Below are 72,089 nucleotides of genomic sequence, written 5' to 3'. Positions count from 1 at the left end.
GCTTATGTCTCTTTGCACCTAAGGAATATGAAAGGTGGAGGAGTTATTGTCTGCTGTTTACCCCTGCTGTACAAGTGGTTTATTTCGCACTTGCCGCAGACAGTTGCTTTCAAGGAGAACAAGGGATGTCTATGGTGGTCTCAGAGACTCATGTCTCTCACCAATGATGATATCACCTGGTATGATCGCGTGTATGATACCGTTCAGATCATCGATTATTGTGGTGAATTCCCTAATGTGCCTCTTCTTGGCACATGTGGTGGGATTACCTACAATCCTATTCTCGCACGTCGTCAGCTTGGGTTCCCCCTGAAGGATAAACCTAATAGCATTCTGTTAGAAGGTGTGTTCTTCCAGGAGGGTAAAGATCCCCAAGGCCTAAAAGCCAGATTTGTCCGTGCTTGGCGCAGTATTCACAAGAAGAGTAGGAACGAGTTGGGTCCAAAGAACTGCATTGCTTTGGAGCCATACACCTCCTGGGTCAGACAAAGAGCTGCCACCTACTTGATGCCGTATGACCATCCAAGACCTACACCGTTGGATGTGGCTAGGCCTTCAACCCTCCCTACCCAACGTGTAGAGGAGTTGAGAGAAGAAGACCTTTCGCGTGCTTGGATCCGTGAAAGAGAAGAATTGCTACAGCAGCTCAAGGAGAAGGACGCTATGATTGAATTTCTCGAGCACCGAGTGATCGAAGATCCGAACGACACTTGGACTTCTCTACTTCCTCGGTCATCCAAATTCTGGAAGAGGAGGTATGATCGACTTGTAAAAGAGAAAGCTGACATGGAGGCTGCCTACGAGAGAGAGATCAAGAAGTTGTGCACTTCTCGTCTTCCAGCATCCCGAGCTTCTAGGGATCCATAGGATGTCATTTACCTTTTCTCTTTGTAATAATCAAAAATGCTGTATTTCTTTGTCTTGATATATTGAATGAAATATTTTCCATGAAAAATTAAAATGTTTAAATATTCAAAATATTGCAAATAATTCCCTAAGGGTTCCTTGAAAAACAAAGCATTTGCACAAGCATTTCATGCATCATCTTTGCATAAGCAGGTACCCTTTGTTTCTGGTCTTCTTGTCCTAACCCTCTGTTCTTCATTTATTTTGAAGACAAGCTGACTCACCGGTATTATACGCGGGTCAATTCAGCAAGAGTCATGGAGCAATTGGAACAAGAGAACCGAGAATTGAAGGAAGAGGTCGCCAGACTTGGCGCTTTGATGGAGCAACTCCTCGCTGCTCAGAATCAGCCTGCTCAACAGCCAGCAACTCCTGCTCAGAGGACGGTTATTTCTGAAGTCTCTACTTCAACGGTGCCAGTCAGTGCTCATCAGCCCAATGCTATGCCTCCCGGGTTCCCTTGGGGGATGCCTCCAGGTTTTATGCCTGATCGGCCAGCTCCAACATTTGCTCATATGCCGGCATCTAGCCCGGTCCCTGTTCCCGCTCCTCCTGTCGTGCATACCATGCCCAGGGTAGACGACACCATTTATCACTCTGAGCCATCTGAGGGCTCAGACGTTCATGAAAAGATGGATGCCATGAACGATCAATTCCTTGAGCTGAGAAAGGAATTGAGGACTCTTCGAGGCAAAGATTTATTCGGCAAGTCTGCAGCCGAGCTCTGCTTAGTTCCCGGTGTCAAGATACCGATCAAATTCAAGGTCCCGGACTTTGAAAAATACAAGGGGAACACCTGTCCACTTGCTCACCTGGTCATGTACGCCAGGAAGATGTCAACTCAGACTGATAATGATCAACTCCTGATTCATTATTTTCAAGACAGTCTATCCGGTGCCGCGCTCAGATGGTACATGAGCCTGGACAGTGCCAATATCAGATCCTTCAACGACCTTGGCGAAGCTTTCGTCAAGCAGTATAAGTACAACGTCGATATGGCGCCTGACCGAGATCAACTCAGGTCCATGTCGCAGAAAGACAAGGAATCGTTCAAGGAGTACGCCCAGAGATGGCGAGAGCTGGCAGCTCAGATCACTCCACCGCTAGAAGAGAAGGAAATGACCAAGATCTTTCTGAAGACTCTTGGCTCATTTTATTATGAGCGGATGGTAGCAAGCGCTCCCTCTGATTTCACCGAGATGGTGAACATGGGGATGCGTCTCGAAGAAGGTGTCCGTGAAGGACGGTTAGCTAAAGATGATGGTTCTTCCTCCAAACGATATGGGGCGTTTAAGAGGAAAGAAGGTGAAGCGCATGCCGTGCAATCTCAGCCAAAACATAGAAGACCCTCTGTTCAGAGGAAGCCTGCGCGTCATGCCGGTCATCAGCACCAGGTGGCTCATATAGCACCTGTATTCAAAGATAATGCTCAGCAATATCAACATCAACAGTATCAGCATCAGCAACAATATCAACAACCGCAGTACCAACAACAACAGCAACGTCCACAGCAACATGCTTACCAGCCTCGTGGAAGTACAACCAATCAAGCTAACGTGAATTATGATAGGAAGAAGATCAGCTTCGATCCAATTCCTATGACATATGCAGAGCTTTATCCTTCCTTGTTGGAAAGGAAATTGGTTTCTCCCAGGGATCCTCCTGCCATTCCTGCAAACCCACAATGGTGGTACAAACCCGACCAGCATTGTGTCTACCATTCCGGTGCTCCGGGCCACAATGTGGAAAATTGCTTCCCGCTGAAGACTAAGGTGCAAGACCTTATGAGAAGTGGAATTCTGAGTTTTGAGGACTCAAGCCCGAACGTCACCAAGAACCTATTGCCTGCGCATGGGAAATCTGTGAATATGATTCAGGAATGCCTTGGGAAGTACAAGGTCAGATATGTCAGCCACATCAGGCAGTCGTTGGTTGATTTACATCGGATGCTGTGCCAGTACAGCTACTTGGAGCATAACCACGACGAGTGCCGCGTCTGTTCGGTTAATCGCTTGGGTTGCGACCAGGTCCGCAAAGAACTTCAGAAGATGTTGAATGAGGTTACCATTGAGATTCTGCATAATTGCAATGTTGATATAGTTGAGCCTGAGGTGAGTGTCATATCACCAGTGTTCAAGCTTCCTGAGCCCGTTGTTATTCGCTACAATAGCAACAAGCCGAAGGCTTCCCCTTCATTGATTATTAAACCAGCTGGTCCTGTGCCTTATTCATCAGACCGAGCTGTGCCATTCAGATATAATCCTGTTGCTGTCCAGGATGGGGTCGAAGTGCCTTTGCCTTCCACATCCGTGACCACTATTGCTGATGTCAGTGGGTTGACCCGAAGTGGTCGTGTATTTTCTGCACCTACCAAAGCCCCTGCTGTTTCTGAATCTGTTGAGCGCCCTGTGGGGACCGCTGTGAATGTTCAGAATCCGGCACTTGATGTTGCCAAACCATCCTCCTCCGTACAAAAGACTCTTGTTTCTTCAGTTGGCCCAAGTGGCATTGTTGATGAAGAATCTGATGAGATGCTGAGGCTCATCAGAAAGAGTGAGTACAATATTGTAGACCAGCTTCTACACACGCCATCCAAGATCTATATTCTTTCTCTGTTGCTGAATTCAGAACCTCATAGGGAGTCTCTGCAGAAAGTCTTGGATCTGGCGTATGTTGATCACGACGTCACCCTTGAGCAATTTGATAGTATCGTTGCAAACATCACCGCTTGCAACACTTTGAGCTTTTGTGACGCTGATCTCCCTGAGGAGGGAAGAGACCACAACATGGCTTTACATATCTCCATGAATTGCAAATCCGATGCAATGTCCAATGTGTTGGTGGACACTGGATCTTCTCTAAATGTATTGCCAAAGTCCACACTCTCCAGATTGTCATATCAAGGTCCTCCTATGAGGCAGAGTGGGGTCGTTGTGAAGGCTTTTGATGGGTCGCGCAAGACCGTGATTGGGGAAGTTGATCTCCCAATCAAGATAGGACCAAGTGATTTCCAAGTTACTTTCCAAGTAATGGATATCCACCCATCTTATAGCTGTCTCTTGGGCAGACCATGGATTCACGAGGCTGGCGCCGTGACATCCACCCTACACCAGAAGCTGAAGTTTGTCAAGAACAAGAAGTTGGTTGTAGTAGGGGGAGAAAAGGCTCTCCTGGTTAGCCATCTGTCTTCTTTCTCGTACATTGACGCAGAGGATGAAGTTGGAACTCCATTCCAAGCTTTATCTATTCATGAACCAATCAAGAAGAAGTCTCCTTCATTCACTTCCTACCGAGATGCTAAGCTGGCCATTGAATGTGGTGCAGTTGCTGGATTAGGGAAAGTGCTTGAACTTGAAGACAATCGATCCCGGGCTGGCATTGGCTATGGTTCTAGGGCAGGTAATGAGCAAGGTTTGTTCACAAGTGGAGGATTCATCCATGCTGATCAACCTGAAGAAGAGGAAGTTGCTGCTATCATTGAAGAAGACGTAGAAGATATGAACAATTTTGTTATTCCTGGTGGTGTCTGCCACAATTGGGTCGCTGTAGATGTTCCTACAGTCATCCATAGATCAGAGTAATTGTTCACTTTGTTTAAAACCCTTCTCCCATGCCAAAAGGAGAAGTGATGACATTGTTGGCAAAGCATATATACAATGATGTTTTCATTCAATTAATTGCATTGTTAAACATTTGTTTTTCCTTTGTTTTCACTTTTTGCTTTTTGCATGAAATCAGTGATCACAAAAAACCCATAAAAAAAACAAGAATAAAAGCAAACATTTTTCATCTGCATAATGATTTGCTTGTTTAAATTCTAAAGTTTTTTTTTCTTAACCAAAATCATTATGCAGGTTGGTCCTAAAACCCATTGAACATAATGATCCAACGCCATCTCCCAATTTTGAACTCCCTGTATTTGAGGCAGAGCAAGATGACGTTGAGGAAATTCCTGATGAGATTACCCGTCTCCTTGAGCACGAAGAGAAGATCATTCAGCCGCATCTCGAAGACTTGGAAACAGTCAACTTGGGGTCTGAGGATTGTGTTCGTCTGGTGAAGATTGGGGCACTTCTTGAAGGGTCTGTCAAGGAAGATTTGATCAGTTTGCTACGAGAATATTCAGATATCTTTGCTTGGTCCTATGAAGACATGCCGGGTTTAGATACAGATATTGTGCAACATTTCCTGCCTTTGAAGCCTGAGTGCGTGCCTGTGAAGCAGAAGCTCAGAAGAACTCATCCAGATATGGCAGTGAAGATCAAAGAGGAAGTTCAGAAGCAAATTGATGTGGGGTTTCTGGTGACTTCTACATATCCTCAATGGGTGGCCAATATTGTGCCTGTTCCTAAGAAGGACGGAAAAGTCCGTATGTGTGTTGATTATAGAGATTTGAATAAAGCTAGTCCAAAAGATGATTTTCCTCTACCACACATTGACATGTTGGTAGACAATACAGCCAAATTCAAAGTTTTTTCCTTTATGGACGGATTTTCCGGATATAATCAAATCAAGATGGCACCAGAGGATATGGAGAAGACAACATTCATCACACCTTGGGGAACATTCTGTTATCGAGTGATGCCCTTCGGTTTGAAGAACGCCGGAGCCACGTATCAACGAGCTATGACTACCTTGTTTCACGACATGATGCACAAGGAGATAGAAGTCTATGTTGATGATATGATTGCTAAGTCCCGAACGGAAGTTGAGCATATTGAGCATTTGTTGAAGCTTTTCCAGCGTTTGAGGAAGTTCAAACTCCGCCTGAATCCGAACAAATGTACATTTGGAGTCCGTTCCGGCAAGTTGTTGGGTTTTGTTGTAAGCGAAAGAGGTATTGAGGTTGATCCTGCAAAGGTCAAAGCAATACAAGAGATGCCTGCACCCAAAACTGAGAAGCAAGTCCGAGGTTTTCTTGGCCGCTTGAATTACATTTCCAGATTTATATCCCACATGACTGCCACATGTGCGCCGATATTCAAGCTCCTCCGGAAAGATCAGTCTCATGATTGGACCGAGGATTGCCAGAAAGCTTTCGACAGTATCAAAGATTACCTGTCTGAACCTCCGATATTGTCTCCGCCTGTGGAAGGAAGACCTCTGATCATGTACTTAACAGTTCTTGAAGACTCGATGGGTTGTGTACTCGGTCAACAAGATGAATCAGGGAAGAAGGAGTTTGCTATATACTACCTCAGTAAGAAGTTTACTGATTGTGAGTCTCGGTACTCTACGCTTGAGAAGACGTGTTGTGCTTTGGCTTGGGCTGCTAAGCGTTTGCGCCAGTACATGATAAATCATACAACTTGGTTGATATCCAGAATGGATCCAATTAAGTATATCTTCGAGAAGCCTGCTTTAACTGGGAGGATTGCCCGTTGGCAGATGTTATTGTCTGAGTATGATATTGATTATCGAGCTCAGAAAGCCATCAAAGGTAGTATCTTGGCTGACCATCTAGCGCACCAGCCAATTGAAGATCATCAGTCTGTTCAGTATGACTTCCCTGACGAGGAAATTCTGTATTTGAAGATGAAAGATTGCGATGAGCCTACACTTGATGAAGGTCCGGAACCTGGTTCCAGATGGACGATGGTGTTTGATGGCGCTGTTAATCAATATGGAAATAGAATTGGGGCAGTGATCATTACTCCTCAAGGTTCGCACATTCCGTTTACAGCAAGGCTAACTTTCAAATGCACGAATAATATGGCGGAGTATGAAGCCTGTATTATGGGACTTGAAGAATGCATTGATTTGAGAATCAAGTATCTTGATGTCTATGGTGATTCGGCCCTGGTTGTCAATCAAATCAAGGGTGAATGGGAGACGAATCAGCCTGGTCTCATCCCATACCGAGATTACGCAAGGAGAATTTCAACTTTCTTCACGGAAGTTGAATTTTATCACATTCCTCGAGAGGATAATCGGATGGCAGATGCTCTTGCAACGCTTGCTTCCATGATTGTAGTCAGATGGTGGAATGATGTCCCCAATATTACTGTGATGCGCTTGGACAGACCAGCCCACATATTTGCAATCGAAGAAGTGAAAGATGACAAGCCTTGGTATTTCGATATCAAGAATTTCCTCCAGAACCAGGTCTACCCGCCTGAGGCATCTGTGAAAGATAGGAAAACTTTGAGAAGGTTGTCGGGCAGTTTCTACCTCAGTGGTGAAGTGCTGTATAAGAGAAATTTTGATATGGTTTTGCTCAGATGCGTGGATAGACACGAAGCAAACCTGTTGGTGACTGAGGTCCATGAGGGTTCATTTGGTACTCATTCCAATGGACATGCCATGGCTAAAAAGATGTTGAGAGCAGGCTACTATTGGCTGACAATGGAGTCTGACTGTTGCAAATATGTGAAGAAATGTCACAAGTGTCAAATTTATGCGGATAAGATTCATATTCCTCCGACACTCCTGAATGTGATTTCATCACCATGGCCTTTCTCTATGTGGGGAATCGACATGATCGGCATGATTGAGCCGAAAGCGTCCAACGGACATCGGTTTATTCTCGTAGCAATTGATTACTTCACTAAGTGGGTTGAAGCCGCTTCGTACGCGAACGTAACCAGACAGGTGGTTGTGAAGTTTATCAAGAACCAGCTGATTTGCCGTTATGGTGTGCCAGAGAGGATCATTACTGATAATGGATCCAATCTGAATAATAAGATGATGGATGAGTTGTGCGCTGAATTCAAGATTGCACACCATAATTCCTCTCCCTACAGACCTAAGATGAATGAGGCTGTTGAAGCTGCTAATAAGAATATCAAGAGGATTATCCAGAAGATGACTGTCACGTACAAAGATTGGCATGAGATGCTGCCATTTGCTTTGCATGGATATCGTACGTCTGTACGCACTTCAACAGGGGCAACCCCTTTCTCTCTTGTTTATGGCATGGAAGCTGTTCTCCCAGTAGAGGTGGAGATCCCATCAATGCGAGTCTTGATGGAAGCCAAGTTGATTGATGCTGAATGGATTCAGAGTCGTTACGACCAGTTGAATTTGATTGAAGAGAAGCGATTGACTGCCATGTGTCATGGTCAGCTATATCAGCAGAGAATGAAGAAAGCATTCGACAAGAAGGTCAAGCCTCGTGTGTTCCGAGAAGGTGACCTCGTGCTCAAGAAAGTTTTGTCTTTCGCGCCCGATTCCAGGGGCAAGTGGACTCCAAACTACGAGGGTCCATATGTTGTTAAGAGAGCCTTTTCAGGCGGAGCTTTGATGCTCACAACAATGGATGGGGAGGATTTCACTCGTCCTGTGAATTCAGATGCAGTCAAGAGATACTTTGCCTAAAAAAAAAAAGTATATGCAAATGAAAAAACAGAATAGCTCGCTAAGTTGAAAACCCGAAAGGGCGGCTTAGGCAAAAATGAGCGTCTCGGTGGAGAACCCGCAAGGGTAATTCAGGCAAAAATTAGAGACTTGAAAAAAGAGAATATTTGCATCCCGCTAGATTGAGTACCTCACTCTGGGGAAATCTAGGCAAAAATTAGGGATTTGGCAAGTGACTGCATCCTGACAAGACTTTCTGTTCACCAGTCGTCATTTCGTCAGAAGATTCTCGATTCGTCGTCAATTGAAGCTTCGGATACATCGAGATTCAAATTGGTAGAGAAAGGATCATTATGTTCAATGTAGCCCTCTTCCAATATATATCACTGATTTCAAATTTGTGCAGATCTATGGAGTCTTGCCATTTGCAGGCTACCATTCTATCAAATCAATTTGAGCTTTTTATCCAATTATTTGCACTCTTATTTGTTTCAATTCAACAAATGTTTTGCATGTTTTAAATTGATAAAATGTCATTGTTTTAAACAAATCAAATTTTTCAAAAATATTGTTTTAGACAAAGTGAACATTCACAATATTGAAAGGATACTCAAGAATATCTCAGTGCTCTCCCGAGGGTGGTATGATTTCCGATAGGTAAGACATTCGTTCATATTCCTGGTTTGGTGGTATCTTCTTTCTTCAGATCTTTGTTGAGGTTGTTCCTCAAACAAAGTTGTTGGTGGGGTTGTTCCCCAGTATAGTCGCAAGCAGAGTGTTGTTGAAGACTTCGTTTTCTCCAGCAGCAGTTTTTACCCAGCATGGGTGTTTCCTTGCGAGTTTCGGCGGTTGATGGTTTATCATCTTGGTGCCCCATCACTTTCTCCAGTGGGTCGTATGCCCCAGACTTTATTTGTCTCCTCAGCACAGTCATGAGTAGAGCTGTTATTGATATCCCCATCGGAGTCGCGAACAGAGTTGTTATCACTCTTCCCAGTGCAGTTGCCAGCGGAATTGTCTATTTCCTCAGCGCGATCGCTTTCTTTTTGAAAGACTCGGTAAGTCAACGGTTTGATACCCGGTACTTTACCTTTTCCCCGGCAAAGTCGTCTGCGGAATTGTTGCTATCTCTCCATCAGAGTTTTTCTCTTCAGCAGAACAGGATTTATTTTCCTACTCAGTGGTTGATTTGGATTGACATCCCAATTTTTTTCAACCATCTTTTCCTCAGCGTAGTCTGCAGAGCGTTTGTTGTGGCAGTTTTTCCTGTTGAATACTCCTTCAATCCCCAGTATGGTCGGATGATGGCTCTAGCATCCCGAGAACGGATTGATTTCCTGACTATTTGTGATCCCCAATAGAGTGGCTGGTATTGCAGAATCTACTTGTTGTGATCAGTTTGCTATGTATATTCTCCCCAAGTAGAGTGGTTTGTTGCAGAATCTACTTGTTTGATCTGTCCTCCCTCAGTGGTTTGTTCCCCAAGAGAGTAGCCGACAGTTTTCCCCAGTAGAGTTGCTTATGCAGTTAGATTCTATTTGGATGATATCATTCTCCCTCAGTGGGTTGTTCCCCAGCGGAGTTGTGTGGCTTTGCTTCTACAGCAGTTTGTGTTTGTACAAACGCACTTTTTGTTTCTCAATTAACACTGGGATCCCCTGCAGATATCTTGGGTTTTCTCTTGTTCCCCTACAGATTTGTCTTGGTGGCTGCTTTGCCCGTTGTGACTTTCTGTACCCTGATTGGGTCGTTTCCTGATATCTCTGATCCTCTGCTTCTTCAGCAGTACTCGCAGATCTTTGCTTCTCAGCATGTAGATCTCCGCAGATTGGCTCTCCAGCTGGTTTTTCCCCTGGAAGTATAATACCGGACGTTTGATTCCTGAACCTGTTTGTGTTAGAATTGTCTGTTTTGTCAGCATTCATCAAACATAAATCACGCATATTTATGCATATTCATAAACATTCAGATATTCATGTTGCATTTCTTGCCATGTATCCTTTGTTTGTTGTTCCCTGCTTTTGGGTGATGTAGATCTCTTTACAAATCTCCCCAAGCAGATGTCGGGTGTTTAAAATCTCTCCATATAGAGTCAACCCCATAAGCAGAAAGTGTCGGTCTTTCCTTCTGCAGTTCCCCACTGAGATATATCCTCGTGGATGACGGTTTCTTCCGTTTCCTCCCAACACATATATTGGGATGGATTTTCCTATTTGAGTTACATCCTCATTAGGACATGTCTCGATTCAGTCCGTCTTTTCGGATCATTCCCGAATTGGCTATTTGTCAAATGTCTTGTGCTTCCCAGTGGGTTGTTCCCCAGCGGAGTAGTTTTGGGCCTCTACCCTCATACCGGTAGTTATAAGTCCTATTTTTCCTGGCTTTCTTGGCAGAATTTGTGGTTATACACCTTTTATTCTCCAGCCAGAGTTGTTGGTTTTCTACCCTCATACCGGTAGTTGTAAATCCTATTTTCCTGCTCTCCAGCAGTTTGTGGTTTGTTATAAACCCTATCTTGGTTTCCCGTGCGGATTTGTGATTTGTTCTATCCCCACGCGGAGTTGTTGGTCTTCTACCCCGTATTCGGTAGATGTAAACCCTAATTTTGTGGTCACCTCCACCCTTTTGGCCCTCTGCCTACAAACCAGCAGTCGTAAGTCCTATCTTTGCAGTTTTTCTACCTACAAACCGACATTTGTAAACCCCGTTCTCTCCTTGCAGAGTTAACTTTGTTGTTCATCCCAACCGATGACAATTTTCTCTTTGTAGTTATCTTCATCTAATGTTCGATGTTGATTTTCCTTTGCTTAGATAAGTTGCTCAGATCAGCACTTATATCCCCAGCAAGTCTTTTGTGGATAATTGCCGTATGCTAGCAATTTTATCCCCAGCGGGTCCTTTCACCTTTTGTCAATGATTGTGTTCCCCGGATCATTGATTTCCATCAATGCATCCCAGCGAGTCTTCTGTCATTTACCCCCTTTGTTGGTAATGTCTGTTGCTCCCTTTGATTGGTCATCATTATATACCAAGTTTGGTATCCCGATGCCTTTCTTTTCGGTTGATTTATCCTTTATTAACCCAGTAACCGGTTGTGGATAATCTTCCATGCGAGTATATTATTCACGGTCTGCCGGTAATGAATAATATATCTCATGCACTCTTCAGTCGAAGCCTTTTGTGTTTTCTTTGTTGAGTAAGATTCGTTATTTCCCCTTTGTGGAATCGAATATTCTTGTTGTCGGATAATTGCCGGATGCTTGCAATTTATCCCTTTGAGTTGTCTTTCGTTTACCCGGATGCTTGGTATCGATTGTCTCTCTGTTTTGGATAGTCACCTATTATATACTTCGGTATCTCTGGTGTCTTTTCCTTTCGAGTATATTATTCACGGTCTGCCGGTAATGAATAATATATCTCATGCGCTCTTTAGTTGGAATCCTTTGTTGATTTTCCCCAACTGAGCAAGATTCGTATTCTTTGTAGAATCGAATATCCATCCTTTAACCAGTTTGTGTTTTGGATGATGTGTTTTGGCATATATACCAACTCACGTTTTCGGTAGATCACCTATTATATACCCAGTAACCGGTATCTCTGGTGTTTCTTACCATGCGAGTTTATTATCTACGTTCTGACGGTAATAGATAATATATCTCATGCGAGTTTCTTATCCACGGTCTGCCGGTAATGGATATTGTATCTCATGCACTCTTTGGGTTTGTGTCCCCAGTTGAGTATGATTCGTTTTCCCGTTGTGGATTCGAATGTCCATCCTGTAAGTCGATTTGCTTTTTCAAGCCCTCCTTTCGGATGATGAGTGTTTTGGCATATATACCAATTCACGTCTTTGGTTAGTCACCTATTATATACTTCGGTATCTCTGGTGTCTTTTCCTTTCGAGTATATTATTCACGGTCTGCCGGTAATGAATAATATGTCTCATGCACTCTTGGATTAATCTTTTGATTTGTTTTCTTCGCAGAGTAAGATTCATATTCCTTGTGGAATTGAATATCCATCCTATAAACAAGTTTGCTGCTTTCGCTCTCTTCAGGATGATGTGTGTTTTGGCATATATACCAATTCACGTTTCGGTCGGTCACCTATTATATACCTCGGTATCCTTGGTGTTCCTCCCTTTCTGCTCCCTATTATGACCTCGGTCCCCTTGTGGAGTCAGATTTTCCTGAGTTTATGTACCTTTTTCAGGTCTTTCTCAGATGTTTGGTTGATTGATATCTCTCACCCTTATACCGGTCTTAGATATTCTTTCTTCCTGAGTTTGTTGCCCTTATACCGGTAACATCTCACTTCTTTGGTGCTTCCTCAGTGAAGTTTCCTTTTGCTTCTCCTCAGGAGTCAGCTTGTGTCTCTCCAATGGATTCATTTTCCTTTGGAATTCTTTTCCCCAGTGTGTGTCCTTCACTCCCCAGTGATGTTCTCCAGTCTGATTTCTGTTATTTCCCTAATCAGAGTCGTGTTTTGTTCACGCGGTGTCAGTTTTGTCTGTCCCCAACAAAAGTCTTGTTAGAGTCTCTGTTCCTGGTGAGTGTATACTCCGATGGATCGTCTTTTCTTCTGTGTGAATCATATTCCCCACAGAATTTGTGTCTTTTGCATACATACATTTGCATCATGAGGTCTCTTAGGGACCAAAATTTGTCTCATTACTGTTATTTAAGCCCATTCTACCGCGTCGAGATGAAGATTTCTAAACTTCACTTCTCCGGCTAGAATGACCTTAAATAGGGGCATCTGTAAGACCCCAATTTTGGCCCTAAGATCCCTCATGGCCCATATCATATCATACCATGGCCTCAAGGATCATTGCATGCCCTAGCTTCCCTCCTAGTGGGTAGGTTGCCTTATGAGTTGGTTCTTGGTCACCAAGCATGTTTTGCATTTGTATATCTTTGCTTTTCATATGTTTACTAACCAAAAAGTACAAAAATATTGTCATCTAACCATGTTACTTGCAGATGAAGCCAATTAGGTCAAAATCAGTCAAAGTCAGTCATTGCAGTGGATGGTGGCCATTCTTGCAGAATTTGGGCACCATGATCAATAATAAAGAGTTCATATGACTTGTGACATCATTTGGAATCAAGATCTCAAGGAATTAGGGTTTGGAATTCATCAGAGCATAGCCCAGTCATCCAAAACCCTAGAAAGTCAAACTTGGTCAACTGTCCATTTAATCAGTGATTTGATGATGGGATTTGGTCTGAGAGGTCTCACTCATGCCTATACAAGCCTCATACAACATGTCAAGCATCCACAGTGAAGAAAATAAAGTCAGACAAGAAATTTCCAGAAATAGAAAGTTGACCTGTAATTGGAATTTGCCAAAAATGGAAACTTCTTGATCCTAAACTTACATCATGATACAAGCTTCAAATGAATTTTTGCCCAACATGAAAGTTTAAGATCTTGTTCTCCCATTTTCAAAAAGTCCAAGAACACTCAATTCCCATGTATGGTTGGCAAGTTATGATCAATTCATTCTCCAAAAATTTTTAACTTCAAAAGGCCATATCTCTCAAACCATTTGGCCAAATTGGGTGGGGTTTTTTGCAACAAGTCACATTTGATCCCCTCTTTCCAAAAATGTCATCATCATGCACCAAAACATTACAAATCAAAATGGCCTTTTTGAACTTGCATGATTTATTTTCCAGTGAGGGTGAAAAGTGAATTTTCAAATTAACCAATTCCAATCCATTTTGCCAATTGGATAAGTTCTGAATTGACATTTGAAACATGTTGGAAGGCCCATTTTCGTGCAGCACATTACACCTCATGCAAGCTTGGTTGTTTTTTAGCAATTTTGTCATTTTAACCAAATTCGAATTACCACTTGAACTAATCCTACTTAGCATGCTAAACAGCAGATATATATCACATTTTCTGCCAATTGAAACCCTAGCAGCCCACATTCCAAAACAGAAAATCACTCTCTCTCAAATTCTCATTTTTCATTCATTTGAACTGACTGCTAAGAACCCTTGAGGAAATCGAATTTGGTTTGTTTTGCCTTCATCCACCAACATCTGTGGAGCCTTTGCAAGCAACAAAACTCAACTGTAAAGCCATTACAAGCTCTGCTACATCAAGCACTCATCAATGGCAGATTGGGATTGAAGCAAAACCAAGCACTCTTGAGCTAAACTTCTTCACTCATCCATCATTTGGAAGCTTTGTGTGCATCTGTTTCAAGCCAAAATCACCAAATCATCACTGCTTCATCATTTTCTTCAAAACCAAGTAAGAATTCGACCTCCTTATTTCACTAAATTATGACATGCTTCTTATAGATCCTTGCATGCTGATTCTTTTGAGCTTTGAATCGTGTTGAATGGTTGCCTGTGCTGAAAGATATGTTGATTTGAAATATGATGTGTGAATATGTTTATGTTCGATTCATTCTTGTTAGTTTGTTTTAAGGAAAATGAATGCCATATTCTTGATGTGCTTGGTCTGATGATTCTAATGGTATGCCTATTTTTCATTTCTGGGAAAATCGATTTGAACAAGTGATGAAGATGACACTGTGCACTAAACCCTAATTTGCCATGCCTAGAAATTTTGTCCTACGCGTGTTTGGCTTTTGTCTGCATGTTGCCACTGTTTTATTACCATGAAGCGAATCACGGTCCAACACGTCACTAAGTGAAACGCAGAGTTTCACTTAGTGACCTTCAAAATTACCACAATGCCACTGACCGGTTATTTAATCTATTAATTCATTTAATTTTTGCAATTTTTATTCCATTTGTTACACAATCTTTGAAAAATCATACCACACTCATTTTTAATCCAAAATTCATGAGACTTTTTGCATCATGTTAATCTCAATCTCTAGTTTTTAATCATGATTTTTCCTGATTTTGTGGATGAGTAAATTTTAAATGGTGCTAGGGTTTTGTTCATGTGCTCATATTTTGTACCTTTTGCCAAAACACTTGTGAAATGATGATGCTTTGTCCAATGACTTTGAAACTTTTTGTGCTTAAACTAGACACATTCATGGTGTTTTTGGTGTAGAGTTTATGAATTTAGCATTTCTGGTTTGAGAGTTATGATTTTTTGAATTAGGGTGTGACAATTTGTGTCACACCATTGATGTACAACTTGATGATTTTCATTATCATGCCTCTTGACCTCAAAATGCTTTGATTTTTTGCATGAATTCACTTGAGTATGTCTAGTTTACATGTGATTTTTCTTGGAATTATTTGTGGCATTTTCTAATTGTTTGAGATTTTTCTCCCCTGTTTGGTCTAATGTTGACTTTTTGTGGTACATGTTCCCATTTCATTTGTGAAATTCTCATACTTTATTGGATGAACTTGAAATTTGACATGTGATTAGTAGACATCTTAAGCTTTGTCATGGTGTTAATCCCATTCATTTCTCATATGTTATCACTGATTTATGATTTTTTGAAGTTGATACATGTTTGGTTGACTTCTTTGAGCATGCTTAAACTTGCCTTGACTTTCTGATTTTCATTGACCAACTTACCTTGATCCAATTGAGTTGAAATTTGATATGCATGTCATGCTATGGATTATGATTGATCATGAATTATTTGATGATTTATTGAATTGTTTATGATTGGTTTTGAATTGAGTCTTGTTGTTGACTTCTATGAGCTTTCATTTGCTATGCTTTGACTTCTTTTGCTTATGAAATCATGATGGTGAATGATATGAATGTGGGACCAATTGAGTTTGCTTCTTGATTGTTTAAACTTGATTTTGGTTGAATTTCATTTTCTGTTTTGACTTTCTCATCCCTTTTGACCCTAGGCTTGTCCTAGTGGTCTTGTTGCTCATGTTTGAGTTCATGTTTTCAGGTTAAGCAACAATGCTCCAAAGAGATCATACAAATTTGATTAAGCTTGATTGTTTATCATGAGCTAACCTCTTTGTTTTGTAGGTTGCTTGGCTCATATGCCTTGAGACTTGTGCATTGCACATTTATCTGTTTGTTTTGACTGTTGATTCCTACCTCCTTTTGCTTTAACTTTTGAATTGTGTACTGATTCTGTTTGACTATTTCAGGTACCATTAGTTGCTTAGTTCTTTAAGAACTTGCTTTGCTTTGCTTTATAGCAATTTGCATTGAGGTATAATCCCTTTTCTTCATGTAGTCTGGAAGACCTGGCCTGTTACTTGGCCAGGCAACTGTCTGAAGTCCTCCTTAAGAGGCAATGCTTGTGTATGTTTACATTTGTCCCAAGCAGGAAAAGTCCTTTAAATAAGGCAATTGGTAGATCAAAGAGATAAGCAACCTATCTCCTACTATTCTGTGAGTCTTCTCCTTGCTCCCATTACATGGTTGTAGCATTGAGATCCAAACCCAAGATCTATAGAGTCTAATATGTGGAGAGAGTTCCCACTTTCTGAACTCCCACACCTTCTGATATTCAAATGCTCTCCCTGACTAGGGATAAGAGCAATGAGGCACACCCCTCATATCCTCTCATCTGCTTCACCTTAGCCCCTCAATGGCAAGGTTAAGAGCACCTGTGAACCTATTCCAATTGGCTTCAATGCCTAACCCCTTTGTATGAGCCTCCTTGTTTGGTTATAGTGTGTGCTGAATGCTTTCATTGATTGATTGTTTTGCTTCATATGCACATGTTTGCTTGTATGCTTTATGCATTTATCATCATTAATTGCTCATTAGTGCATGATCATCTCATTTGTCTTTGTGACATTATCATTGTTGTTTGCCCATTGAGGACAATTGTAAGACCATTCATTGGCTATTGTTCCTATGATGTGGAAGTGAGTATAAGACCATTGCATTGGCCACTCATCTTATCTTTGCTTGATGCATTTGTTTGATTGTATGTGAGGATGCAATTATAAGTCCCTGTAAGTTGGCATTTGCTTTCCTATGATCATATGTTGCTTTGCTTGTTTGTATGTGAGGATACAATTGTAAGTCCGTGTAATTTGGCATTTGTTTTCCTATGATCATATGTTGGAGTGTAGAGTAAGCCCAGATAAATTGGCATCTAACATCCAAATGTTGTCTTTGTTGTTGGAGATTGGTATAAGCCCAGTGATTGGCATCCGGTATCCACTTTTATTTCTTTGTTTGAGGAGATTAGTATAAGTCCATTGAGTGGCCTCTGATATCCAATTCTGTTTTAGGAGATTGGTATAAGCCCAGTGATTGGCATCCGGTATCCGCTTTTGTTGACTTTCTTCTTTGTTTGTTTATTATTATCCATTGCCCATTCCAAAGGACACACTTGAATCATCTTCTATATGATCTCAAGAGGTGAACCTTCTAAGAAGTTTTACAATCCATCTTCATCCATTCATCCCCATCATGTCCTAAACCTTTTCACACTTTGATTTCAAACTTGACATAGATATTGTGCAAACATCTTCATGCTTTCAAATTAAAAACCTGGACCCAAGTCCTTGACTTTTCCAAACTCCATTTCATAACACTTCTTTTGAATCAATCTTAATCATACTTTGACTCTACTTTCATAATCACAATCAATTAACCTCACCCATTCAATTGTTTTGGCTTTGTCCATTGTTAATCTTTTCATACATGAGCTATAGGTTTGATTTATCCTAGTTGGTTGATGTCAATCTCACCTATTTGTCCTTAGTTGATTGAATTGTAAGTCTTCCTTGCTTATTATAGGGTTAACCCCTCACTAGCAAGTTGAAGCTTTTCTCACATGGTGGACTTGTTGTTTGTATAAGGTTGAGTTTTCTCCCGTGGATAACGTAAGACCTTAGGGCTTGTGTTTAAAATTGAATCCACTAACTTTTGGAAATCTTTTAGCCGAACTACGGCGTTTTGATCCTTACCTTTGATGGAAGGTACGTAGGCAACGGGTTCATCCGTTCGAACACAAAAATAACTAACATGCACATTCTTTTCTCATCATCCCAATCATGTTTGCACAATACTTATGTCATAACAAATAACAATTTTATACAACAAGTGTGAAAAGGGCTCCCTAGGAGTACCTAGGACGTAGTGGGTGCCTAACACCTTCCCATTGCGTAATTTACCCCTTACCCAGACTCTCTGATCTTTTTATTAGTTTTCTACGTGTAAAACTTCTTAGGCTTTTGTTCGCTTTTTAGCCAGTCCTTTGGATAAATAAAAGTGCGGTGGCGACTCGAAATTCATTGTATGCTTTGCTTATGGTTTAATCGATAAATCATATAGCGACGAATACACCGCTACACACCCAATTTAGCCTCAATCTCAGACTTCTTCAGATGAAGAGCTTCAGCTATAAGATGTGATTTGGGAATCTCCTCTAATCCACTAAAAGGAACTTTGTTAGAAACAGGTATTCCCAAGAGATGGTCATACTCCTCTAACGTAGGCATAAGCTGATAATCGGGAAAAGTGAAGCAACGGTAGAGAGGATCATAAAACTGAACCAACACACTCAAGAGTCCTTCAACCACATCAGTAGATAATGCAAACAGAAGCTTCCCATGACGTTGCTGGAAGTCCAAGGGATCTAATACAAAAGATGATAGCTTCCTTAGCTCTTTCAAATCAGGATATCTGAAACTGTACTGCTTAGTGTTCCTTCGTACACAATCCATGGTCTGAAAATATTTGCAAATAAAACCTCAGTTCCTTGAAGTTATTTTTCGTGTGATGAATGTCATTATGACCATGAATGCATGAATGCAACAGTCACAAATAAGGGATCACACACAAGGCAAACAAACAGAGGTTCAAGGGATGAATCAAGTCATTATTAAGATCAATCATCCATTTTGATGGATTATGGTTTTCACCTTATCAACACCCAAGTTCCATTGATATTGACAAGACATGATTGGATCAACCAAGAATCAAGGTTTTGTTGTGAGTCATGAGCATGGAGCCAGGTTAAGAACCATCCCAAAGGAGTGTACTAAGGATAAAACCTGTAGATCATGTTCTAAAAAGTTCCCAGAGTCTTAATTCCATCTATTGGATATTATAGGTTAGGATGACTGACTCATCAACCCATAATATTCTCAATAGAAACTCGTCTGAGTGTAGTATCGTGTAATAACTGTTATTAAGTCTACACTTGAACAGTCTCCGTATTACGTTCTAAATAGGCCAAGTTGGGTTTAAATGTTCTATGGTCCTCAGCTTCTCGGACCCCAAATCAGAGAAAATAATGCCTAACCACAAATGACTTGTGTGACATTCATAACTACAAAAGGGTCTTCATTGAGTAGATGGGTCTCAAGGCAACTTGTTAAGGACTACTCCACACAAGTCGAACATGACTATACTATCCTCCTATCTTAATTGCACTCAAGTTCGGGTTAGAACTTATCTCACCACTCAGAGATCACCAAACACAACAAGCAGATTATATCATACAAAACAAGTATACAAACATCAAATATACAAATATATACACATAAAAAAGTAGGCTAAACCCATTGAGGACTACTCCCCAGCAGAGTCGCCACTTAACGTCAATAAAACCAGAGTCGCCACCGTGATTTTATTGTTTCCAAAGGAAAAGGGAAAAGTACGAACAATACCCAAAGATAAGAAGTTTTCAAATCAAAACTAATAAAATGCCAGAGATTACAGGTAAGGGGGTTGGTTACACAGAGGGAAGGTGTTAGCCCCCAAAGTGTCCTAGGTACTCATAGGGAGCCATTTTTTATGTGTGTATGTGTTTTAATATAAAATGATGTTTGCAATAAATAGAGTGTAGGGATGAGAAAATAATTCATTAATTATATTTTGGTGTTCGACAAGACCTTCGGACTTGGGCCTACGTACCAACATAAAATGAGGGATCAAAACCTCGTAATTCGTGGTATCAATTTCAAAGTAAGTGAATTGCTTTTAACAAAAAATTAACTTTTAAAGAGGCACAAAAGGCCTAAGAGAGTTTGAATAATTGTTAGTTTTTTTGTCTTTTGAAATTTTAAGTCAATATCATTAGATTCATTTACAGGTTTGATTTAAGAAAAGATTTTAAAAATGCAATGGCATAAGGCCAAAGTTTCTAATTTTGCAAAAGAGTCTAAGTTTAGAAATTACAAGCAAAGAATATTTTTAAAAAAAGGGGGAGAGATTTGAAATTTAAGAAATGGGAGGAGATGAAGAGACTAATCCTAAGCAAAAATTTAAAAGTTAAGAGTTTAAAAGATTTGACAAATGGGATGCAATCCAATAGACAAGAATGTCATATAGAAACCCACTTTTTTCTTGGACTTTAAATCAAGCAATATCAATTAGCAAGTAGCAAAGTGAAGAGCAAGGCATCAAATAAAGATATCCATATCCAAGCAAGCAACTTCACAGTCTTCTTCTTAATCCTCCCTTTGTATCAGATGACATACTCCTTGAATGACTCAGAATAAGGCATTAGACACAGGTCCAAAGTAATAGTTTCATCAAGACCATGTAGCAGATGAACTCAAGTGGATCCCAATACTTGCATCAGTTGAAAGCTTAAATCACAATAACTTAGTTTCAGAAATATTGGCATTGGCCAAGTCCTTTTGCATAGGGAATGTTGCCTAATTCTAAGTCCAAAATTTGGATCAAATCCAACAGTCCACACAAATATTTTTTAGGGTTTTTTGTTGTTTATTAAGTATTTTAAGGTCCTAAGACCACAAACACAAACAAGGTACATAAGCAAATATATACAATCAAATATATGTCTCAAGTGAGCAAAGTGAAAATGACATAAACATAAATTAGTTAAATGTTATGTAAAATGGAAAATGAAATGTTAAATGGCTTGAATTTAAACGACATAAGGTAAATGACTTGAAATTAAAAGCAAAAATAGTAAAAGTTAGTCAAATGTTAGTTGATTAGAGGCTAGTGATGTTTTTCTTTTCAATTGTTTAAGTCATTCTTTGGAGAACACTCAGCCCTCTATTCACAAGCATGGATCCTTGAACCAAGACATCTCCCAAAGGAAGGAAAAAAGGCCAAGTTTCCGCACAATACCATGAAAGGGGGGAAACTTACAATCTCAATTACTAGAATGCTATGCTTTTGGATCAAAATTTAGCGTTATGTTAAGTAATCGTAATTGGACTTATGTAGAAGTCACAACTATTTGAGGCCGGGCAATAGAAATTTTGGTGTTAATGCATATTAGAGATATGGTATAATGAATCATACTCCTAAAACATACCACACACGAAAAAGAAAATGATCAAAGAGTGGACCTAATCTCATCCATACATGTATTAGTTCATCTAACACAAAGTTATTGATGAACCAATTAGCCTTAGGATATAGAGACTTCATTGGTCAATGAGAGGAACGGTATAGAATGGGATTAAAGATGAAGAGGGAGGGAAAATGAGATAAACACAAATTGGTCATGGGAGGAATTTTATCAAATTAAAATCATTCATTCATTTTGGGAGATGAAATGTACATTTCATCAATCCCCTAAATCCAATGATTTTAATCCAACAAAAATCAAATCAACCTTGACCAAGGTCCAAACATATAGTCAAACTTCACAAGTCAATAAAAATGCCTTAACATAATTTCTACACAATTAAACAATTAAAAATCAAATTAAAATGCATTTAAATTAAATTATGTTTGATCAAAAACCTAAAACCTCTTCAAAACACCAAATAAATGGCCAAGAGATTTATCATAGGTCAAACAAGGTCAAAGGACCTTGGAGAAAAAAATTCATAATTTTTGAAAAGTCAGAAGTATTTTTAAACAATTAAAAATATGCACAAAAACAATTAAATCATGAAAAATATCAAAACTAATCCAAAAAATAATTTTAATTCAGAAAATGAAAGAGGAAAATTTTTGAATTTTTTTTGTTAAAGTCCCATATTTTTTGGATTAATAATGAAATTAATATGAATTAATTAAAAATAAGCAATTAAATAAAATATTCAGAAATTCAAAAGAAGGAGAGCCATCTGATCTCCCTCATTAATTGAGGTGGCAGATCAGATGGATGGAAACGCATGTTCCATGATGCACTGCACTCAACGCGTCACACATTTGGTAATCAAAAGCAACACACGAGATTAAAACATTTAAACTGGATCATATGGTTGAGATGCATGACAACACATCACCGGTGCTAGGGCTCCAGTCTTCTTCTCCGGTGGACCTCATCGGACTGGTCCACCATCAACCATCACCAAAATGAAAAAGCAAAACATGGATTTAAAGAAAAAATACTCAAGAGCTAGAATCTGACCTCAATTTTGTCCAATTCCAAGTATATAAAAAGATACAGGGATTTGAATTTTGAGGTTCATGAACTGAGTTGCTTCGATTTGACCTCAAAGTAACTCAATCTTCTTGCCTACATTGATAGGACTTCAGACAACCAAAAATCACAAAGAATGGTGAAAAATTGAGAGAGAATCGAAGAGATGAAGTTTCTGAAAAATTACCTTCGAGTTGATCCAATTCCACTTGATCTTGATCTGGATTTGATTGCTTTCTCTTCCTCTTGCTTGTAGAAGTCAATTGAGATGAAAATGGAAGTGAATTTCTGGAGTTCTGAATCAGTCTAGCAAAGCTTGGACAAGGTGTTCGTGATGTTCTGATCACAATGCACTTCTATTTATAGGTTATGGGATTGATATTTGCAAACTTCCAATTTTGGAAAAATTTGAAATTCTCTCTTGCATGGATGCATGAGCATGCACTAAGCCCATGAGATGATGTAATCTGATCCATAGTTCAATGTTCATCATGCTGAAATCATGTTAGAAGTCCATGCAAATGTGTATGAAAAATGGAAGTTGAAATTATCCAAATGGTCCCTTAACTTACACCCATGCGTAAGTCCCTCATACTTCGGCCAAATGAGATGATTTTGGACTTTTAGGAAAGGTGATATCAAGGGGAACAACTTTCATGTTGAACACTTTTTCATTTAAAGCTTGGATCATGATGAATTTTGAGGTGGAAGTTTGGGAAATCAAACATATTTGAAAATTTTCTAAGTCTCAAGTCAAATGTTCACTTCTTCCTCCTTGAATAACTTTTTCTATGGACTTCAAATGAGAAAAGTGCTTTCCTAAAAGTTGTATCTATTTCAAATATATTCAATTTGGTGACAAAGTTTACCTCATTTGGATTTGGTATGAAGGAGTTATGCATTTTAGAAGTTGAGGAAAATCACTTGTTCAATGGTATTGGCCCAAAATGACCTATAATGTTTCCTCTTGGAACATGCATTTGCAAGTTGAATTTGCACTTCCTCAAAACATAAAAGTTTAATTAGACATATTTAATTTGATCATGAAATTTTAATGGATTTCATATCATAAAAATTGAGCAAGTTATGGTCTTGGGAAGTTGACCTCCAAACTAGGGTTCATACAAAATGACCTATAATCTTTCCCCATAAAAATGATTTTCCAAGCAAAACTAGCTCTTGACTTCAACATGATAGTTGTTTGTAATGTTATTTTGAGTAACGTTTATCTTAGAATCATTTTCATATGACAAATATTGTAGGAGATAGGGTCTAGGGAACCCCAGTTTTGACCAGTTGACTTTCTCTGGTCAACCACCATGAACAATCTTTCTATCTTGACATTATCTTGACTTTTGGGACACATGGAGGATCGTATATGTATAAGATGATGTAATATGAAGTATCCCTGGAAATATTTGATCATATGTTGAAGAAACTTATTGAAGAAGTCACACAAGATACCCAGATGAATTAGGGTTTCCAAGGAAAACCAACTCCAAACTCTTGATGAATTCTTGATCAAAATAACATGTGAAGATCATTTGGATCCATATATGATACTTAGAGCCAATGTAAACCAATTCTTGATTGAGCTCCATGCATTGAGGGTCCTAAACCCTAGATATGAGCTTGATGGAGCATAGGTGAGCATACACACTACCTGCAAAAGAGTTAAACTATACATTGACATATTTTTGGTATTTTTATTAGTAAACAAAGAAAAGAAAAGTATGATACGATCAAATGTGCTTGGTGGTCTCTCCCAATGCAAACCCAATAATTGAGGGGTAAGGAGGATGCCAAGGTGTGATCCCAATGCCAATGCATATGATGAGATAGTATGAGGGATCTTAGGTTCAAAATTAGGGTCTTACGGTAACGTCTGAAGAACTTGTAAAACAGACTCTTCAGAGACCGCATGGTAACTTACCTAAAGTTAATAAGCATTATCAATGTCCTAGATCGCCTCAGGGAAGCACTCAAGTATTTTAGTTTCCAAGAATCATTATGATTGAACGTAAAAATAGACATATGTAGCATGGGGGAGCATTTAAAGCGAAAATTCCCATGGACATGAACGTCGCCTCTTGGCTTCCCATTGAAGTTGGGACAGGTCTGACACAAAAGGACGAATATGAAAAAATCTCTCGCACTACAAAGCAGAGGCAATAGCTTGGAGGAAACTGTTATGGACCGGCTAAAATACCCTAAAGTCGCGGCCCAGAGAAGACCATAATTTGCCATGTTGCCTGCAGGATGGGAATGTTATCATGGGTAGGGCACGTGAGATATGGATCCAGGATCCATCCAACGTCCTTGCATCGTATGCTTGAAGATTAGCAGGTTGTTATAATCGCCCCATTATATAAAGAGGAGGCGCGTCATTTCTCTAATACATAATTCAAATTCAAACTCCATTCACTCATCTTACTCACATATTGACTTGAGTATTAGAGTGTTAACCTTACAGAGTATCATCTCCCTCACTATATCGGAAGTTCAAGTTCATTGTAGCATCTCGCAACCTCCAATCTATAACCAATTATGATTTCATATATATATATATATATATATATATATATATATATATATATATATATATATATATATATATATATATATATATATATAACCAAATTGACCAATATCAATCCCTCTCAAATTCACTATACTCGACCCAAATGTCAATATAATCAGAATTATGGAACAGTAAATGAGTTTCTTTTATTGAACCATTGGCCTTACTAGAATAAAAACAAATGGCAAAATTTTTTTTTTAAAAAATCTGATATTCAATCTTATGATTCGACTAATTCTGAGGATCATGTCACTCTTCATTTGCATAGTCTAATTAAAGTCAAAATTTTGTTTAATATGAATTGGTTTGATACAAAAATTATTTGTATTTATCGGAATTCGAACAATGTCACCTTAAAAATAGCATACTCTTGTGTTCAAAGTTTTGAAGTTGCGGTTTGCATCTTCCACAAGCAAGTTTATCAATGATAAGTTGGAAGAAGTTAAGTAAAAAGTACGACAATATTTATTTTCCCGTATTTGCAGCCAATTCCTAAGTGATGTATATACATAAATATAATGCATAGAGTCGTACCTAGCTTTGACATATGGTTTTAATGAAAGTAAAACTTTTTGACTTTGAGACAGATATAATATTTCAATTCTCATTATCGTCGGCTGACTCTTACCACAAAACATCAAAAGGAAGAGACAAAGAATGATTCAGATGTGGGAATTGTATTGAAGAAGACAGAATTAAACAAGATAATCAAGTTTCAAACGTAGTGGTTGTATGGTGACGATTTCATTATGTTTATGATTACGAAAATAATCATGTCTATCATGACTAAAACATAAAATTGAAAAGTTTTGTTATAATACAAATTTATGGTGAGAGAATTGTGCCAAAATTCAAGGCAGACAACCCTATCGTGATTCACCTTTCAAACAATGTTTTTTTGTTGGAAAATTCTCTATTTGCCACAATTTTGACTCGTGCATGCCATTGAAAGTGGAATTTGACTTTTGAAAATGACGAGAATTAAAAATTAGCTGACTCATTGTGATAAAGTCTTGGATTAGAAGTAAAAATTAGCAGCTAAGTGGGGTTTTATTCATGCAAATGATGAGAAATAAATTGTCACTACCTACCTCAACCTACAAAAGTTTGATTATTGATGGCGGCAAAAAGTTAGCCGACTTAAGTTTGAGTACAGTGTAGGTAAATGTTTTAAAGCACAATTCACTTATTAATTATAATAAACTGATCCAAATAGTAAAGAATTTAATTCCTTAAATAAGTAGTGAAAAGTTTGATTTCTAACTCTAAGAAAATGCACAACTCACATTCAAAATAAAACCTACAGTTCTACATAGCAATTTAAATATTTAATCTAACAAATGTGATACCCAAGCTATGTTATTGATTCCACAAACATGATTATCCCAATTTAATGTCTTAGGTTTCTGAAAATTATATTACGAGTACTCGAATTTTTTTCCAAAATAACCAACATTTTCAAATTAAATACGAAAATAATCATTTTTTTCAAAAAAAATACCAAAATAACCAACTTTGATGAGGATGCGGGGCAGTTGACGCACCCCCAAAAAATAAATGAAGAGGCGCCAGTATGTGTAGCGCCTGCATGGCCCTCCAAAAGGAGGCGCCAGAGGCTATGGCGCCTGCATGGCCCTCCAAGAGGAGGCGCCAGAGGCAAGGGCGCCTGCGTGTGTGTGCAAGGCGCCAATTTTTGTGGCGCTTGTGTGTGTGTGTGTGTGTGTGTGTGTGCTGCTTGTGGCGCCTGTGTGTGATGTGGGTGCCAATTCACCTTCCGTCTGTATAAATACCATCCCCTTGTTTACAATTATTTTCACTCAAATCCATCTCCTAGTCTAATTCAACCATCAATTTTAATTTTCTTTGTTTCAACAATGTCTGCATACATTCAGAAACGAAATGCTGATGTAATATTTTCTGCCGTTGCGGCTCCGATACAGGTTCGACTTTGGAACACAGATACGTTTGAACGTCTTAATCGGACGTTGTACAGTTGGTTAGAGGGAGAAATTGGAGAGGGTGAACGGATTAGAAGAATACAATGGCTTGTGTCCACGTTCAACCAAAACGGAGAAGTGCGCGAATTGGTGGATATTAAGACCGACCAAGATGCTCGTAGGATGATGCATTACATGTTCAAAATTGTTTTGATGGTTGTAATCGCATAGTTTTTTATTCTAGTTATTTTAATTGTTTGTGTTATTTTTTATGAACAACTGTCTTTTCGTCACAGACGTCTACTATGAAGTAAAATTAATTTTCCATATATTGCAACAGAGGTACTTTGAAATAAATTTAAGTTTCCATATATAGCAACAGAGGTACATCTGAATTTATCTGGTTGTGCTCGTTCCAACACTAGGACAGTTATTACGATTGTGACCTGGTTGACGGCATGAACTACATAGTCTAACCATTTTGTTCGCCGTATCCATTTCGGTTCAAATCCGGGTGCTGGTAGGGAGACCCTTTTTCTTCCTTCTCATAATTTCGTTGTGACAGACGATGTCCCCTTCATATTCTGACCAATAATCCTCTTTTGCCACTACTGAAAAACTAAATTTATAAACATTTGAAAGGCTGGCGACTTTGTAAACTTCAGATAGCAAGCAGGATGAATCCCTTCGAACCTTTGAGCACGCCGCAATGACATGGGAGTAGGATGAATCCCTTCGAACCTTTGAGCAACCATTGTCAATGTTATTATATGCACTGATGATTGACGGGTGTCTATCAGAGATCAAACACAAGTTAGGCTGAGGTGCAACGTGCAATCGAAGATTTCTTAGGAAAAAACTTCATCCCTCAGCAGTCTCCTCTTCAACTAGGGCAAAGGCGATTGGAAAAATATTTTTGTTCCCATCTTGTGCCACTGCCATCCGTAACGTTCCTTTGTATTTTCCATACAACCATGTACCATCAATTTGTATAATTGGTTTACAGAAAGAAAAACCTATGATACACGGTTGATACGTCCAAAATAGACGATGAAATATTCTATTTCCAACAACACACGTACCATCTGGTGTATATGCGGGCAATGTTTCCATGTTGATAATTGTCCCGGGAGCATAATGTTTTAGAGCCAACAGGTATTTTGGAAGTTTTTTGTAAGATTCCTCCCAATTGCCAAACACTTTTTCAACAACTTTTGTTCTAGCTATCCATGCCTTCCTATATGATGGTGTGTACTCGTACTATGCCCAAATATGTGAGATTATTGTACTCACCTTTAACGACGGATTATCTCCAATGACAGACAATAATTCATCGCATATTAGCTGAGAGCTTAATTTACGATGATCCTGCATTGGGTTTGTTAGCATGCATGTGTGATCTGGACCCATTGATCCAATCTCCCAAGACTCGCTCCTCTTCCGGTACGAAGCTGACAACCTAAAAAGGCAGTGCTCATTCGAACAATATACTTTATACCTCGATGCGTCAGTTCTGTCTACTCTGAAATCTGCTGATAGTTGCATGTGGAATTTCTTAACAGCTTTTACACATTCCTCTTTTGTGCGAAATGTGTCTCCTTGTTTCAGAGATCCTTGCGTTTGCACGTAAGGATTGTACCATACATCTGCCGAAGGTTCATCTGAACCCAAATTTAACTTTGACATGTGTTTGGGTGGGCAATATACATGACTTGCTGGAATTGGATCCTCTTCCTCTTCAGCGTTCACCGTCGAATCAACCATGATCTCAGGTTCCTCTTCTTCATCGTCTGGAACATTCACCTCGGCTTGTTTGTCATCAGTCTCACAAAACACTTGTGACTGATCAATGTACCGAGACTCCTGTTGTTGATGTGGTAATATATACAACTCTATATCGTTGGAACCGGAATGTTCGTGACTGCAAAACATATGATGAACATCATCATCATCTCGAATCTTCTTCTGATAAAATTTTACCTGGTTTTCTGCAAACCAAACTGGATTTTTATAGATGATCTGACCCACATTATTGCACTGTAATTTCTTTTCTATTCTTTGTTTCAGATGTGAAAAATTTGATCGCCGATTTATTGTAAACCGAGTCACCTCTGTGTTTCGAAAACAAAAACCGAACAACTGATGATCAAATATTTCACCTTTGACATGTGCACTGATCATATAATGTTGTGTGGAAGACATTGTGTTGAAATATTAAATATGTAGATAGTTTGAATGTGATTGAAATTGAATGCATTCCTGAGTTGTTCAACTGCACAACATAAATAGTTGGTCATTGGTAAGTTGGTCAATGCTTTGATAACTTGGTAATTGTCTGTACAAACTTGACCATGCATGCAGTTGAAGGAATCCAACACGCAGAGAAAAGATTGAAAAGAATACACAAGCGCCAGGGAATCAAAGAATCTCTGAGGTTTGTGCCCTAAGATTCCACCTAGGCTCCCATTCCCTAGGCGCCATAAAGTAACTGAGGCGCCAAAGGCTTGGGCGCCCCTTCACAAAAGAAGACTAAGGCGCCATTAGGAAGGGCGCCCCTTCCAATTGCCCTACACTTAGGCGCCAAGAGGAAGGGCGCCTCTTCCTTGCATGTGAGAAATCACATGTAGGCGTCAAACTCAAGGGCTCCTCTTCCCTTGCATGTGATTTTTTCACATGCGCCTAGTAGATTCCTCACATGATCTTCCATGCTGAATTTTGTCATTCACTTGTCTCCTCTTGCCTTTGCATGCAACCAATCACACTCTTTTTGGTTTCTAAACCTATTCAATCATTCATCTATAAATAGTATCTCATATCAACAATATCAAATCATCTTCATCAATACTCAAGTATTTTCTTCTACCACATTTCTTTCATCTACCAAACTCAAGCTTTGTAAATTCAAATCATGTCATTGTTGACTATGGGCAATGAACACAGAGGCACAATCGAGAATATCTTGGAATTTGTATGTTATCTATCTCTTTTAGTTACTAATTCTGGATTACTTCTAATACATATATTCTTTGTCTTATACCTTTGTAGTCTCTCTCTTTTTAGTTTCTATTTTAGGATTACTTCTTATAGATGTGTGTTTGTTGAGTATGTATTTCTTCTTCTAATTGTATTTTCTTATTTTTTTGTTATTAGGATCCGAAGCGGTTTAGATGCCGTGTACATGAATATGTACCCCACGATCCTTTAATAGAACCATATATTAGAGGATGTGGATTTGGAAATCTACTAAACATTGTTTCGTACTCGGTGGACTACAAGTTCATTCTGGATTTGTTGGAGAGGTGGAGACCCGAGACCCACACATTTCACCTTCCGATTGATGAGTGTACCATCACACTTGAGGAAGTGTACATTTTGTTGGGTCTTCGTATAGACGGAAAGGCAGTGAATGTGCAAGTTAACCAAGACAACAATATATGCAATGAATTACTGGGTGCCCCTTTGTTAGACGATGAAACTAAGGGAGACACATCCGGTCAAGCAAGGGGGCAAGGTATAAATTTAAAATATCTTAAACAATACTATGCCAGTATAGTATTGTCCGACGATTCAACCGAGTATGAGAAAATAATAAAAGCTCGGTGTTATATTATGATTTTATTTTGTAACTTTTTGTTTCCAGAAACTACAGGTAATTCTGTGAATATAATGTATTTACCTTTATTACGCAACATTAATAAGGTAAACACTTATAATTGGGGTTCAGTTGTGTTGGCCCATTTATATAGTGCAATGTGTAGAACTGCAAAAAAGAATACCTGTACTTTTTTTTCATGTGCTTATTTGCTTCAAGCTTGGGGGTGGTCTAGGATGCCGTCGCTCGCCCCGATAAATGAGCGTCCATTCGTGTTCCCCTTTGCAACCAAGTAAGTCTAGCACTTTACCATTCGCCATTTATTTAATTATATTTATTATTTAAATTAACAGTAAATAATATTTTTCACTTCTTTTTATTATCTTAGGTGGTCAGTAAGGGGAATGAACTACAAGAGGTGTCCGAAACACGCTATTGTAGTCTATCGAAATCTATTGGATCACATTGGACATGATGATGTAATACTCCTACCAAACTATATTTTAATTTAAAAATACTTCTCAAATTATTTTCCACCTAACGATTTGGTATTTGTTTTCCAGTTTGTTTGGAGGCCATATCTGGGTCTGAATCATGATGTGAACCATGACGATGTTGCAGTTTGGACATCGAAGACACCGATTATCCGATTCACTACAGTTGAAATGCACCAAAGTGGCCGGGTCAAACTGCAGTTCGGAATGCTACAACATATTCTAGAATCTCCCACGTGTTTGGGGAATTGGCATCAAAAAAGGGTCGATGCACAGTGGGATTATTCTGACTGGAGAGATTTTGCAAAAGACATGTATCGTCAATGGAGGAATCGACGACAACACATCCTGAACGAACCAGTCATCCAAGGTGCAAGACCGACCAAACAATATATGGCATTGTTTAGGTCTGTAACAACTCAGCAACTTGTATCTGAGCTGCCGTATTTGATGGATCCGTGCCAACTTGCTTCGCCATCGTATGTCCCACATCAATTCACCATCCAACACCAATGTGAACCCACCCAAACCCAACAACCAACTACACAACATCAACCGACCACATACACAAAACAACCACACACCCAACATCGCAACCCGTTCATGCCAACCACCCAACAATGAACCATCCAACGTCGCAATCCATTCATACCACCCACTCAAACACAAAACCAAGAACCAAACCCCGCAACCACAACCGTCTATAGCCCAAATGATTCATATGGGTCACGTCATCGTAGCCACCCACTATTTAACACCCAACCACTGTTTAACTATAGTACGCCTCAAGAACCATTGCTTCGTTTTCAAAACGACTCAATGGGCCAATTTGGGCAACTATACCGTCCCTAATTCACCCAACCCCAACGCCCTAACTACGATGGCATGGGCACCGAACTCCATTACGGAAGTGCCGTTGGCCAGAGCCCCTCTGGATATTGGAAGCAAATGATGACACATCTGTCAAATACCGCCGGAACTTCTGTTGGACCTTCCAACCAGCCATCACTCGATCAGGTTAGCACCCAAAGACCACAAACACCTCAAGAAAATCGTGGGAGACCTCGGAGACAACCTAACGCACCGGGATGTGGAACCGGAGGACGTTATAATCGGGCGGGTCATTAGGTTTTTGGTATTTCCAATGTAACCAATTATTACATCTTTAATGAATCATGTTTATTTTCATTTTTATTTCTTATGTATTAAATAATAAATATTAAATATTAAAAACCAAAAATATTTTAAAAAAATAAATAACTAAAATAAATTTTAAAATAAAATACTAGAAGAGGGTATATGCGCCAGATGTGGTGGCGCATACACCCACCACAACAAGGGAACATAGGCGCCATTGCCTTTGGCGCCTCCTTTATGGAGGGCCATGTAGGCGCCAGGTGCATGGGCGTCTCCTCTTGGAGGGCCATGCAGGCGCCACAAGCATTGGCACCTCTTCAAGAGGCCCAATGCATGTGCGCCAATGCATCTGGCGCCTCCTCTCACAAAGTTGGTTATTTTGGTATTTATTTTGAAAAATTGGTTATTTTCGTATTTTATTTGAAAAACTTGGTTATTTTGGAAAAAAATTCCGAGTACTCCCTCCCCTATGTTTTTTTACTTTCTGCTTTAAGGTTATTAATAAAAAATTTAGTTTTTGATAAAATTATTGATTCCTTTTTTATAACACTTTTAATTATTTATAAATTAATTAAGACATTAATTACTATGTGCGATTAGGGTTACAAAAATTTACACAATTAATTCATCATCATCATCCGTTTGCATTATTTTATAGTTTGCATTATTTTATAGTTAGTTAAAATAAATATCAAATGGATGATGGTGTAAAATCCTTTTATACGGTTAGAGTCTATGATTTATTGACGATGTAAAATCTTTTTACAATATTAGTATATTTCAATTAAATTCTTTAATTAATATAATTTTTTATTAATAAAAATGTTTAGAAATAATATTCAAAAATAACAATTAATGTTACATTAACAATTAGTGTAAAAAGTTTTACATTGTAAATTTTTCACCATCATCCATTTGCATTATTTTATAACTGATTAAAATAAAAGTCAAACTTTTTTCAACATTCAGAGTCTATGCTTTAGTGACAGTGTAAAAGTGTATTTCAATTAAATTCTTTAATTAATATAATTTTTTAATACTAAATATTTAAAATAATAAAAATTGATTTTAATGTGAAATATTAGAAAACAAGAAAAGTATAAAAAAGTGTTGGCGATATCCGGCTAGGGCATAGCGATTTCTAGTGAGGGCAGAGCGATTTTCGGTGCACGTTTTCTTGGAAGTTTATATGACTGAAATCTCATTATGGGTGTAGCGGTAAATTCATGATCATCAAGCTATAAATAAGTTAGAGATCAAATAACAAGATTCGTCACCGCGCTTTTATTGTTTCCAAGGGAAAAGGGAAAAAGTACGGACAAAACCCAAAAGTAAGAAGTTTTCAAATCAAAACTGTTGGTTCTAAGTGTTGGCAGCAATTTTGGTAAAACAAAGAGTGTTCACAAGATGTTACATGTGATGTCTTAACATAAGATATCTTGTACCTGCTGGTGGTTTAAAATATAATTATGCAGGATTGTTTCTGGATGTCATACCCGATATCATGACATCTGATATAATGTACCTGCTGGATATTTAAAATGGAATTATGCAGGATTGTTCCTGTAACACCCTTCTAAAATACCCCAAAAATAAATTATAATATCAAAACATAAATCAGAGTAAATATGCAACTAAGGGTGTCACACATGACACTTCACACCGTGTTCCAAAATATCTGGTCATACTCATTTATTTATCAAAATAAACATTTGCATAATTCGCAGCGGGTACAAACTAACAACATTCAAACCATGTAATACATTACATGTAAAGTTGTTTAACAACCAAATGAAAACATAGTAAAACATCCCATCCCGATGTTACATCTACCAGAGCATGACCCACTAAGGAACTACACTAGACTCCAAGCACTAGCTCCTACTCAATCATTGCTCGTTACCTGAAACATAGTTGTAAGGGTGAGTTTCTCAATCGATATAATAAGCATTATAAAACATCATGTAATGCTAAGTAATTTAACACATCTCATCACCCTAATCAGATCACACATTCAGCAACAGCAACATCAACTCAATATCATAGTCATACTCAACATAAACACACAACACACGTATAATATTGGAATACATCCATTCATATTATACGCCATACATACATTATGCAATGAGACTCCATGCATGCGGTACCGACTATTCGTGAACATATAGTTCAACCTCACCGACCAAATCCAGGTACGGCTACCAAGCTCACTAGTCCCACTCATTTGAGACCTAGTGACTCACTCACTAATTCCTCACCATGGGAATTAGCTACCACCCCAAGGGCTATGATATGCACGCTAATCACCTAGCATGCAAACATCAACAACGATCCACAATACTAACTCACTAATTCCTCACCATGGGAATTAGCTACCACCATAAAGGCCACAATATGCAAGCTAAATCACTTAGTCATGCAAACATCAACAATCATCCACAATAGACATATGCTCACACTCTAAGCCATAACAGTCCATTCATAATTTCATACATGATAGATACATTCGCTACATTATGCATATCATCATACATCATCAACATATTCACCACATAATCATATCATGTCATACCACATAGTCAATCACAGCATTAGCACACTCTACTAATACCTATACTACTCAAAACAACGGGAAATGATCCCTACTCTATCATACATCAGCTAAATTTCATCACTCAGTTGAACAACCAAAAACTGCATAACAACAGCACAGAAAAATCACAATCCTGCCCATACGCGTATCGCCTAGTCCCATACGCGTATGGCCCATTTCTCAGCCAATCCCATACGCGTACCACCTATCTCATACGCGTATGCTACGCGTACCACTTCCTCATACGCGTACCAACAGAGGCCAAACCACGTTCAAAACATCATCTTCCTCATCCATACGCGTATTGCCTAGTGCCATACGCGTACCAGACCATCTCATACGCGTATTGCCTAGTGCCATACGCGTATGACCAGAAACCAGATTTCCAGATCTGCTATGGTTTTCTCTGCTACGAGATCTCCCAATTCCAACCTCCCACAATCCAATTTCTCACATTAATCGTTCATATCATCTAACACGAATCATACCTTATTCGATTTCACAATTCTAACACTTTTACATCTAATTCCTACGAATTCCTCTCAATCATAATCCAATTTCGTTCATCCAACATTTCACAATTTTCATCATGCATCATTCAAATCAGGGACAAATCAATAGTCTATCACTACCCATTACATGTTATCCCATAATACCCATTAATCGACGATAAACCCCCCTTACCTGAGTTAATCCGGCGAATCTTTAAGCTTCAAGCTCTTCCTCTCTTCAACCCTTGTTTTCTGGTTCTCTTTGCCCTTTTCCACTTTTCTGTCCCTTTTTCCTTTTCACGTGAAAATAACCCTTTTTACCAAATGGGACCTTTTCTAAATTCCAACTTTTATTCCAATAAAATAATAACCCAATAATAATAATTCCAATAATAATATTCCAATTATTTAATTAAATTAATAAATATATTATTAACTTAAATTAAATAATTATCTTATTTTTATCGGGGTGTTACAACTCTCCCCCACTAAAAGAGTTTTCGTCCTCGAAAACATACCTCAAGCGAATAACTCTGGATACGACTCCTTCATCTGGCTCTCAAGTTCCCAAGTCACATTGCCACCTGTTGGTCCTCCCTAAGCTACCTTTACCAAAGCAATCTCTTTACCCCGCAACTGCTTCAACTCTCGATCCTCGATCCTCATAGGTGATGTTTCAACAGTCAGGTTATCTCTCACCTGTACATCATCTATTTGGACTACATGCGACGGATCAGGAATGTACCTCCTCAACTGAGACACATGAAAAACCTCATGCAAATTCGCAAGTGACGGCGGTAAAGCAATACGATAGGCTACTTCCCCTATCCTCTCCAAAATCTGATAAGGACCAATAAATCGAGGTGTCAACTTCTTCGACTTCAAAGCTCGACCAACCCCAGTTATCAGAGTAACACGAAGAAACACATGATCTCCCTCTTGGAACTCAAGTGACTTCCTCCTCTTGTCGTGATAACTCTTCTGATGACTCTGAGCAATCCTCATCTTCTCCTGAATCATCTTAATCTTTTCCGTAGTTTGTTGAACAATCTCCGGTCCAACCACAACACTCTCACCGGACTTATACCAACACAAAGGCGTCCGACATCTCCTACCATACAAAGCTTCAAACGGTGCCATACCAATGCTCGAATGAAAACTATTGTTGTAGGTAAACTCAATCAAAGGTAAATAACAATCCCAAGCACCTCCCTTTTCCAAAACACAAGCCCTCAAAAGATCCTCTAGTGACTGAATCGTCCTCTCAGTCTGACCATCAGTCTGCGGATGATATGCAGAACTCAATCTCAGCTTAGTTCCCAAAGCCCTCTGCAAACCTTCCCAGAACTTCGATGTAAATCTAGGATCTCTGTCCGAAACAATACTCGACGGAATACCATGCAAACTTACAATCTTCTCAATATACAGCTCAGCTAATCTCTCTAACGGATAATCCATTCTGATCGGAATGAAATGAGCCGATTTCGTCAATCTATCAACAATCACCCAAATAGCTTCAAAATTCTTAATTGTCCTCGGTAAACCAGAAACAAAATCCATACTGATACTATCCCACTTCCACTCTGGAATAGCCAACGGTTGCATTAGCCCAGACGGCTTCTGATGCTCAATCTTTGACTTCTGGCAAGTCAAACAAGAATAAACAAAACTCGCAATTTCTCTTTTCATTCCCGGCCACCAAAATAACTTTTTCAAATCATGATACATCTTCGTAGCCCCAGGATGAATACTCAGGCCACTACGATGTCCTTCCTCAAGAATACTCTGCTTAAGCTCGGTAACATCCGGAATACACACCCGATTACCAAATTTCAAAACACCATTCTCATCAACTCTGAATTCACCACCTTGACCTTGATTCACTAGAGTCAACTTATCAACCAAAAGCACATCAGATTTCTGACTCTCTCTAATCTCATCCAGAATACCACTCGTTAGCTTCAACATTCCCAGTTTAACACTATTGTGAGTACTCTCATACACCAAACTCAAGTCTCTAAACTGCTCAATTAAATCCAATTCCTTAACCATTAACATAGACATATGCAATGATTTCCGACTCAATGCATCAGCCACTACGTTTGCTTTACCCGGATGGTAATTCAAACCAAAGTCGTAATCCTTCAGAAACTCTAACCATCTCCTCTGTCTCATATTCAGCTCTTTCTGATCAAACAAATACTTTAAACTTTTATGGTCACTGAAAACCTCAAATCTTGACCCGTACAAGTAATGCCTCCATAACTTCAGAACAAATACCACAGCTGCCAACTCTAAATCGTGCGTCGGATAGTTCCTCTCATGAACCCTCAGCTGTCTCGAAGCATAAGCTACAACCTGCTTATTCTGCATCAAAACACCACCCAAACCCAACAATGAAGCATCACAGTAAACCTCAAAAGATTCCGACGAACTCGGTAATATCAGAATAGGAGCAGTAGTCAACCTTCTCTTTAACTCTTGGAACCTTTCTTCACATTTTGAGTCCCAAACAAACGCTTGCCCCTTTCTAGTCAACATCGTCAATGGTAACGCCAACTTAGAAAATCCCTCAATGAATTTCCTATAATATCTTGCAAGTCCAAGAAAACTCCTTATCTCAGAAACTGACTTCGGAGCTTCCCACTTAGATACCGCTTCTATCTTAGAAGGATCAACAGCAACACCACCTCTGGAAATCACATGACCAAGAAAACTGACCTCTTCTAACCAAAATTCACACTTAGACAGTTTAGAAAATAACTTCTTTTCTCGTAGAACTCCTAGAACCACTCTCAAATGCTCAGCATGCTCTTCTTCAGATTTCGAATACACCAAAATATCGTCAATAAACACCACAACAAACTGATCTAGGTACGGATGGAAAATCCTATTCATATACTCCATAAACACTCCAGGCGCATTAGTCACACCAAAAGGCATTACAGAATACTCATAATGTCCATACCTCATTCTGAAAGCAGTCTTCTGAATATCCTCAGTTTTCACACGTATCTGATGATACCCAGATCTCAAATCTATTTTGCTGAACACACTCGCACCAACCAACTGATCCATCAAATCATCAATCCTCGGCAAAGGATACCGATTCTTGATCGTCACTTTATTCAGTTGCCTGTAGTCCACACACAACCTCATAGTACCTTCTTTCTTTTTAACTAATAACACTGGTGCACCCCACGGTGACACACTCGGACGAATAAATTTCTTATCCAACAGATCTTCCAACTGACTCTTCAATTCAGTTAACTCAACAGCAGACATACGGTACGGAGCCATCGACACCGGCCTAGTACCAGGTGCCAAATCAATCGAGAACTCAACTTCACGCTCTGGCGGTAATTCATTCACTTCTTCAGGAAACACATCAGGAAACTCACACACCACAGCTAGATCGCAAATCACCAGTTTATCTTTAGCCTCCAAAGTCGTTAACAGCATAAACAACTCTGCCCCATCTACTACTGCCTCATTCACCTGCCTTGCTGATAGAAACAAACTCTTTCCTTCCTCAATCTCAGGAAAGATCACAGTCTTATCAAAACAGTTGATATAAACTCGGTTAGACACCAACCAGTTCATACCCAGGATAACATCAATCTGCACTAGTGGGAGACACACTAGGTCCATCCCAAAGTCTCTACCAAAAATACTCAAAGGACAATTTAAACAAACTGAAGTAGTAGTCACTGAACCCTTCGCAGGAGTATCAATCACCATACTTCCATGCATCTCAGATATCTCTAACTTAAGTTTCACAGCACAATCCAAGGATATAAAGGAATGAGTCGCACCTGTGTCAATAATAGCTACAAGAGGAAAGCCATTAATATAACACGTACCTCGGATCAAACGATCATCTGCAGAAGTCTCCGAACCCGATAAAGCAAAGACCTTGCCTCCCGACTGGTTCTCTTTCTTCGGCTTAGGACACTGTGGACTGATATGACCCACTTCTCCACAGTTGAAACAAGTCACCGTCTTCAACCGACACTCTGCAGCCAAGTGACCACCTTTTCCACACTTAAAACACTTCTTCTCATTACTGGTACACTCATGGATACGATGTCCCGCCTGACCACATCTGTAACACTTAGCAGGGGCACTGGAGTCTCCCCCACTAGGCCTCTTCATCCCACTCTGTCGCTGGAAACCTTTGCTAGCTGCATACGGTTTCCCACGATCATTCTGATTCTTGCCTTTCCTATCAACCCTTTGCTGATAGCTCTCCGCTCTGGCCTTGGTATCCTGTTCAAAAATCCTGCAACAGTCCACCAGGTCAGAAAACACTCTAATCCGCTGATACCCAATAGCCTGCTTGATCTCGGGACGTAACCCGTTCTCAAACTTCACACATTTTGAAAATTCCCCAGTAGCCTCGTTATAGGGAGTGTAATACTTCGACAGCTCTGTGAACTTAGCAGCATACTCAGTGACAGACCGATTGCCCTGCTTCAATTCTAAGAACTCTATCTCTTTCTTTCCTCTGACATCCTCTGGAAAATACTTCCTCAGGAATCTCTCTCTGAACACAGCCCAAGTGATCTCAGCATTCCCAGCAGATTCCAACTCAGTGCGGGTAGCAACCCACCAATCATCTGCTTCTTCTGACAGCATATGCGTACCGAACCTGACCTTCTGGTTATCGGCACACTCAGTCACTCGGAAGATCCTCTCGATCTCCTTCAACCACTTCTGAGCACCATCTGGATCGTATGCTCCCTTAAACATTGGAGGATTGTTCTTCTGGAACTCACTCAGTTGACGAGCAGCTCCCATTCCCACAACATTCGGATTCCCTCCAAGTACTCCAACTAGCATACCCAGAGCCTCAGCAATCGCAGCATCATCTCTACCTCTTCCAGCCATCTCTATTCTGAAAACCCAACAAGCTAAAACAATAAGTACTGATAGGGTTACACAACACCTATCCCGTACAGGGGAACAAAATAATTACGACTCGACTCGACCGACTATGCTCTGATACCACTAATGTAACACCCTTCTAAAATACCCCAAAAATAAATTATAATATCAAAACATAAATCAGAGTAAATATGCAACTAAGGGTGTCACACATGACACTTCACACCGTGTTCCAAAATATCTGGTCATACTCATTTATTTATCAAAATAAACATTTGCATAATTCGCAGCGGGTACAAACTAACAACATTCAAACCATGTAATACATTACATGTAAAGTTGTTTAACAACCAAATGAAAACATAGTAAAACATCCCATCCCGATGTTACATCTACCAGAGCATGACCCACTAAGGAACTACACTAGACTCCAAGCACTAGCTCCTACTCAATCATTGCTCGTTACCTGAAACATAGTTGTAAGGGTGAGTTTCTCAATCGATATAATAAGCATTATAAAACATCATGTAATGCTAAGTAATTTAACACATCTCATCACCCTAATCAGATCACACATTCAGCAACAGCAACATCAACTCAATATCATAGTCATACTCAACATAAACACACAACACACGTATAATATTGGAATACATCCATTCATATTATACGCCATACATACATTATGCAATGAGACTCCATGCATGCGGTACCGACTATTCGTGAACATATAGTTCAACCTCACCGACCAAATCCAGGTACGGCTACCAAGCTCACTAGTCCCACTCATTTGAGACCTAGTGACTCACTCACTAATTCCTCACCATGGGAATTAGCTACCACCCCAAGGGCTATGATATGCACGCTAATCACCTAGCATGCAAACATCAACAACGATCCACAATACTAACTCACTAATTCCTCACCATGGGAATTAGCTACCACCATAAAGGCCACAATATGCAAGCTAAATCACTTAGTCATGCAAACATCAACAATCATCCACAATAGACATATGCTCACACTCTAAGCCATAACAGTCCATTCATAATTTCATACATGATAGATACATTCGCAACATTATGCATATCATCATACATCATCAACATATTCACCACATAATCATATCATGTCATACCACATAGTCAATCACAGCATTAGCACACTCTACTAATACCTATACTACTCAAAACAACGGGAAATGATCCCTACTCTATCATACATCAGCTAAATTTCATCACTCAGCTGAACAACCAAAAACTGCATAACAACAGCACAGAAAAATCACAATCCTGCCCATACGCGTTTCGCCTAGTCCCATACGCGTATGGCCCATTTCTCAGCCAATCCCATACGCGTACCACCTATCTCATACGCGTATGCTACGCGTACCACTTCCTCATACGCGTACCAACAGAGGCCAAACCACGTTCAAAACATCATCTTCCTCATCCATACGCGTATTGCCTAGTGCCATACGCGTACCAGACCATCTCATACGCGTATTGCCTAATGCCATACGCGTATGACCAGAAACCAGATTTCCAGATCTGCTATGGTTTTCTCTGCTACGAGATCTCCCAATTCCAACCTCCCACAATCCAATTTCTCACATTAATCGTTCATATCATCTAACACGAATCATACCTTATTCGATTTCACAATTCTAACACTTTTACATCTAATTCCTACGAATTCCTCTCAATCATAATCCAATTTCGTTCATCCAACATTTCACAATTTTCATCATGCATCATTCAAATCAGGGACAAATCAATAGTCTATCACTACCCATTACATGTTATCCCATAATACCCATTAATCGACGATAAACCCCCCTTACCTGAGTTAATCCGGCGAATCTTTAAGCTTCAAGCTCTTCCTCTCTTCAACCCTTGTTTTCTGGTTCTCTTTGCCCTTTTCCACTTTTCTGTCCCTTTTTCCTTTTCACGTGAAAATAACCCTTTTTACCAAATGGGACCTTTTCTAAATTCCAACTTTTATTCCAATAAAATAATAACCCAATAATAATAATTCCAATAATAATATTCCAATTATTTAATTAAATTAATAAATATATTATTAACTTAAATTAAATAATTATCTTATTTTTATCGGGGTGTTACAGTTCCAGGATGTCAGACCCGATGTCATGACATCTGTACACAGAACATTCAGTCTGAATGTTATGTGCTATGTGATTGCGCTTTTGAAGGCAATCTATGTTTGATTGATGAGTTAATTGCAAACGCAATCAATCAATGATTAAAACGTGATTAACTTATTTTCCAGAGAGATCTAATCAACTATCATAAGAAGATTTGAATGGAAAATAGTTTTAGGGTTTTATGATGTCCAAGCCTAGCTGAATGCTTCTATAAAAAGGATATGGAAAACCTGATTTGATACACAAGAAATACAGAGCGAAATATTGAGAGAAAATAAGAGTTTAAGTCTTGTGTGGTCGTGTGACTTGTAATCCATTCAATTCATCCATAGATGATTGAATTGGTCTTATTTTTGAGTTATAATTTGTCACTCTAAGCTTTTAAGCATGAGTGTGCGTCTACTTGATTGAAGCTGCTAAGTAAGATCAAGTGTGTGTCTTTAAAGAGTGTCTTCTTTTCATCATAATTCTTGTTTAATATCACTAGTGTGATTGAGGGGGAGTGAGTGGGATCTCATATCTAAGAGTTCTTAGGTAGAAGTCATACGGGTAGAGATTAGGTGAAAAAGACTATAACTTGTGTAGTTTACTGAGAGTCTTTGAACTGATTCTATTTAGTGTATTTCCTTCCTGGCTTGGTAGCCCCAGACGTAGGTGAGTTGCACCGAACTGGGTTAACAATTGCTTGTGTGTCTCGCATTACTATTCTTTATCTTTATCTTGTTTGTATTATTCAGATATTAGTGTCGTGACATTACCTTTGACATCTCATATCTGATACCAGAATTTCAATTGGTATCAGAGCAGGCATCCTGCTCTGGTTTTGGGTGAGATCTAGGGACGATACTTTCTAGTACTATGGAGAGAGATGGAGGATCTGTTCACAGGCCACCTATTTTGGATGGATTTAACTATGACTACTGGAAACCTCAAATGGTAGCCTTCCTAAAATCTCTGGATAATAAGGCTTGGAAGGCTGTGTTAACAGGCTGGGAACATCCAGTAGTTGCTAAGGAAGGAGAAGCTACAACTGATAAAAAGCCTGAAGAACAATGGACCAAGGAGGAGGATGATTTATCCCTTGGAAATTCTAAAGCATTGAATGCTATATTCGATGGAGTAGACAAGAATATCTTCAGATTGATAAACAACTGTGAGGTGGCTAAAGATGCTTGGGACATTCTCAAAACCACTCATGAAGGCACCTCTAGAGTGAAGATGTCTAGACTACAGCTGCTCACCACCAAGTTTGAAAATTTAAGGATGAAAGAAGATGAAAATATTCATGAATTCCATATGAGTATCCTTGAAATTGCTAATGCCTCAGGAGCCCTGGGAGAGAAGATGTCAGATGAAAAATTAGTAAGGAAAATACTCAGGTCACTCCCTAAGAGATTTGCTATGAAGGTGACAGCCATAGAAGAGTCTCAAGACATCTCCAATATGAGAGTTGATGAGCTAATTAGTTCCCTCCAAACATTTGAGATGGGAATGTGTGATGGATCTGAAAAGAAAGCCAAAAGCATAGCCTTCATGTCAAACACTGAGGAGGAAGAGGAGGAAAGTGGTCAGGATGTTGATGAAGACCTGGCAAATGATGTAGCAATGTTGGGAAGACAGTTCAACAGACTTCTGAAAAAGATGGATGTAAGATCCAAGGCAAATGTCAAGAACATCTCATCTGACATCAGTAAATCCAACAATGCTGGAAGAAGAACAAGGTCAGATGAAAAGCCCAAAGAAGGAAAAGGAGTTTAGTGCCATGAATGTGATGGGTATGGACACATTAGAACTGAATGTGGAACCTACCTCAAGAAACAGAAGAAGAGTCTTGCTGCCACTTGGTCTGATGAAAGTGAAACAGAAGAGTCTGCAAATCTGGTGACTGCCTTGACTGGAAGATGGGGTTCTGATGAAGACTCAAGTGATGATGAAGTAACCTTTGAAGATTTGGCCACTACCTATAGAAAGTTGTGTCACAGAAGTGCAGAAGTGTGTAAACAGGTTGAAAACCAGAAGAAGGTGATAACTCAACTGGAGAATGAGAAGGTAGAACACTTGGAAACCATCTCTAAATTAAAAACTGAAGCAGTGTTACTGAATGCCAAACTAGATGAGAGTCAACAAGGTGATAGCCAGAAGAAAGTGATAGCACAGCTGGAGAATGAGAAGGCAGAACATGTGGAAACCATCTCCAAGTTAAAGACTGAAGTTGTTTTCTTGAATTCTAAACTGGAAGAGATGACCAAGTATGTAAGAATGTTAAACAATGGATCTGACTCCTTAGACAAGATTCTCCAGACTGGACAAATAACAGGAGACAAATCTGGCATTGGGTTTAATGAATCTAAGCCTGAGTGCAGTTACACTGGTGGATAACCTAAATCCAAACCTAAGTGCAGCCATATTAAAAGCAAATCTGAGATGTCACAACATCGTAAGGGAAGACAGCAGAAAGGGAAACACCAAAGATGGAGATGCCATTACTGTGGAAAATTTGGCCACATAAAGCCCTTCTGCTATAAGCTGTATGGTTATCCTAGCCCTGTTCATCATCAGACTCACCATCAACCTAGACCCAAACATCACAGGCCTGTCAACAAAAAGCAATGGGTTCCTAAGACTAATGTTACAAGTCTAATAGCTCACACTTCCTTCAGAGTTTTAGCCAAAGAAGATTGGTATTTTGACAGTGGGTGCTCCAGACACATGACTGGAAACAAAGACCTGCTAACTGGCCTTCATCCTCATGCCACGAGATATGTAACCTTTGGTGATGGAGCAAAGGGTGAAATCAAGGGGATTGGTAAGCTTGATTGCCCTGGAGTTCCTGATCTTGGCAAGGTCCTACTTTTTAAGGGCTTGACTGCAAATCTAATAAGCATCAGTCAACTGTGTGACCAAGGTCTAAATGTTAACTTCACTAAAACTGAATGTCTGATTACTAACAAAGAAAGTGAAGTGATCATGAAAGGAGTCAGGTCCAAAGACAATTGTTACATGTGGAGTTCTCAAATTGGTTATTCTTCAAAGTGTACCTTAGCCAAAGAAGAAGGAGTGAAGACATGGCATCAAAGATTAAGCCATCTACATCTTAAAGGTATGAAGATGATTATATCTATTGAAGCTGTTAGAGGAATTCCCAACTTGAAGATTAATGAAAGAAAAGTCTGTGGGAGATGTCAGACAAGGATGTCACACCAGAAACTCAGACATGACACCACTTTCAAAGGTTTGGAACTCCTCCATATGGATTTGATAGGACCCATGCAGGTGGAAAGCCTTGGTGGGAAGAAGTATGCATATGTAGTGGTGGATGACTTCTCCAGATACAACTGGATCAACTTTATAAGAAACAAATCTGATGTGTTTTAAGTCTTCAAAGATCTTTGTCTAAAACTTCAAGGAGAAAAGGAAAGTCAAGTTATCAAAATTAGAAGTGAACAAAGAAGGAAGATAAATCCCAAAAGTAATGAAGGATTATTTCTGGGTTACAGCAGAGCATATATAGTCTTTAATTCCAGAACTAAAGTAATGATGGAATCTATTAATGTTGTGGTTGATGACCAACAGACTGATGTCACAGACGATGTTGAGACATCTCTGAATGATCCCCCAGCTGATTTCTCAGACAAGGAGAATGAACCTCCTCAAGCTGAAACTGACAAAATCAACAAGGGACCCTCCATCAGAGTTCAGAAGGATCATCCCAAAGATCTCATTAGAAGAGATCCAAATAAAAGGGTCACAACTAGATCAAGGAAAGTGATCTCAAATGGCTACTTGAAAGAGGAGGTATATGTCGAACAGCCTAAAGGATTCACAGATTCAAACCTTCCAAAGCATGTGTACAAATTGAAGAAAGCCCTCTATGGTTTGAAGTAAGATCCTAGGGCTTGGTATGAGAGACTCATAGTGTTCCTCACTAACAATGGCTACAAGAGGGGAGGTATTGACAAGACCCTATCTGTGAAAAATGAAGGAGGAAAGCTCATTGTGGCTCAAATAGATGTGGATAATATTGGGTTTGGTGGGAGTTCATATCAGATGGTAGAACATGGTGTTAGACAAATGCAGTCTGAGGTTGAGATGAGCCTTGTTGGACTTGGGCTACAAGTCAAGCAGATAGAAGAGTCTATTTTTCTATCTCAAAGCAAATATGCCAAGAACAATGTTAAGAAGGTTGGCATGGAGAATGCAAGTCATAAAAGGACACCTGCTCCTACACATTTGAAAGTATCCAAAGATGAAAATGGTGTTTGTGATATATATCAAGCTGAATACATAGCAGCTGGAAGTAGCTGTTCTCAACTGGGTTGGTTGAAACAAATGTTGACTGAATACAATGTCACACAAGGTGTCATGACATTGTACTGTGACAACCTGAGTGTTATAACTGTAGATGTTTTTGATTGGCTGCATTTTATGTTAAAACACTTCCTATACTCTGATGTCTTGACTGATGTCATGACATGCTTGAGTAGTATGCTGCAGGATTAGCTAATGCAGGATTTACTGAATGTCAAACTGATAGTTATGACATTCATTCCTGACAGCAGATACTGAACTATAGGCTAGTTGGTTTTTCTGTTATAGTTCAATATTTATTTCAGGCTGTTTTTCAGAAGAATAACAGACCTGGCGCATAGCCTATTTTCTGGATGTCAAACTGAATGTTATGACATTCATTCCTGACAGCAAATACTGAACTATAGGCTAGTTGGTTTTTCTGTTATAGTTCAGTATTTATTTCAGGTTGTTTTTCAGAAGAATAACAAACCTGGCACATAGCCTATTGTCTGGATGTCAAACTGAATGTTATGACATTCATTCCTGACAGCAGATACTGAACTATAGGCTAGTTGGTTTTTCTGTTATAGTTCAGTATTTATTTCAGGCTGTTTTTCAGGAGAATAACAGACCTAGCACATAGCCTATTGTATGGATGTCAAACTGAATGTTATGACATTCATTCGTGACAGCAAATATTGAATTATAGGTCAGTTAGTTTTTTCTGGTATAGTTCAGTATTTATTACAGGCTGTTGTTTCAGGAAACCAACAGCTGAGCTAGAATTAAAGCTGTCTAGCATATGGCCTATGTTCTGGACGTCAAACTGAATGTTATGATATTCATTCCTGACAGCATATGCTAAAGTGTAGGCTAGTTAGTTTTTCTGTTTCAGTATTTATCTCAGGCTATTTTTCAGGAATCTAAAGCTATGCTAAAATCCAGGAAACTAACAGAAGAGCTAAATTCAAGAGCCCTAACAAATAGCCTATTTGTTAGCACCCTAATATGTGGAAATTAGGTTAACTTGCTTAACCTTAATTTTAGGAAATTCAAGTACAAGGCCCAAGTGTTGCATTATAAAAGGATGGCAATCCTACTTTCAGCAATTCAGGGATTTCGAAGTGTGAAGCTTTAAATACATCATTGTATTTCATAGCTGTATTTTTATTGTGTTTTGTATTAGGTTGTATTTGTGAGCCAAGCAATTATCACCTAGATGATTGCATTGGACTAGGGTGTTCATTGAGTTGTAATTGTTGTGTCACTCTAAGCTTTTAAGCGTGAGTGATGTGTTTCTTGATTAAAGCTGTTAAGCACAATCAAGAGTTGTTTGAAGTATAACTTCGCCATTAACTTTAAACTAATTAAAGGTTGTAATCACTGTGGTGATTGAGGGGGAGTGAGTAGGAACTCTGGTCTTAGTTTAGATTGAAATTGCATTGGGTAGGTATTAAGTGATAGGATTAAACAGTTGGCTTAAGGCCTGAATTAATACTGCTAATAGTGGATTTCCTCCATGGCTTGGTAGCCCCCAGACGTAGGTGTGTTTGTCACCGAACTGGGTAAACATATCTTTGTGTTATTTACTGTCCTTTACATTTACCTACTGTATACATTCCTGTCTGCATAGAATTGGATGTCATAACATCCTGTGTGACATCGATAGTCTGTTACTAGAATTTCAATTGGTATCAGAGCAGGCACCCTGCCTGTTAAATTCTGAGTGAGATCTAGGGACGTTACTTTCTAGTACCATGGACAAGGATGTAGGATTCTCAATTAGACCACCCATGATGGATGGTTCTAACTATGATGACTGGAAACCTCGTATGATAGCCTTCTTGAGGTCTCTGGATAGCAAGGTCTGGAGAGCTGTCAACAAAGGATGGGAACATCCAACGAAGACAAGTAAAGATGGAATCATTATGCAAATTCCTGAAGAAGAGTGGGACAAGGAGCAAGAGGCATTAGCCCTTGGAAACTCTAAGGCCTTGAATGCACTGTTCAATGGGATAAATAAGAACATCTTCAGACTGGTGCATCACTGTGAGCTGGCTAAAGAAGTTTGGGATTCTCTCAAAACAACTCATGAAGGTACCTCCAAGGTGAGGATGTCTAAACTTCAGATGCTAACCACCAAGTTTGAAAATCTGAGGATGAAAGAGGATGAGACTATTCATGACTTCCACATGAATATTCTTGAAATTGCCAACACTTCTGGCGGCTTAGGAGAGAAAATGTCTGAAGAAAAACTTGTAAGAAAGATACTCAGATCATTGCCCAAGAGATTTTCCATGAAGGTCACTGCTATAGAAGAGGCTCAAGACATCTGCAATATGAAGGTTGATGAGCTTATTGGTTCTCTCCAAACCTTTGAAATGGGCCTGTGTGAGAATGTTGAAAAGAAGAACAAAAACATAGCTTTCATATCAAATACTGAAGGGGATTCAGAAGAAGGAAGTATTGGAGGTGATGAAAGCATATCAGAAGCTATAGCCATGCTTGGAAGACAGTTCAACAAGTTCATAAAGAAGATTGATCAAAAAGGGAGACCAAATGTCAAGAACATTTCGTCTGACTTCAGTAAAAGATCAACATCTGAAGAAAAGCTCAACCAAGGCAAGGGAATCCAGTGTCATGGATGTGAAGGTTTTAGACACATTAGAGTTGAATGTCCTACGTACCTCAAGATGCAAAAGAAGGGACTATCTGTCACCTGGTCTGAAGGAGACTCTAAGAGTGAATCTGAAGGAGAATCTGTTAAACATGTCATTGCACTAACTAGTGTTTGTGCCTCTGATGATGACTCAAGTGGAGATGAACTTACCTTTGATGAACTTGCTGCTTCATATAAAGAACTATGTATCAAAAGTGCAGAAGTGTGTATACAAGGAGAAAACTAGAAGACACTCATCAAGGAGCTGGAAGTTGAGAAGAAGAAGCATCTGACAGTCATAGATGGTCTAAATGGTGAGATAATCTTGCTGACCTCTAAGCTAGATCAAATGACAAAATCCATCAGAATGCTGAATAAAGGAACTGACACTTTGGAAGAGATTCTAAAGGTGGGTCAGAAATCAGGAACCATGTCTGGTTTAGGCTTTGTTAAGAAATCCTCAACCGAACTCAAAAGCTCAAAGGCTGAAGTTCAGAAAATCAAGCAGAAGTCACAACCAATGTCACAACATCAGGGAAACAGGAGGAGTAACCATCAGAAGAAGAAATTTCAAAGATGGAGATGTCACTACTGTGGCAGATTTGGTCACATAAAACCCTTCTGTTACAGGCTGCATGGTTATCCTAACCAGACCCCTCAAGTCAGACCTAAGCAGAAGGCATCTAAGCATAATTCCCACATCAAGAAACAACAATGGATTGCTAGATTAGCTCACACATCTCTAAGGGAATCTACCAGAGAAGACTGGTATTTTGATAGTGGTTGCTCAAGACATATGACTGGGATGGAGAAATTATTGGTAGATATACAACCTCATACTACCAGTTATGTGACCTTTGGTGATGGAGATAAAGGAAAAATCAAAGGTGTTGGTAAGCTGGACAGTCCTGGAGTTCCAGAACTGAATAATGTGTTGTTAGTAAAAGGACTAACTGCTAATCTCATCAGCATAAGCCAGCTATGTGATCAAGGCTTCAATGTATAGTTCACTAAGGAAGAATGTGTTGTGAAGAATGGAGAAAATAAGGAAGTTATGAGAGGATCCAGATCCATAGATAACTGCTATCTATGGGAACCTGAAGTCTCAAACTACTCCTCAATGTGCTCCTTAGCCAAGGAATAACAGGAAGTGAAGCTGTGGCATAGAAGACTTAGACATCTTCATTTAAGAGGAATGAAGAAGATCATATCCAAGGAAGCAGTTAGAGGAATCCCAAAGTTGCTTATTGATGAAGGAAAAGTCTGTGGAGAATGTCAGGTTGGCAAGCAAACCAAGATGTCACATCCTAAGCTTGGACATCCTAAAACATCCAAAACTCTGGAACTTTTGCACATGGACTTAAAGGGACCTATACAGATTGAAAGTCATGAGTTGTCCTCATCTATTATTCCTCATCAAAATGGTGTAGTTGAAAGGAAGAAACAGAATTGTGTATCATTATCCACTGCAGAAGCTAAGTACATAGCATCTGGTAGCTGTTGTTCCCAACTGGTATGGATGAAACAGATGCAGACTGAGTACAATTTCACTCAGAATGTCATGACATTGGATGCTACTCAGTTTGAAAATTTAAGGGGCAAAGTGGGAACATGTCTTTCTGAGGAATTATAGCAACTAATGATGTTAGGAATTTACTGTTTAATATTTCAGATTATTAAGCAATTGAAAGTGTGCTCTGATTGGTCAACAGATACTAGTTATTTCACTTTCAACAAGTGTTATGAGATGTTGGTAAAGGAATTTATTGTTAATTTGTGTGAAGAATGTGTTGTGGCAAAAAATGTGGTGCTGATGGTTGGATGCTTGCAGTCCTCATTGATGCATGTTTGTAATTTTTTGGGCTCTTAATGAGTTCCTTGGAGTTGTTCATTATCTCAGCTATCACAGTTGTGTATAATGATGGTTTACACTGCTTATCTATTATGTTTTAATAGGTTTAATGTTATAATATATGTCCTAACATTCTCTGACAAACTAATTGACATTTATTTTGTCTAATTTGTCACCTTTGGTCAATTTTGACTAAAAAGGGGGAGAAGTGTTGATAAGTGTTGATGTGGAATGTGGAAGCAGTTGTGTATGTAGCTGAACTGAAGGACGGTTATTATTGAAGGAAGTGCACAGGTGTTAAAATAAGAATGATGTTCTGTTTACAGATGTCAAAGAGGATGTCTGATATGGTGCACAGGTGTTGATGTTGAAGCAGATGTCAGAATGACATTCTGGCTGATACAGGTGTTGGAGTTACTGTTATCTGATGTATGCACAGATTTAGGAGGAGAAGGAGTACCCTTGTGCATTTGTGTGTCTTACTAGTTGCATCCTTAACTAGTAATTCTGTTTTTGTTGCACAGATTTAGGGGGAGGAGAAGTACCCTTGTGCATGTGTGTATTACTAGTAACTATAAAGCTAGTAATTGTGTTGCTTCTACTGCTGTTTAAACTACTGTTATGTTGTTTAACTGCTGATAGTTTACCTTGTGAACAAAAAGGAAAGATATATGTTTCAGCCAAAATTTGCCAAAGGGGGAGCAATTTTGGTAAAACAAAGAGTGTTCACAAGATGTTATGTGTGATGTCTTAACATAAGATATCCTATGTACCTGCTGGAGTTCAAAAACATGTTCATGCAGTATTTATTTCAGAATGTCATACACAAGGTCATGGCATCTGATATGATATGTACCTGCTGGAGTTCAATAACATGTTCATGCAGGAGTGTTTCAAGAAGTCATACACAAAGTCATGGCATCTGATATGATTGTACCTGCTGGAAGTTATAAAAGGAATTATGGAATTATGTAGGATTTTCCCAGGATGTCAGACCCGATGTCATGACACCCTGTACACAGAACATTCAATGTGAATGTCTGGTGTTTTGTGATTGCACACTTAATGGCAATTTGTGTTTGATTGAAGATCTGATTTGTGGCTGAAATTTATCACTCTAAAGCTATGAAGCAAGAGTGTGTGTCTACTTGATCAAAGCTGTGAAGCAAGATCAAGTGGGTGTAGTCTTGATCAAAGCTGTAAAGCAAGATCAAGAGTGTGTATTCTTGATTGAAGCTGTGAAGTAAAATCAAGTGTGTGTTTCTGAAATTTGCTTGTAATTTTATTTTTGGTCTGTAATATTAAGTGTTGCTTTGGCAACATTTTTGACAAAAAGGGGGAGTAACAAATGTACCCCAGAACAACAGATTTCATTGAAGGTCCTCTAAACAAGAGGTTATGGTGTTGTGTGCATTCTACTTGTGTTGCTGCTGTTTGAAGTTTAACTTCTATGAGTGTTGAGTGTATTAGCTAATTTAATTCTCTGCTTGGATGTGTGTTTTCCGTTGCTGTGAACTCTGTTGTGATGCCAAGTTGTTTTAGCCAAAAATTTGCCAAAGGGGGAGTTTGTAGATGTTTTTGATTGGCTGCATTTTGTGTTAAAACACTTACTGTACTCTAGTGTCTTGACTGATGTCATGACATGCTTGAGTAGTATGCTGCAGGATTAACTAATATAGGATTTACTGAATGTCAAACTGATAGTTATGACATTCATTCCCGACAACAGATACTGAACTATAGGCTAGTTGGTTTTTCTGTTATAGTTCAGTATTTATTTCAGGCTATTTTTCAGAAGAATAACAGACCTGGCACATAGCCTATTGTCTGGATGTCAAACTGAATGTTATGACATTCATTCCTGACAGCAGATACTGAACTATAGGCTAGTTGGTTTTTCTGTTATAGTTCAGTAATATTTCAGGCTGTTTTTCAGAAGAATAACAGACCTGGCACATAGCCTATTGTCTGGATGTCAAACTAAATGTTATAACATTCATTCCTGACAGCAGATACTGAACTATAGGCTAGTTGGTTTTTCTGTTATAGTTCAGTATTTATTTCAGGTTGTTTTTCAGGAGAATAACAGACCTAGCACATAGCCTATTGTCTGGATGTCAAACTGAATGTTATGACATTCATTCCTGATAGCAGATATTGAATTATAGGCCAGTTAGTTTTTTTTGGTAGAGTTCAGTATTTATTACAGGCTGCTGTTTCAGGAAACTAACAGCTGAGCTAGAATTAAAGTTGTCTAGCATAAGGCCTATGTTCTGGACGTCAAACTGAATGTTATGACATTCATTCCTGACAGCATATGCTAAAGTGTAGGCTAGTTAGTTTTTCTGTTTCAGTATTTATCTCATGCTATTTTTCAGGAATCTAACAGTTGTGCTAAAATCCAGGAAACTAACAAAAGAGCTAAATTCAAGAGCCCTAACAAATAGCCTATTTGTTAGCACCCTAATATGTGGAAATTAGGTTAACTTTCTTAACCTTAATTTTAGGAAATTCAAGTACAAGGCCCAAGTGCTGCATTATAAAAGGATGGCAATCCTACTTTCAGCAATTCAGGGATTTCGAAGTGTGAAGCTTTAAATACATCACTGTATTTCATAGCTGTATTTTTATTGTGTTTTGTATTAGGTTGTATTTGTGAGCCAAGCAATTATCACCTAGATTATTGCATTGGACTAGGATGTTCATTGAGTTGTAATTGTTGTGTCACTCTAAGCTTTTAAGCGTGAGTGTTGTGTTTCTTGATTAAAGCTGTTAAGCACAATCAAGAGTTGTTTGAAGTATAACTTCGCCATTAACTTTAAACTAATTAAAGGTTGTAATCACTGTGGTGATTGAGGGGGAGTGAGTAGGAACTCTGGTCTTAGTTTAGATTGGAATTGCATTGGGTAGGTATTAAGTGATAGGATTAAACAGTTGGTTTAAGGCCTGAATTAATACTGCTAATAGTGGATTTCCTCCCTGGCTTGGTAGCCCCCAGATGTAGGTGTGTTTGTCACCGAACTGGGTAAACAATTCTTTGTGTTATTTACTGTCCTTTACATTTACCTGCTGTATACATTCTTGTCTGCGCAGAATCGGATGTCATAACATCCTGTGTGACATCGATAGTCTGTTACTAGAATTTCAATAACTATTTCCAAAAATCCTATTCATCACAGCAGGACAAAGCACATTGATATTTGTCATCACTTCATTAGAGAATTTGTGGAAGAGAAAATCATAGCACTGAAGCATGTTACTACTGAAATGCAATTAGCTGACAAATTTACAAAGGCTTTGGATGCTAATCAGTTTGAATGCTTAAGAGGGAAATTGGGGATTTGTATTCATGAGAATTTATAGCAATTAAAGTGGAGTGGAAAAGGTAATAAAAATATTGTCTGCCCACTTAAAAGAAAGTGCCTCATTTATGATAAATCATTACCTAGTATTGGAACTAGTATCTATACCATTTCCACACGCTACCTTAACACAACCATTTCCATCTTCATCCAACTTCTCAGACAACCTCTGCTAGGGCAACAAGATTTTTCTCAAAAGTTCAACAAAATGTCACAACATCCCTCATCCTCTAGATCAAAACCCACTCACAAAGCAAGGATGCCCTCCATGGAGTTTCTGGGTGAAGATATTTTGGAGGTTATTCCTCTTTCTGTAATCCCAGGCGATGCCCCTGGTCCTTCTTCCACAGCTGGAAACAATCAAGGTAACAACTCTGAAAATCCTCCTCCTAAGGATGACACGCATTATACAGATCGCGTTATTAGGAACCTGGTAACTAGGATTCTAAACGAAGGGCATGCAATCAAGGGTGTTTCGACCCCTCTGTCTAGAAGGGACCCCTCACCTGAGGTGGAACCTCAAATTGAGAAAGATGATGACTCATCTAGATTAGAGAAAGACATTGTTGCTGATGGACTGTGCTCTCTAGGAAACACCATGCCTAGCAAGAATCCTATAGATGTTTCTCATTCTAAGAAGCCTGACACTACTAAGAGAGTAATTGATTTGGAGGAAGAAAGTTTAGAAGAAGAATATGACACCTTGGTTCATCACTTGAAACCAAGTGTTGCAAGGAAAATGAAAACCAAGAAAGGCAAGACTATGGCTGAGATGTTGACATCCAGAACAGGTAAGAAGGTTGCTGGTGTAGGACCCTCTAAATCATGGAGTAAAGTAGAGCTCAAGAAGAGGAAGGTCAGAGAAAGTTCTGACTCTGAAGATGATGTCGAAGACGATGTCCCAGACATCTCTCCTGTTAAAAGGCAAACTGTTAAAAAGTCTTCAGCTAAGGTTGCAGCTGTGCATTTGGACAACATTTCCTTCTATCTGGAAGATGGTGCTGCCAAATGGAAATTTGTTATACATAGGAGAGTTGTTGTGGAGAGGGAGCTAGGGAAGGAGGCTGTAGAAGTGAAGGAGGTTATGGAATTGATCAAGACTGTTGGTTTGATGAAAACAGTTGTTGCATTGCCCCAATGTTTTGAAGGTTTAGGGAAGGAGTTTGTGGTGAATATCCCAGAGGATATTTCTGACAAGAGTAGCAAAGAGTTATGCAAGGTCTTTATGAGAGGAAGGTGTGTAAGGTTCTCCCCAACCATAATCAATAAGTTCCTAGGGAGAAGAACTGAAGGAGTTGTGGAGTTAGAGGATACAAACAATGAAGTCTGTAGGACAATCACTGTTGGCCAAGTCAAGGAATGGCCAAGCAAAAAGCATCTATCAGCTGGCAAAGTAACTGTTAAATATGCCATCTTGCATAAGATTGGTTCAGCCAACTGGGTGCCAACTAACCATATCTCAAATATCTCTAATGGTCTTGGAAGGATAATTTATGTTATTGGAACCAGGCTCAACTTTGATTTTGGAAGGTTGATCAGCCACCATTTATAGTAAGTTTTCATTACTAATCCGACGCAAAACAGAGACATTTGACACACTGTGCACGCATTTAAGGTACAATTCGAGTAGTTTTACTTTCGTTATGTCATTTACGCATTTTTAATCTTTATTATGTTTTATTTTGTTTATTTTGATTTTATGCGTGGAATAGATGTGTTTTTGTCAGACAGATCTAGGTAGAAGAACCGGAGAACTCATAACACGACAGTGCGAGAGTCTGGTATGAAGAAGAGCGGAAAATCCCAGTACAGGAGGCCTGACACGGCCACCAGTGTCAGCTGACACGGGCCGTGTCAGGGAAAGGGAGACAGAGGAAGAAAATAGTAGCCTCACACGGCCACCCGTGTCAGCTGACACGGGCCGTGTCAGGCAGAACCTCACCCTGTGTTAGGCATGCCAAGGGCGTGTCAGGATAGCCAGTAGGCATCTTTGGACCTGTCCAACTGCTGCTGGGAACTTTCACTATAAAAAGAGGTCTTCTACCAAAGGAAAAATGATCCTAGAGTACAGCAAACCATAGTATTGTGAAGCAATCAAGTATTACAGAGATCAAGGCATTTGGAGAGCTAAAGAGATTCATGAGCGGGAGCGATTGAAGATCAAAGTCATTCAGTTACTTGTAATGTGTAATTTTTATCTTGCATTGGTTTTAAATAATATGAATAGCTAAACCCCCCAATGCTAGGGGGTGTCCCTGATTTAGAATTGTAATGAATTTGAGTTTACATTTGCATTTATAATATTTTATTTACGGTAACCTTTTGATGTGTTTCTTGCTTTCTCTTTCGGACCAATCGAGATTGATCTATGGTTATCACCTAGGCTGGACCGCCAGTGATAAGGTTTTCATCAGGTTACTCTGCAGTAGATATCACCTAGGACTAGGGATACCCTGTATGAACCAGAGCATTCTTGATATTATACAGCTTAACTTCACCCTCATTGGCTATGGACATGGGAATGAGGGTAGATTGATTAAAGGTTTTCTCACCAAGGACTTGGGAGAAAATACCCTTGAGAACTGGTAGTAATTGATATTTGTTGATGCAATAGTAACTCAGAGTTATTACAGGGATAAATCATACACCTTCCCTGGCATTGTTCCTTTTTCTCCATAAACCCTTATTTTCTTATTGCTTTATTATTTTCTTTTTACACTCAAAAAACCCAAATTAATACTTTTTGTTTAATTGAATGATAATTTAAACTCGATACTACGTGTAGTCCTTGAGATCGACATTCGGGGATTTTCCTCATTATTACTATAACAGGCAAAATAGTACACTTTCTATTTTCCCGATCAAAGGTTCATGTTTCAACAAATTGTTAGACATGCCTCCACTAATGCAGTAAAGCTGCCTATTGCCTTTCCCTCTATCATTTGTGGAATTATTTTAAGCCAGCCGCCATTGTCCATTCACTACAAGTTATTTGAAGGAAGCCATGCCAATGATATTGTCATGACATCTGCAAGGAAGGATTCAGCCTCTCAAGGTGGCTTGATTGCTCAATTGAAAGAAACTTGTAAGGAGCTGGAAACTGGGATTAGGGTTTCCAAGGCTAGGAAAGAGGCTTTAGAGGTTCTCATTAGTAGCTTAGAGCAAGAAGAGATGGATAAGGTTGGTGAAGCCAAGGATTCAGATGCCCATACCTCAAGTGAGAGGTCCAATTCTCAAGATCAATCTAGTGGAAGTTCTGAATCTGAAGGTGAAGAAGATGCTACTTCCTCAGACTAGGTTGTGATGGTCCCCCTGCTATGAAGACTGTGTGTTCTGGATGTTGTTCTGGATGATGTTCTGGATGTTTTGGTTGCTGGATGATTTATTGTTTTTCTGTTTAATCTTTGTAATTTTTGGCAGTCCTTTTTGATGCCATGATGTAATATTTGGGCTCTTTATGAGTTCCATGGATTTCTGATTATCTCAGCTATTGCAGCTGTGTATAATTATGGTGTGTACCGCCTGACATTTATGTTTTAACATTTTATATGTTATAACATCCCTTGTGACATTCTCTGCTAGACTAATTGACATTTACTTTGTCTAATTGGTCACTTTGGTCTATTTTGACTAAAAAAAAGGGGAGAAGTGATATGGAGAGCTGCAGTTAAATGTGTGGATGTGGAGATCTGCAGTGTTGTTGTAGCTAGCTAGGCTAAACAGATGAACAGATGAACAACTGATGTTGAAAGAGATGTCTGATGTTGAACAGAATGATGTTCTGTTCTGTGATGATGGAGGAGATGTCTGATGTTCTGTGTATGTTCTGTGTTGCACAGGTGATGTTGAAGGAGATGTCAGAGGGTAACTCTGAATGTTACAGGTGCTGAAGGAGATGTTTGTATTAACAGACTTAGGGGGAGAAGAAGTACCCATGTGTTGTATGTGTGGTTTACTAGTTGCTAGTAATTCTGTTTGCTTCTGCTGCTGCTTAAACGCTATTATGTTGTTTAACTGCTGATGTTTTTTTTTATGAACAAAATGGACTGATATATGTTTTAGCCAAAATTTGCCAAAGGGGGAGTTTGTTGGTTCTAAGTGTTGGCAGCAATTTTGATAAAACAAAGAGTGTTCATAATATGTTACATGTGATGTCTTAACATAACATATCTTGTACCTGCTGGTGGTTTAAAATATAATTATGCAGGATTGTTTCAGGATGTCATACCCGATGTCATGACATCTGATATAATGTACATGATGGATATTTAAAATGGAATTATGCAGGATTGTTCCAGGATGTCAGACCCGATGTCATGACATCTGTACACAGAACATTCAGTCTGAATGTTATGTGCTATGTGATTGCGCTTTTGAAGGCAATATTGATAACACGAAATTATATCGCTTTTTAAGACTTAATTCAATTAAATTATTTTATCATTTACGCTAATTTATCCCATTTTATCAGATATTATGCAGTATTTCTTTTCTATTTATATCAGGTACCCATTTTGAAGCAAAAGTGAAAAAGGGAAGAAAAGGAGGGGTAAAAAGCAACAAAAAGGAGAGAAAAGGAACCAAAGGCCAAAGCCCAGCCCAAAGCGCACAAGTCACCAATGCTGTGCCTGTGACGGACGTCACAGGACGCGTGACGAGCGTCACGCGAAGCAGCCTTGTGACGGACGTCACACATGGTGTGACGAACGTCACACCAGTCCTCTATATTTTTGGCGCAAGGAACTCAACTGACCACGTTGAAGCCCACTTCCACTCACGCTTAACCCTCGGAAGCCTACTACCATGCACGCGGAAACCCTTGAAAAGTGGTTACACCAGCAGCTTATAAATAGCAGCAAATTGGGAACTTCCAGACACACAGTTTTTGCACGCTCAGTCTTGCGGAAGCTCTGCCAAATTTTTTTTCACGCCTTTGCCTATTTTTCTTCCTTTCCAGCATCGTTCACTTTATTTATTTTATTTTGCAAGCTTTGTTTTCTTTTTCCCTTGCAATTTATTTTCCCCGTTCTTAGCTTTTAGATATTTTTCGCGTAGTAGTTTCTACACCGGAAACTACTGGGCAACTTTATACCGGATTTAACCTTACGTTATTTTCGAGTTTTTTTATTTCCTTGATTTAATTTACTGTTTAATTGAAGAATCGAAGAACAAATCCTACCGGCTTGTGGTGGAGTGTTCAAGACCATTGTATTACGCATTCAGGTTCTTTAATTGTTATTTAATTTTTATGCTTTATTCTACTGTTTATTTACATTGCATGCCTGGAATGAGTCTGTTTATGCATGATATAGATTCTTATTTATTTAGCATGTCTGGCTAATTTGCCTAGGTATCGGTATGTAAAGTAAGCAGAAAGAGGGATCAAAACTAAGTCGGTCTATTCAAACTTAAAATTAGAATCAATCTTTTTATGGTCTTAACTTACAGGTTTAATAACAAGATTTTTTACAAAAGTAAAAGACATAAAGAAGTTGAAACCAACAGAGCGAGAGTTTGAGGTTTTAACTGGACAGTGTAAGTTAGTCATTAAATCTATCTCAGGGCGAGAGCAAGTTTTAGAATTAATTAAATTCTGACCTTTTTCCAAAAAGTATTTTTAAAGATTGAATGTGAGGACGAGAGTTAAGCATTTAGATTTAATTGTATAACCTAAGTCAACAGAGCGAAAGTTTGAGATAAGGGTGTTTAAAACGGTCAGTATTTTCTTAAAAAGAGTTTCTGCAACTTTATTGTTTTCAAAATATGATTTTTGACTTAATTATAAGTGACAGCAACATTAACATAAGATCATGGTTTCTTCAACAGAGCGAGAGTTTGAGATAAAACCTTTAACCAATAAAGTTAGTCGAAACGATTTATTTTAAAACCGAGAGACCGACAAGGAATTGATTCCCTAGTTTTGACGAACTACATACCGATATCCGTTTTATTGATATTTAATCTAGATATTAGTTTAGCTCTTAGCTCCCTTCCCCAAACAATCAAACATTTTCACCTTAGATTTACGTAGTAACCTTAGATAACGGTACATCGATTCATAAGTCCCTGTGGGATCGATATCTTTTAAAACTACGCGATAGAACTGTGCACTTGCAGTTTGTATCCCATTCTCGACTCACACAGTCGAGCGATCAAGTTTTTGGCGCCGTTGCCGGGGACTTTTATTCAATCGATATCGTAACTCTTCCGTTACGCTGTAGAGACTAAGGTTTCTTTTTCCTTCTATTCTTTCTTTCGTTGATTTGTATGCCACGCACTCGCTCTCAAGGCGAACCGCTCTATTTACGAATCAACGATATCGAACTATATCTCCGAGTCTTACGACGAATTCGGGAATATCGTGCTGAAAACAATCTCCCTCCTATAAACCTTCCTGATATCAAAAACATTTTTCCTTCTTTAACCGAGATGGCAGAACCAGCTCGTGCTCTTAGAGATTACGCCGCTCCATCGCAAGATGAACCGCATTCAAGTATTGCTCCGCCCGCAATCGAAGCAAACAACTTTGAACTTAAACCTTCACTGTTGCAGGCTGTGCAACAGAACCAATTCTCTGGAAATCTTACCGAAGATCCAAACCTTCATTTATCCGTATTTGTTCAATACGCTGATACTGTTAAAGCTAATGGTGTCACTTCAGAGGCAATTCGACTTCGTCTTTTTCCTTTCTCATTAAGAGATAGCGCTAGAAGATGGCTTCAATCTCTTCCTTCTAACTCAGTCACCACATGGAACGAGTTGAAGAAAGTTTTTCTTGCCCGATATTTTCCGCCAAGCAAAACAGCTATGTTAAGAGCCCAGATAAACGGATTTAAACAAAAGACAACGAGTCTCTTTTCGAAGCATGGGAAAGATACAAAGACATGATGAGACTTTGCCCACACCATGGTTTGGAAGACTGGTTAGTAATTCACACATTTTATAATGGTCTCTTATACAATACAAGGTTAACAATAGACGCCGCTGCAGGTGGTGCACTAATGAACAAACCTTATGCTGATGCTTACCAGCTTATCGAGAGCATGGCCCAAAACCACTATCAGTGGGGAACCGAACGAACAACAGTGGAAAAACCTCAACCGAAAACTGGCATGTACGAGATAAGTAACCTTGATCACGTCAATGCAAAAGTGGATGCTTTGGTCCAGAAAATTGAAAGTTTAAACGTATCACCACCAACCGCCGTGGTTGCTATAACTCAGAATTGCGAGGTCTGTGGAATCCAAGGCCACACTCCTGCGGAATGTCAACTCTTGACTGGAATCCAAACAGAGCAAGTAAACTATGCTCAAGGAAGCCCCTATTCGAATACCTATAACCCAAATTGGAAGAACCATCCAAACTTTTTATATAAGAGTAATAATGCTTTATACGCACCTGGACAGTCTCCGAATCAAACCCCATCTATACCTCCGGGATATCAGAAACCAAATCCTAACAATAATACCCCTAGAAAATCCAACTTGGAAATCATGATGGAAAACTTTATAGCTTCCCAACAACAAACCAATAAAGATTTCTTAAACCAGAACATACACACTGGCGAACAACTTAAACAACTAGCAAGCAAAGTAGATGCCTTGGCTACCCATAACAAAATGTTAGAAACCCAAATATCTCAAGTAGCTCAACAACAAGCACCTACTGCTGCACCAACTGGTACATTCCATGGACAGCCCCAACCTAATCCGAGAAGCCAAGCTCATGCAATTATATTAAGAAGTGGAACGGAAGTGGAAGGACCGTCTGATCCAAGGATAGAAAACCAAAACCCTAAGAAATCTACTGAGGAAAGTGAACCTAAGGAAAAGGAAGAGAGTAATAAGGATACCCTAGAAAAGAAGGAACCTTATGTACCTCCACCACCTTACAAACCACCTATACCTTACCCTCAAAGGCTTGTTAAAACCAAAGATGTAGGCCAATTCAGAAAATTTGTTGATCTCCTTAAGCAATTAAACGTTACAATTCCATTTACCGAAGCTATTACGCAGATGCCCTCATATGCTAAATTCTTAAAAGAAATTCTTTCTAATAAAAGGAAACTTGAGGATAGTGAAACCGTCACACTCCCTGCCGAATGTAGCGCTATAATCCAAAACATGCCCCCTAAACTCAAGGATCCAGGTAGCTTCTCTATACCCTGTCACATAGGAAAATTTGTCATCGACAAAGCCTTATGCGATTTAGGAGCCGGAATTAGCGTTATGCCTTTATCCATATGTAAGAGACTGGAAATGGGAGAATTAAGACCGACCAAGATGTCTGTACAACTAGCAGATCGTTCCATCAAATATCCTGTAGGAATCCTTGAAAACGTTCCCGTACGCATAGGTCAGTTTTACATTCCCACTGACTTCACAATTATGGACATTAGAGAAGATGATACTACACCTATTATACTAGGAAGACCATTCTTAGCAACTGCCGGTGCAATCATAGACGTAAAACGAGGAAGACTCACCTTCGAAGTAGGTGAAGAGAAAATTGAATTCATTCTTTCCAAATTCTTGAAAGCACCTGCAATAGAAGATACATGTTACTTCACGGATATCATCGATGAATGCATAAAAGAAGCAGAGTCAGGAGAAGACAAATCATCAGACTATCTTTTAGAAGACAAATCTAAACAATGCTTAGCAATAACACCAGATCCTACGTAGTGTCTTAACAAACCAACCCCTGATTTGAAAACACTTCCCAAAAATCTGAGATATGAATTCCTAGACTTAGAACTTGAACGACCTGTGATAGTCAATGCAGATCTAGGAAGACTCGAAACAGAAAAACTCCTACATATCTTAAGAAAATATCCAACCGCACTAGGATATCACATAACCGATCTTAAAGGAATAAGCCCTTCTATTTGTATGCATCGCATCATGTTAGAAGAAGACGGTAAAACCTCTAGGGAACACCAGAGAAGACTAAATCCGATCCTAAGTGAGGTAGTGAAAAAAGAAATAACCAAGTTATTAGAAGCAGGTATTATATATCCTATATCTGATAGCAAATGGGTCAGTCCTGTACACGTTGTACCAAAGAAAGGAGGCATAACCGTTATTGAAAACGAAAAAGGAGAAACTATAACTAAACGAATCGAATCGGGATGGAGAATGTGCATTGATTATAGGAAACTAAACAAAGCAACCCGAAAAGATCATTTCCCTTTACCATTCATTGACCAAATGTTAGAACGATTAGCAAAACATTCACATTTCTGTTATTTAGACGGTTATTCAGGCTTCTTTCAAATACCAATTCACCCTGATGACCAAGAAAAGACAACATTCACATGCCCTTTTGGTACCTTCGCGTATAGACGAATGCCGTTTGGTCTGTGTAATGCCCCTGCAACTTTTCAAAGATGCATGATGGCAATTTTTGCCGACTTTCTCGAAAACATCATGGAAGTATTCATGGATGACTTTTCTGTGTACGGACAAAGTTTCGAAGAATGCCTTGAAAACCTGGAAAGAGTTCTTGAACAATGTGTAAAAGTAAACTTAGTACTTAATTGGGAAAAGTGCCACTTTATGGTACAAGAAGGAATTGTTTTAGGACACATCATCTCGAACAGAGGAATTGAAGTAGACAAAGCCAAAATAGAGGTAATCGAAAATCTTCAACCCCCAAGAACCGTGAGAGAAGTACGAAGCTTTTTAGGACACGCCGGTTTCTACCGACGATTCATCAAAGACTTCTCTAAGATAACTAAACCCTTAACCGGACTATTAATGAAAGATGCTGAATTCATATTCGACGATAACTGTTTAAAAGCATTTCAAACTCTTAAACAAGCATTGATCTCCGCACCCATTATGCAGACACCAGACTGGAATGAACCATTCGAAATAATGTGCGATGCCAGTGATTATGCTGTAGGTGCTGTTTTAGGACAAAGAAAGGATAAAAAGCTCCATGTTATATATTACGCTAGCAGAACCCTGGATGAAGCACAGATGAATTATGCCACAACCGAAAAAGAACTCCTAGCAGTAGTATTTGCGCTAGATAAATTTCGTTCTTATTTGGTAGGAGTCAAAATAATAGTTTACACTGATCATGCTGCTATCAGGTACCTTCTAACAAAAAAGGATGCTAAACCTAGACTCCTAAGATGGATCTTGTTACTACAAGAATTCGACTTAGAAATCAAGGACAAGAAAGGAACTGAGAACGTAGTAGCAGACCACCTCTCTAGACTTGAGAACCTTGAACCAGAAAGAACATCCATTAATGATGATTTCTCGTATGACAAACTCATAGCTACTTTGGAAGAGAACAACTCCGACATGCAAGTAGAAACCACCTTAGCTATATCTGTCATACCATGGTACGCTGATCTAGTCAATTATTTAGCTGCCGGAATAGTTCCACCTACTTTATCTTACCAGCAGAAGAAAAGATTCTTCCATGACATAAAACACTATTACTGGGATGATCCCTTACTTTTCAAAAGAGGTCCCGATGGTATTTTCCGTCGATGTGTACCCGAAGAAGAGGTAGAAAATATAATCCAACACTGTCACTCCGCGCCTTATGGTGGACACACAAGTACATCCAAGACCTGCTCAAAAATCCTACAAGCTGGCTTTTATTGGCCAACTATATGGAAGGACGTACATGCGGCTATTAAGGAGTGTGACAGATGTCAACGCACGGGAAACATATCTAGACGTGACGAGATGCCACAAAAAGGTATTTTGGAAGTAGAGATTTTTGACGTGTGGGGAATAGACTTCATGGGACCGTTTCCATCCTCTTTCGGTAACAAGTACATACTCGTGGTGGTTGACTACGTATCAAAGTGGATCGAAGCTATAGCTTCTCCAACTAATGACACCCGAGTAGTAACTAGACTCTTTAAAAATATAATTTTTTCCGAGATTTGGCATCCCAAGGATAGTAGTCAGTGATGGTGGATCGCACTTTATATCCAAGGTACTCGAAAAACTACTACTTAAATATGGAGTGAGACATAGGATAGCAACACCTTACCACCCTCAAACCAGTGGACAAGTGGAAGTATCTAACAGAGAAATCAAGCAAATACTAGAAAAAACGGTCGCCACTTCAAGGAAAGATTGGTCATTGAAATTACCAGAAGCTTTATGGGCATACCGAACTGCTTATAAAACTCCCATAGGGACGACCCCATTTAAGCTCATTTATGGAAAATCCTGTCACCTCCCGGTAGAATTAGAACACAAAGCCTATTGGGCTATTAGAAATTTAAATTTGAATTATAAAGCCGCCGGTGAAAAGAGAATCCTTGACATAAACGAATTAGAGGAACTCAGAAGAGACGCCTATGAAAATGCCAAAATCTATAAAGAAAGAACAAAACAATGGCATGATAAGCGTATATCAAGGAAAATCTTCAAGCAAGGCGACGCAGTACTCTTATTTAACTCCAGACTAAAATTATTCCCGGGAAAACTACGATCCAGATGGTCAGGACCTTTCCATATCACTAAAATCTTTCCCAGTGGAGCGGTAGAAATTAAAGGACAATCTACAGAACCGTTCACCGTAAACGGGCAACGTCTGAAACATTATCACTATGCGGAAACCAACGAGGATTCGCAAATTCTACACTTAGACGAAACGCCCCCAGGACTCATAGACAATATTTAACAGTTTCTCTGTCGAGCTTGCGACATTTAAACAAAGCGCTTAGTGGGAGACAACCCACAAATTAATTTGTTATTTTATTATTTTATTAGTATTATCATTTCTCTATTTTTCTCTTAATTATTCTTTTAATTTCTATTTAGTATTCATTATTGATTTATTCAAAAAGAAAAAAATATATCTATATATATAATAATAATTCTATTCTTCTTTCGGCATTTGGCCAAATCCTGACTTAAACTCATGTTTTCTTTTCTCTAGTTAACACTAACCAGATGGGACATTTTGACCGTATGGGTATCAAGTTCAGAGGAATGGCTCAGAAACGAAGGTTTGAAGAACTAGCCACTAGAGAGATGCTACCTAGTTTATATGCTGATGATTGGGCTATGACTGCCCTTGGACTGAGACAGAGTGTCCTGTTTTTGCTGAATCAGATAGGATGGGAGACCTCCCCTATTCTGAGACCTTTCACCACCTACCGGAGACTCACATTAGAATTCCTTAGTTCATTAATCTATCTACCTAGCCATGGAAAAGGAATTACCAGAGGTTTTATCCAGTTCAGAATGTTCAATATGGAGTACCAATTTAATACTAGAGACTTCACCAACCTTTTGGGTTTTCCTACCTCCTTTGATACATTCACTATAAGCCAGGAAGAACTTCTTGAATATAGAGAGCTTGAACACTTTTGGGGTAAGCTGACTGGAAATGATGAGCCCGAAGAACATGAGTTTCTCTCTGGAAACATACATAACCCGACTTTTCGCTATTTCCATAAGATCCTGACCCACACTTTATTTGGGAAGAAGCCAAATAGTACTTCAGTTTCACGTGATGAACTCTTCATCATATTTTGTGCTTCCCAGAACCGTCCAGTAAACGGTGCTACTTTTATGTTAGCTAATTTGGACCACCTTATCCAGGATGAGAGAGCACCCATTAGAATAGGCGGCCTGATAACTATGATAGGTAATGCTATTGGACTACGTCAGCCTATGCTTGACCTGAACCCTTTTTGTGGCATTACCACTATGAGTATACCTTTCCTCTTCAACACTATGTTTATAGCAAACATAGGGTCTGATGAGTTTGAGCTCGTTATTGATAACCAGGTTCTCTGCCTATTCACCCTGCCCGATCCTAGGACTAGTGTTCATAACCAAAGGAACTGGCTCTACAACCTGAATGAAACCCCAACTCCTGCTGGATCCACTGAATCCATCCAGGATTATGAGATTTGTGATGACTATGAGCATTATGTTGACCATATCTCTCTTGCTGAATCTGACCCTCAGACTCCATCCGGCTACCATGATATTAATCCTCCTCCTCAGCCTGTCCTGACCGAAGAATCAGCCATGCCTGATCTCCGACATCATATGCCAGGAACAGATATTAAAACCGTCATTGAAGCCTTGATGTCAGAACAAAACGCCCTCAGGGAAGACTTCCACAGCTTGAGACTTGCAGTCCTAGAACACATGAGCAGCACGGCAAGTCAGTTACGTATGTTACGGCATCATGTTAACTCTTTTACTCCTCCGGCCAGAGATCCGAAGATAGATGGAATTTAGTTATTTTTCTTTCTAAGTTATTTAGTTTTAGGCTAGATTTTTTCATTAATGTTATTTGAATTCATGTTTATTTTTATTTCATTTTATTATTTTCCCTTCCTGTAATACATTATGATCAATTTTTATTTGAATCTGTTTAGTTAATTTATTTTGCAATGCCTATTATGCTCTACTGTTATTACTTATTATTATTATTATACAAAGCAATTAAGCATGCATACTAAATTAAGCTACAGACTAAAACGTTCATAAGCAGAATAAAATATTAAATTACGCTACCAAGTGATTCTGTGAAGCGCTACTAAGCCTTTCCAAAAAGGAAGTGTGACGAGCGTCACACCACCCATGACGGGCGGCACACTTAGTGCCTGTTACGAGCGTCACAGCCTTGTGACGAGCGTAACGCTTCTCAGACATGTGAACGTTAGGGAGCCGTTGGAGACGAACGTTACACCCCCCACCTTTTTTTTACATTCCCCATTCATTTTTCATTTACCACAATTAATTACTTTTCAACCACTCTTTCTTTTCACCTCCCACATTTTACCTATAAATACCCTCCAAACTTCCTTCTTTCACCACAAACAACTCTCTCATATCAAATATACAATTCTTTTCTTTTCCAAATCACTCATTCAAAAATTCATCACAATGGCGGGAAATCAAGATTTCGGAAATATCATCTTCCGATCCGGAGATGACAACTATCAGCAAGAGCAATTCGAGCGCTTCCAACAGCGAGGCGTCGCTCCCACCAGGTACCCCGATTTAACTTGTTTACAACAATTGGGCTTACACCAAGGTATCGAGTGGATGCTCCGTAGAGCCGATTTAACCTTCCTTTGCACCCATAACCAACCCACCTATCCTTCCCTAACCTTAGAATTCCTAAGTTCTTACGACTACACCACTCCCGCCGGTGAAGGTGAATTTCTAACCGGTGCAGCAACCTTCCGTATGTTTAACACCGAGTACTCTCTAACCCAACGCCAATTGAGTGCCATGCTGCAATTTCCCACAGAAGGTCTGCTCCATGCCAGAATTCCCCCAACCTCAAACTGGAACACAGTTCTAGTTTTCGACCTATTTAAGAAAATTTCCGGTATCAATACCTACAACTGGGAAGAACTCCTTCTCTCCCACATCCATAACCCCACCATCCGCTATTTTCTCCGTATCCTACAAAACACACTCTTTGGAAGACCAAACAACAGTAAGGTCAACTCAAAAGAACTCTTTTTCCTCCAGTGCGTTTTCGAATCGGATACTACGGTAAACGCCGCCTCTTTTCTCCTTCATCATATCCGCACCTTATGTGCTAGAGGCCGGCAACCATTCATAATTGGTGGATTAATAACCTCCATAGCACTTGGCCTGAACCTAGGGGATAAACTCCAAACTTTAGAATCCCTACCACCCCTGTCTATGGATATCAGCTATTGTCGCTCCAGCCGCCTGATTAAAAACAGAGTAGGCGGAGGCTATTATCTGATGGTGAACAACCAAGCAGTCCCAAGTGTTGTGCTACCCAATACCACCCTAACCGATGTCACAAACCCGAACCGCCACCTCTACGATCTTAGCGCCCCTGAAACCACCGACCCTTCACAAACAAACCAGCAAACAGACGAGTTTGAAGAAATGGAACAAGGTGATCATCCGCCAACACAACCGTCAGTCCCGCTCAACCCTTCCAGTAATGCAGCCGGCCCATCCTCCCAACGTCGTCGACGACGAAGGCCTGCGACCAACGATGACATTATGGATGCTATCGATGGAATGCAGGCACAGAATACAGAGATGATGCAGATGATGCGTCAAATGCAACAGCAACAGGATGCTCGGAATGCCATAACCGACCAGCGGTTTACTGAGTTGTTTAGCAGATTCGACAGCTTAGACATGCGTCAAAGATCACCAGGACCAAGAACCAGAGGTGGAAGGCAGCCTTAGTTGTATTTTTCTTTTTCCTTTCCATTTTGTATTCCTTTCCCTTCAAACATCGAGGACAATGTTTAGTTCAAGTATGGGGGGGAAATTATTCTTTCCATTCCCATCTTTGTTTCAAGTTTGTACTCTCCCTTTTCATTGTTATTTCCTTATAAAAACAAAATATTGTTTTTAAGTTAAGTCCTGAATGTGAGAAAGTTTCTATTATCTATTTCCCTCAACTTTCTTGAGCCATAACAAAAATTTTAACACACCCAATAAGTATAAAGGTCGCCTACTTTATAAAATTTGAGTGAAATCAAAACAAAATCATTACCATAACAACGCTCTGAGAACCTCAATATGTTAGATCAGGATAAGTACCTATTATACCGATTCCTTGAACTTTTAGTTCTATGGCAACCCCAAGTAGTTTATACAGAAGTCAGCACCATCTTAATAGCAAACTACGTGGAGAGCCGATGAATATAAGTGAATGATCCCCAAAGTAACCTAAGGAAATTAAACTAGGTGATCCTTACCAGATCATTTAACCGAAAGGTTGCAGATCATGCAAAAGCACAATACGAAAGATCCATTATGAATTGGTTCAGTAGGAATCTGGTACTGAACTTGGTAGGGCGGACTACGGTTCGATCCCCCGCAATTTGCAATGGACTGAATAATGAAGTTATCCGACTTATGTACCAGAACTTCTAGCTAAAAGCGGATCATAGTCACTAACCGGTTACTCCACTATGTGCGCGAAAGGATAAAGGGCTTAATGTGATTTCGCTAGAATGAAAACGGGCAAAATAAGACTAAAGGAACCAGGATAGCTATCATAGGGTACTTGAACCGATCGGCATAAGGTAGGGTTATCTAAGTTGTAACGGTAGTTGTTGATGTCAAGATTAAACTCAAGTCCTCCTAAACAAAAATCCATTGGCAACCTAGTACGAATTGATGTGTGCTTTAAAATTTCATCCGGCTAAAACTTTTAACAAGTTCTATACTGAATTTTGCTTGAGGACAAGCAAAGATTTAAGTATGGGGGAGTTTGATAACACGAAATTATATCGCTTTTTAAGACTTAATTCAATTAAATTATTTTATCATTTACGCTAATTTATCCCATTTTATCAGATATTATGCAGTATTTCTTTTCTATTTATATCAGGTACCCATTTTGAAGCAAAAGTGAAAAAGGGAAGAAAAGGAGGGGTAAAAAGCAACAAAAAGGAGAGAAAAGGAACCAAAGGCCAAAGCCCAGCCCAAAGCGCACAAGTCACCAATGCTGTGCCTGTGACGGACGTCACAGGACGCGTGACGAGCGTCACGCGAAGCAGCCTTGTGACGGACGTCACACATGGTGTGACGAACGTCACACCAGTCCTCTATATTTTTGGCGCAAGGAACTCAACTGACCACGTTGAAGCCCACTTCCACTCACGCTTAACCCTCGGAAGCCTACTACCATGCACGCGGAAACCCTTGAAAAGTGGTTACACCAGCAGCTTATAAATAGCAGCAAATTGGGAACTTCCAGACACACAGTTTTTGCACGCTCAGTCTTGCGGAAGCTCTGCCAAATTTATTTTTTCACGCCTTTGCCTATTTTTCTTCCTTTCCAGCATCGTTCACTTTATTTATTTTATTTTGCAAGCTTTGTTTTCTTTTTCCCTTGCAATTTATTTGCCCCGTTCTTAGCTTTTAGATATTTTTCGCGTAGTAGTTTCTACACCGGAAACTACTGGGCAACTTTATACCGGATTTAACCTTACGTTATTTTCGAGTTTTTTTATTTCCTTGATTTAATTTACTGTTTAATTGAAGAATCGAAGAACAAATCCTACCGGCTTGTGGTGGAGTGTTCAAGACCATTGTATTACGCATTCAGGTTCTTTAATTGTTATTTAATTTTTATGCTTTATTCTACTGTTTATTTACATTGCATGCCTGGAATGAGTCTGTTTATGCATGATATAGATTCTTATTTATTTAGCATGTCTGGCTAATTTGCCTAGGTATCGGTATGTAAAGTAAGCAGAAAGAGGGATCAAAACTAAGTCGGTCTATTCAAACTTAAAATTAGAATCAATCTTTTTATGGTCTTAACTTACAGGTTTAATAACAAGATTTTTTTACAAAAGTAAAAGACATAAAGAAGTTGAAACCAACAGAGCGAGAGTTTGAGGTTTTAACTGGACAGTGTAAGTTAGTCATTAAATCTATCTCAGGGCGAGAGCAAGTTTTAGAATTAATTAAATTCTGACCTTTTTCCAAAAAGTATTTTTAAAGATTGAATGTGAGGACGAGAGTTAAGCATTTAGATTTAATTGTATAACCTAAGTCAACAGAGCGAAAGTTTGAGATAAGGGTGTTTAAAACGGTCAGTATTTTCTTAAAAAGAGTTTCTGCAACTTTATT

The 72,089-nt window shown here is 39.2% G+C and overlaps 1 pseudogene; it reads right to left on the bottom strand.

The window, feature by feature from the left end:
- Positions 1-61,306: 61,306 nt before the first annotated feature.
- On the bottom strand, positions 61,307-61,405 carry LOC127116657 (uncharacterized; annotated as a pseudogene).
- Positions 61,406-72,089: the final 10,684 nt, after the last annotated feature.

The sequence above is a fragment of the Lathyrus oleraceus genome, chromosome 1, assembly GCF_024323335.1.
Source record: "Lathyrus oleraceus cultivar Zhongwan6 chromosome 1, CAAS_Psat_ZW6_1.0, whole genome shotgun sequence".
Lineage (NCBI taxonomy): Eukaryota > Viridiplantae > Streptophyta > Magnoliopsida > Fabales > Fabaceae > Lathyrus > Lathyrus oleraceus.
Note: the sequence above shows the minus strand (reverse complement) of the source record. Positions and strands in the feature narration are given on the sequence as shown.